This window comes from Ictalurus furcatus, chromosome 11, assembly GCF_023375685.1.
Source record: "Ictalurus furcatus strain D&B chromosome 11, Billie_1.0, whole genome shotgun sequence".
Classification (NCBI taxonomy): Eukaryota; Metazoa; Chordata; class Actinopteri; order Siluriformes; family Ictaluridae; genus Ictalurus; species Ictalurus furcatus.
This window is the reverse complement of record NC_071265.1, coordinates 18,226,008-18,298,096: the sequence shown is the minus strand read 5'-3', so window position 1 is coordinate 18,298,096 and position 72,089 is coordinate 18,226,008. Positions and strand designations below refer to the sequence as shown.

The 72,089-nt window shown below is 36.9% G+C and overlaps 1 protein-coding gene across 2 annotated transcripts; it reads right to left on the bottom strand.

The window, feature by feature from the left end:
* Nucleotides 1–26,753: 26,753 nt before the first annotated feature.
* Nucleotides 26,754–40,269, bottom strand: tfap2c (transcription factor AP-2 gamma (activating enhancer binding protein 2 gamma)). Of its 2 annotated transcripts, none has more exons than XM_053636632.1 (7): nucleotides 40,128–40,269; nucleotides 35,860–36,321; nucleotides 35,606–35,657; nucleotides 31,675–31,897; nucleotides 30,315–30,433; nucleotides 29,095–29,236; nucleotides 26,754–28,141 (listed from the first exon to the last, which is right to left on the bottom strand). In XM_053636632.1, the coding sequence occupies exons 1-7, from the start codon at nucleotides 40,155–40,157 to the stop codon at nucleotides 27,844–27,846; spliced, it is 1,326 nt and encodes a 441-aa protein (XP_053492607.1). In that variant the 5' UTR covers nucleotides 40,158–40,269; the 3' UTR covers nucleotides 26,754–27,843. The 2 variants fall into 2 exon arrangements, with proteins under 2 accessions (XP_053492607.1, XP_053492606.1); XM_053636631.1 differs by lacking the exon at nucleotides 40,128–40,269 and adding an exon at nucleotides 37,670–38,395.
* Between the last annotated feature and the right edge of the window lie 31,820 nt (nucleotides 40,270–72,089).

Genomic DNA, 72,089 nt, shown 5'->3' with positions numbered 1-72,089 from the left:
AATAAATATGGAATATTTATTTTCACTTATTGTCCCCTCTCAGGGTAGAGGGGGGATTTTTCACTTATTCTTAATGTCTTATCTGTTGTTGTGTCTTTAATTATTGTTGAGTTTTTTGCTGCCTTATTGGCCTGGTAACTCTTGAAAAAGAGATTTTATCTCAATGAGATTTTATCCTGGTCAAATAAAGGTTACTAACTAACTTACTGAATTCATTAACTAATTAACTAACCAAGTACGCAATTAATTAATTAAACAAAACATTACAGAGGCGCACAGTGGCTTAGTGGTTAGCACCCTTGCCGCTCATCTCCAGTGTTGGGGGTTTGAATCCCACCTCCAACGTATGCTCTCCGCATCCTTCAGGGGTTTCCTCCAGGTACTCCAGTTCCCTCCACCAGTTCAAAGACATGCACTGTAGGCTGATTGACATTGGCAAATTATCTGTAGTGTGTGAATGTGTGTGCGATTCTGCCCTGCGATGGGTTGGGACCCTGTGCAGGATAAGCAGTACAGAAAATGGATGGATGGATAAAACATTACATTTGCTTTTAATTCTTTTTTATGCTTACTAATTTACTTGTGTGTCTTGTTTAATAAATCTGTAACCAAATTTACTCCATTATGCAGACACACACACAGACACACACACATACACACACACACGTGCGCGCACACTATGACTACCCAGTGTCCTTTGATGTGAGACAAGCTGGCAGTAAATTCCAGGGCTTTATCCTAGTTCCCGTTTCGATTAGCGAGGTTAACAAGCTTCCCTAGCTTAAGCTAATGAGAAGCCGCCATACAGAGGGGTCACTGCAGCAAGCCCCCTCCATCTCACTCAGTCCTCTTTTCGGCTGCTTGGCACGACCGTCCCTCTCTCTGTCTGTCCTGCTGGGGACAGATGGGGGGTTTCTCATTAAGGCAGGATGTGCCAGGATGCAGTAAACTCTCTGTTTTCTCCTTTCTTTCTTTCCCCCACTCTTTTCTTCTTTTTTTCTCAGGGTAAAAAGTGTTTCAGGGCTGGAGGAGATCACTTGCAGATGTAGAGGAGACTGAGAGCAGACATGCCGCTGGGAGAGAGAGAGAGAGAGAGAGAGAGAGAGAGAGAGAGAGAGAGGGAGGGAGGGAGGGAGAGGCGGGGGGCAGGAACACAGTTCCTACATAAAGGGACTATATATTATCACTCCATGGAGATGTGTCTTCAAGTGTCTGATTCAAGCATTTGTTTGGAGACTACCATTGTGAATTTACCCATCTTGTGGTTGATATTGTGCTTAAAGTTGCCTTTAACATGTCTCTTTTTTGTAAAGTATGCTATGCCATGGTACTAATAGAAAAAGCTGAGGCAGCTTCCCATTTTATTTACAATACGCTGTGAAAATTGACGTTCAAATCCCACACATTAATAATCACTGACTATCTTTAAGGACACGGTAGCAGCACAGTACAAAGTATTTGTAGGCACACCCTCTCTCACACATACACCACACTCTTAAATACACAGTATTTCAATTGCAGCCATGCATATAAGCCTCAACATGTGTATGCTCAATTTTTGTTGTTGTTCATCTTTATGTGTTGAGACTTATACTGCTTTGTGCGTGTGCGTGTGTGTGAGTGTGTGTGTGTATACGTGTGTCATATCCTTCGCGCACATTACTGTTGTCCTAAGCTTGCTCAAGGCAAGGTTCAAACACAAACATTAATCATTAGGATGGGGATAATGATAATTTAATTAAAATCTTGCTCTCTACCACATATAGCACAGAGTTTGCCCTGCACTTACTGCTCCCATAGCCTTTTAATTGAGAAGTGTGTCTCCCAGGGCACTGGCTTGGGGGCTCTTAATAAATCCTCAGCTAATTGCTTAATCAATCCTTACAACCCTCTTCACTAAGAGAGACAGACAGATGGACGGGATGCAAAAGAGAGACAATAAGGCAAGCAAATTTCTTTACCATTTTTGTGCTTGAAGCTAATCTAAATGTTCTAAAAGCATGTTCAATTATTCCTGCTTAAGCAGAATGAATTAAAAAGAAAATCTTTTTTGCACCTTAGCTTTTAGCTGTCAGGATGTAGCATTAAAATATTATGAGCACATAATATTTCACATAACAAAGACAAATAACAAATAGATCTGAAGTGTGTGTGTGTGTGTGTGTGTGTGTGTGTGTGTGTGTGTGTGTGCGTGTGCAGAGTTAGACTGCGCTCTGGGGAAGGACGTGTTTGGGACAGTGCCAGTGTGTGTGTCAGTCTGATGCTCAGTAGAAGAGACAGCAATGTAATTTGCCCCTGCATCACCACAGGCGCTTACATAATCCACGTTTCACACTCTTTTTCTCATTCTCTCTCATAGTATAAAAGAGTTCATTAAATGCACTATTTATTGTGCATGTACTTAAAATGATGGAAAGGCATGCTATTCGAGAGAAGGGGACTAAATAAAAATTCTAGTCTATTCTAGTCTATTGTTTAGCTGCTTTTCCTTATTGTAAAGAAAACATTACACTGCCAATTTTACATTTACATTTATTCATTTAGCGGATGCTTTTATCCAAAGTGACTTACAAATGAGGAAATACAAGCAAAGATTTAGTGCAGAAATCTGAAAGTGCCAAGAACTGGCCAAAACAGGAACCAACGGAATCCAAGGTTCTAGTTCTAGATCATTTTCCACAAACATGAGAGGCGGAGAGACAGGTAAAAGCAACTGCCTTATTATTACAGTGTGCATTAACTGCCTTATACTGACTAACACAAATTTACTGATGAAGGGATTTTAAATAGACAAGGCACAAATTACACCCTGACAGAATAAAATGATTTTAATTTATACCAACTGTTGATGAAATTATGGCAAAATTAAAATCTCAAAAAAAAAAAAAAAATGGTGAAGTTTGGATCATTTTACTGACTCAGATCTTTGAATCTCATGTTACACATTACGTTCCGGGTGCACGTTGGCTTAGTGGTTCCCACATTTGCCTTACACCACCAAGGTTGGGGGTTTGGTTCCCGGAGTTTGCGTGTTCTCCCCATACTGCAGGGGTTTCCTCCAGGTACTCTGGTTTCCTCTCCCAAAGGCATGCATGGTAGGCTGATTGGCACGTCCAAAGTGTCCGTAGTGTATGAATGGGTCTGTGAATGTGTATGAGATTGTGTCCTGCGATGGATTGGTACCCTGTCCAGGGTGTACCCTGCCTTGTGCCCGATGCCCCCTGGGTTTCCTCTAGGCTCCAGGTTCCCCGTGACTCTGAAGGATAAGTGGTATAGAAAATGGATGGATGTATGCTCCCAAACACATCTAGTACTTACGCAAACATTGATCACATTTGGAATAAAAAATAAATTATAGGCTAATGCAGTTACGGCCAAATTATGAGAAACAGAAATAATTAATTTAATGATTAATGATTGCAGTTCACCTTTCGAGTCTTCGGGTTCAAGTTGTACGTTCATCACGTCACAGCCCCATAGGCTGAATGCAGTGAGGCTGTGATGTGATGAACGATTGACTCAAACCCAAAGACTCAAGAGGTGAACTGCAATCATTTCTGTTTTCTGTACAGAACCTATAGGAAAATGTTCACAAAATGAATGAATCACTCTCTGAGACAACTCATTGTTCCTGAGTAATATTAAAAATTTGTTCAAAATGAATGAATCGTTCATGAACAACATATCACTACTAGTCATATGTCCTTACCTTTGAATGGCCATTAGCCAGTGCACAGGGAAAAAATTAAATGGTAAAAATGTAAGCTACAAACAGCTTTTAATAAAGTAAAGTCAAAAGTCCCTTCAGTATTTCAGCAAGAACTCTTTAGAATTTTCTGTATATCTGCGTAAATGTGACCTAAAACATCATCAGATTTTCACACATGTCCTAAAAGTAGACCAAGAGAACCCAATTAAACAAAAATATTATACTTGGTCATATATTTACTGAGGAAAATGATCCAATATTACATATCTGTGAGTGGAAAAAGTATGTGAACCTCTAGGATTAGCAGTTAATTTGAAGGTGAATCATTCTTGTAATAGTCACCGGAGGAGTGAACGCTGGTGTGGCTAATTTTTCGGTTAATTTTTCGATTTTCTGGTTGATTCTGGTTGATTTTCTTATCTATCAGCTATTCTTAACCTAAGTGAACAATATTCAACTGTGAATAGTTGTAAGGGTCCTGGAAAACCACCACACTATTATTCCTGCACTCTTAGGCTTCCCAATTTATCTGGTTTTACCTGCTAGTTTACCAGCTAGCTGCTGTTTTTATCTGAGTGCCTCCAGTCTAAAACAATGTGGATCCACAGGCTGCTTACATGGATTAGGCTCACCTGGATTATGTTCTATTCTCCATGTCATCGAGTGGCATCATTACTCCACTACTCGGCAGCAGAACTTTTCAGGCTATGAGCCTGTTTCTTTCCACCACCCCTGACCTTGCATCTTCACCTGGACGCTTTCCACCAAGCACGTTGGAAATGCATACATTGTGGGTCTCGATGAAACTACAATTTCAGTTACTCAAATTCTGTGAGATCATTCTGGTCGTCATCTGCACATCCTTCAAAGAAACATTGCCGGTCTGTTGATCGCAGCGTGCTAGCTAACCTAGCCATCGTCATCCTAAGCTGGATACTAATTTCTTAAGTGAATCGTCTTTTTTTTATGTTCTTTGTCTCCTAATGTAATACTGTTAGGGGATTTTAATATACATGGGGATCATGTCTGGAGAGCTTCAGATTCCAGCAGTTCATTGATTGTTCTACTCATACCAGAGGACATACTCTTGACCTTGTCTGCTGTTCTGTAACTGTAATGTATCAGATTTATCAATATCAGATCACAAATTAGTATCTTTCAATGTTGATCTATTGAAAGTGAATGTTGTGACATCACATTCTGTAATATTAAGAATTTTGATTTGTCTGTGCTCTCAATCTCAATCTTGATAATCTATCAATTAATGAAAATGTAACTACTCTTGATGAACTGGTCTCCCATTACAGTATCAGTCTTCTAAATACCCTGGACATTTTAATCCCTTTAAAAAGCACATACTGTTTCTTTTTCTCATTCTGCACCTTGGTATAGCCCTGAATTACATCAGCTTAAAGCCCATGGTCGTCGTTTAGAACAGCTTCATATTAGAACTGGTGTTAATATCCACGAAAGTATGTATGATGACCATATGCTGTTATATAAGGAATCTCTTCTTAAAGCAAAATCTGACTTTTACACTAATCTAATACTAGAACTCTCTTCTCTACTCTCAATAACTTTCTTTGGTCCCTTGACACTCTTCCAGGTCACATGCAAGCTACAGCTTATTGGAACACTTTTCTGACTTTTTTTAAGGATAAAATCTTTAACATTCACTAGCAATTGAATGCCGTGAGTAATGTAGCTTGAAGTTCACTTTATCCAATATTGGATAAAGTGATATTGAAATATTCAATTCTATCCGTAATTCCAAATTATTTATTTCTCAGCTAGATCCCCTCCCCAAGTATTTGGTTAAAGCCTTTTTAATCTCCCTGCTCCCCATTATAACTAAAATTATTCACTCATCTAGAGCTTTTAAAACTGCTGTGATTAGTCCTATACTGAAGAAACCTGGTTCAGACCCACAAATACTTGAAAATTACTGAGTTAAAAATTTTTTTAGAAAGCATAGTTGCTTCTCAGGTCCACACTCATCTTCTAACTAATAACCTTTATGAACAGTTCCAGTCCGGTTTACGCTCTCATCACAGCACTGAAGCTGCTCTGGTCAAAATCACTAATGATCTGTTAATCTTAGCTGATGTAACACATCTGTCTATACTCATTCTGCTTGATTTAAGAGCAGCCTTTGACACTATCTCAAACAACATCCTCTTAGAGAGATTAGTATTCATCAGTATTAGCGGCACTTCTCTGACTTGGTTTAAATCTTATCTCTCTGGTCGCACTCCGTTGGTTAAATTGAAAAATTTTCATTCACAGTGCTCTCCAGTTGCTACTGGTGTTCCACAGGGATCTGTTTTGGGCCCTTTATTATTTATAAACTATCCTCTACCCCTCGGCTATATTTTTAGGAAATTTTGAATCCGCTTTCACTGCTATGCAGATGACACCCAGTTCTATCTGTCCACCAAGCCAAATTCTTCTCTCCCACCTTCTTCCCTTCATAACTGTTTACTTGAAATACAATAATGTTTTTCTTGTAACTTTCTCAATCTCAACTGCAACAAAACTGAGGTTGTTCTTGTAGGAACTAAATCTAATCTTGACAAATCAAAAAGTTTTGCTCTGACCATTGACAATTCCACTATCCTTCCCTGTTTGAAAGTTAAGAGTCTGAGTGTCATTCTGGGTAGCACTCTTTCTTTTGAAGCACATGTCTGCTCATTTCCACTTGCGCAACATCAATCGTCTTCGCCCCTCCCACTCAACTCACAGCACTGCCACTGCTGTATATGCTCTGGTCACGTCCTGCTTGGATTATTGTACTTCCCTACCATTTGGTCTACCACAAAATCTTCAGCATAAATTACAGCTGGTCCAAATCTCAGCTGCACAGATTATTTCACAAACCTCTAACTCTGTCCATATAACTCCTATACTCCAACAACTTCACTGGCTCCCTGTTATATTTCAAATTTATTACAAGATTCTGTTATTGAGAAGATTCTGTTATTCAAAGCTCTTCATAGCCTAGCACCTTCCTATCTTCTTCACATATATTCTCCTACCCACAATCTTAGATCCTGTTTCTCTCTCTCTCTCTCTCTCTCTCTCTCTCTCTCTCTCTCTCTCTCTCTCGATACCTTTGGTTTGTCTGACTTCTATGGGATCCAGATCCTTTAGCTGTGCTGCTCCACGACTCTGAAACTCTTTACCGCCAGATATCGTAATTGTGATCATCTTTCCACTTTCAAGTCCCTCCTCAAAACACAAATTTTTAAGGTAGCTTACTACAAATAAATTTTATTTATGAAGGTATTTATTCCTCTGATAATGAAAATTTTTATTTGTGATTTTAGATTTTTATTTTTATTTTGTGTTATTTTATAGTAAACTTGATTATGTCTGTAAAGTGTCCTTGAGAATCTTGAAAGGCTTCTATAAATAAAATGTATTATTATTATTATTATTGTTATTATTATTATTATTATTATTATTATTATTATTATTATAAAGTGAAATTAGAGTCAGGTGTTTTCAATCAATGGTTATGACAATCAGGTGTGATTGAGTGCTCTGTTTTATTTAAGAACAGGGATCTATCAAAGTCTGATCTTCACAACACATATTTGTGGAAGTGTACCATGGCACGAACAAAGGAGATTTCTGTTGATGCTCATGAGGTTGGAAAAGGTTACATTTTCTTTAATTCAGTTCTTTTTGCCTACTTTTAGGACTTGTGTGCAAATCTGATGTTTTAGGTCATATTTATGAAGATCTATAGAAATTTCTAAACGTTTAACGTCTAAACGTTAGCCAGAGTAAATTTCTTGAATATAGTCAAATTTGTCAAGTATTTATCTTGTTATTCCTATTAAATAAGAATGGGAATTATAATATATTGCAATAAACCAAATACAGTATAAGGTTATTTCAATTAATTAATTAATTAATTAACAAGCCTTAAAATAGGTTTAACAATCTAGGGTTATCTTATCAGAATGCTACATAAATTATACTATATTCAAGATATTTCCACTTACTACAGTGTAAATTATTCACTGCTTAACCTCTGTAACCATCTCTCTAACCATCATAAGGAGTTGGTTAGTTCTGTGTAGTGTCAGTAGAGAGAAACCTATCTTAGATCATTTTGATGTGGCATCCAGTTTTGTCATTCTCTCAGGCACTAGAAATGGATGTTTGTGCTACATGATTCAGGATAAACCTAGTGTTTGGTATAAACAGAAGACACAAGTTTTATTAACTAAAGGTGTCTGAAAGTTTATCATTTTGATGCCACTTATTGGTTTCTGAAGAAGAAGAAGGCTTTAGTATTTACTGAGTAAGTATTTTTCCTTTACATGTGGTCTCTTTATTAATGCCTCCATACCAGACATACCAACAGCATGAGTCCCATATTCAGTTCATTTAACTGCAGCTGCACAACTTTAGTTTGTTCTCGTGTGTGCTTTTTTTCACAACTTTAGTTTGTTCTGTTGCACTACTCATGCATTTTACTGGTGAAGTAGTCCAGGTGTGGGCTGAACAGGTTTCTGTCCACAATTATTTTCAGCACTTAGCACCAAGATAAGCTCACATGACCACAGTCATTCAGCCCTTCCACCACATCTCACACTTACAGTCACCCCCACATCAAACAGCCTCAATCCGGCTTATCCCACATTAAATTAACTTTAGTCATTAGTTGAATAGTTAAAGGTGTTTTGACTGGAGTTAGCTGATGTTTTAGCTTTTAAATATAAAAAAAAAACACCCTCGAGCAGTTTTTCCTTTAAATCCACACCCCCTAAAATCACACACACACGCACACACACACACACACACACATACATACATATATATATATATATATATATATATATATATATATATATATATATATATATATATATATATATATATATATATCCTGCCTTGACTAGATTCCTAGACGCATAAATACTGATTATAGAAGGGGAGAATCCCTCTGAATTGACAGGTAACCTGACTGACTGGCAGGTGGAGAACCAGTTAGATATTGGGTATGCACAGAAAGACTGGAGTATTTGCTCTGTGCAGATATTTTACTGATGTGAAATCAACTTCATTATTTTATAGCAAATTAGAAAAAAATACAATTATTACAAAAGTAACAAAAGACTTAAAAGTCATGTTAACACTTTATTTGAAGGGTACCTACATAGTACCTTTAAAACACATTCATAAACATTTTGTAAGTATTTTATAAAGCAATTCTGGAGAATTTACGAAAGGCGTATGTTAAAACATCCATCCATCCTTCCATTTTCTGTACCAATTATCCTAAACAGGGTTGTGGGGAGCCTGGAGTCTACCCCGGGGACTGAATGGGGTGCCAACCCATCGCACACACTCACACACCCATTCACACACTACAGACAATTTAGAGATGCCAATCAGCCTACAACGCATGTCTTTGGACTGGGGGAGGAGACCAGAGTACCCAGAGGAAGCCCCCGAAGCATGGGGAGAACATTCAGACTCCATATACACAGGGCAGAGGCGTGATTCAAACCCCACAACCCCAGAGGTTGTGCTAATCATGTAAGATGATATTGGATGTTTTATACAACTTTTCCTTTACATATAAGAGAAATCAACAGCCATCAATTATCTTAATGAGTTGACTGAGATATTGTGTTACTGTAAAAAAAATTTTTTTTATCAATCTTACTATAAGTTATTAGTTTGCTTTTACTAGCAAATTCGTGACACTTTGAAAAAGTTATGGAAGGTACAAATATTGCTTCATAAGAGTGTTATAAATGTAAATATGGTGCGTACTTTAGTTTGGGGGCATTAAAATTATTCAGTTTATATTACTATATCAAATTATAGTACTAAGACATAAGTACATATCTCAAAAGGTAAGATGGCAGTTGGAGACATTCCTGCCAATACTTTATTACCATATCTACTTCTTACAGGAGCATGCAATTGAATGCTTGTATTAAAATGATTACTGATACAATCCATTCCAAATACAGCTTCTTATTTACATTCATAAGACTCCTATGAAACACTATGTGTATTTTCTAAAACTTTCTCAGAGTGCTGTAAATAAAAACTAGCTAATAAATTGCAAGATATGGATTAAAAAAAACTATAGTAAGACAGTGCCCAGCCAGTCAACTCATAATGGTAATTGATGGTATTGATATTGACGTTGCATAAAACCTCTAACATCGTGTTACATGTTTTGACCTAACTCTTTCATAAATTCTCCAGAATTACTTTATAAAATATTTACACAATGTTTATATTAGTATCCTTATGCTTGTGAGAACCTTTAATTGAGATGATTATTAATCCAGCTAATTAACACTATGTCTACACTTAAACTAAGTACAACCATAAGCTCAGTAATCAAAAGGAAACATTTTGAGTCTTTATTATTATCCATCCATCCATCCATCTTCTACCGCTTACTGCTTCTTCAGGGTCAGGAGGTGTGAGGCGAACGTGCTAACCACTAAGCCACCGTGTGCCCTTTTTATTATTATTTATTTATTTATTTTAGATGGGGAAGAAAAAATTCTCATGGGAACCAGCCAAATGTCACCACTGTTGGTCTCTACAAAGATATAAAAACATCAACCAACCAACTATACCCCCTCAACCCCAACACACACACACACAACCGCATGTCATGTTTTCTGTGTTTTCCTCACCTCCAAACCCATGCCTATGTCTCATCCCTTGTCTCTACCCTACAGGTCTTTCACTGCTACATCCATCTCCTTCCCCCACTGGATATTCAACCACTCCCTATCGCACCACCAACAAGGCATTCTTGTCAACATCCATTTATCCATCTCTAGTCCTCTACTCCACCTTGTCTTCACTTGCCCTATCTCTATCCCTAGCTATCCTTTGTAACCTCGGTCATTTGCCCTCTCCGTGTCCCTCCCCATCCATATGCTCTCCCTCCTCTGTCAGATTTTTTTCAGAGAAAATAGCTAAAGGCCAGACTAAGGCTTTGGCTGCCTCTTTGCGTTACCAGCTAAGATAAATATTTCCCAGGATGACTCCAATTGCCTGCAGGATGTTTACACACACACATGCTGCTCGGTGTGCCCTCTCCCACCTCTTTCTCTCTATCTCTCTCTTTCTTTTTCAACCACTTCCTTTTCTTGCCGTTCACAGATAGTAATAGCTGGGAGGAGGCTAGAAAGGTTAGATTAGCTTAGCCTAACCTAGCATTGCATGGTATCAGCAGAATGTTTGTGCCAAGTCAGCCAAACAAACTCAACCTGCCATACCGGTGGATGAAGGGGATTAAGTCTGTTGTGAGTCAATATAGAAAGGTAATGGAAAAAGATGCTTGCCTTAAGGTGCTGGTATAAATGAACTACTCAAATCATCAATTATCCTTACTTATCATTTCATTTTTTTGGACACATAACTCAACATTAGCTTATTTAGCATTAAATGTCAAAGTATCACATTATGAAATGACATATTAAGATACCAGGAGGGTTCAAAATAAATATACTTAACTCTCAACATTCAATATCAGCAGAAATCCTGAATGTACTTGTTTCTTCACTAAAAGAACACATCAGAGATTACACCCCAATGTCGATAAACTACACCTGGTTTTAATTTAGAAAAATATAAGAGACACTTCAGACTGTACAAAAAGCATTATAAATAGTTTGTTAATATGCATTCACACTCCAGATAATTCTGCACATTTGTATATCCTCTCACTGTTGATCCGCTCATTTGTATAAAAAAGACACAAATCCTTAACAGACACTATAAGGGTTACATGGTATATCTTATTAAGCGCACTGTATGTATTTACCAGCCTTCATTTTGACATGTTGAAACACAACCCTTTTTTCTGTTAACTGTCTTCCAGGACACACATTTTCCCTGCCTGTTGGAAAGTCAGTGTAGCTGAGCAATAAAGCTGACAGTACTGTAGCACTGAAGAAAAAATAATCTTCTTCTGAGAAAAATGTATTTTTTATCCTATCTTATTTGATCTTATTGCAAACTTATTTCATATGGTTTATAACCTAGAAGCATAAGAGTTTCACCAAAAGTCAAGTCAAAGTGATATTTTGGAGAGAAATAATACAGCAGAGACTATTTGTGATTCTATTCTAATATGCCTCATTCACTTCCTGAAAGCACTGATTATTAGCTGAGGCGATACAGGTAACTTAAACCAGGGGAAGTACTAAACACTAAACTGAGGAGTACTGCTGTGAGCCTGCCATTAGAAATAAAGGGGTAGATTTCAGAGAGATTTCTACACGCCCCTACTTGCCTTTCAGCGCGCTCTCTCTCTATCTTTCTCTCTCTATTTCTATTCTCTTTCTGTGTAATTAGATAGAAGAAATAAACTTTCTGTTCTCAGTATAGTGTCTCTGTCACCTTAACTGAGGAACACTTTCCCAACACCTCGATTGCTCCACATGATGACATTTATGACAAAGACACACCTCATTCCTTAACACCTGTCACCATGTTGTGTGTGTGTGTGTGTGTGTGTGTGTGTGAGAGAGAGAGAGAGAGAGAGAGAGAGAGAGAGATTTCAGAAATCTAAATTTGGTTCATGCAATTATGGCCTCACAAGATGCCATGTCTTGCCTGTTCTTAAATGTTACAGTCAACCATCCAAAATGCCAAGTTTATGAAAGGTTATTAATTTAGCAGGAAGTCTCTGGATTTGTCTTGTAACAAGTGGTCATGTCTACATTTACCCACTCATAGTAGGCTTTTAATTCCAGCTGAAATTGAACACAGATCTATAAGGACACTGCAAATCTGCATGCAGTTTAATGTATTGTTTAGTGTACATGATGATAGGAACATGTTGAATATAACAACAGTTTCCAATCATGTAATTTATAACAGTAATGTTTTTTGTTTTTTGTTTTTTTTTACATTGAGCACAGACATGAAAAAGCATTGCATGCAAAAAAGAGAGATTTACCGGGAGGGACTCAAAACTTAAAAACCTGAAATTCTGGTCTGTGTTGAACATTACTGGCAGCTGATTGTGAAAATTGTTCTCTTAAGGACGCTAGAGTTAAAAGTATGTCAAACAACACTTAAGAAAAATTGTATTATAATGTATACAGTGTATTAATCCTCTTAAAGAAGAATTGTTAAAATACTTGGCACTTTGGAAACCCTGTGTTATAAAGTGACTTTTAATTGCTTGATCTTATATATCATTTAGCATGCCGACACAAATTAAGCGTTCATCATTGCTCTGTTGATGTTATCTGACTAGTTTATGTTCTAGACATTCTAGGCTTAAAGCAGTTTAAAGCAGGATGAGAAAACCGTACTGACAGCACTATGCTCTAACACACATCTGTTATATCCTACATCATGCCTCTGGGCTTTGATTTATTGCTAGAAAAACAACTTCAATTTGAACCAACCTGTCAGGTTATACCTTGAGTACAGTCATTAAGTACATTGGGTAACCTTGTGGTATACACCTCAACCCCTTCTGTATACACCCCAGTCCCAGTTGGAAACAGTAATATCAGTAATGTCTTATTCACATATAACTGCAGTACTTCTGCTTTGCGTTTGCAGATATTTAAGTCTTCAAAAAGATTTCTTGAAGTAATTTTGTAGCCATTTTCATCCCACTACCATCTGTTTACTCTACAGTATTTACGCTACAGTATTGCCAAAGCATCATAAAAAAGAGAACTTTTATTAACAAACACATTACACTTTAACACATAGTGCTCATAAAAAAGATTGGAGATTAAAGAAATTAATATTAATACTAGTAACAATAAAAATGGTAGTAAAAATCACAAAGATGGGTTGGTACTTGTTGGAAAGAGGGAGAATTGGGAATGTACATATTTCTGAAATATCTGAAATTTCTCAACATATATTTTGCATGTGTATGAATTTGTTACGCTTGGTTAGAAAGTGCAGGTCTGTCTTGACAGCATTCCTGTTGCACTGACTCTCTCTCTCTCTCTCTCTCTCTCTCTCTCTCTCTCTCTCTCTCTCTCTCTCTCTCAATTTACCCTTTTCTCTAAAACTTAAGCTCTCATTCCTTTCTGCAAAGTTTGTCATCAGCACAGTTGCTTATGAAAGCCAGGAGAAACAGGTGGGCATGGTTTTCTCTCTCTCTCTCTTTCTCTCTCTCTCTCTCTCACACACACACACACACACACATACACACACACACACACATAAAAGACAGCATGACAGTCTACCATCATGCGTGGGGAAAATGTTAAACCAATACTCATAACATTAGATGTAACATCTTTAACTACTGATTAAAAACAGCTTATAATGAGACACTCCCAAAACACATTTAGTCATATAAGCTGTCCTTCTTTTATGAGTGTAACTGTAGTGGCCTTAAACAGCCTGGTTTGGACATGGTCCATGTGTAAGTTGGATCTGTAAATCAACATTTCATGTTGTGGGGAAAAAGTGCTGATTTCTGGTCTCCCATCTAACCTGTCCTTAGAAATTTCCTTAAGCATTCTGAATCTTTCATGTTCACTGGTTCATGGGAATTCCTCAAATTCCTGCATATCTCAGCTTATTACACAAGACAGCAGTCCCTGACAGAGAAGGTTAATGCATTTTCAGTGTTCTATTTATTTTTGCTCTTTACAGTGATCACTACATCTACTGGCCTAGATCATTCAGTTCAAATAAATTAAATATTTAGTTTGGAACATAAGGGTCAGGGTCATCAGTAAATATTGTATAGAATTGAGATGATAGAGAGGAAAAGGATGATGCATGATTCTCACCTACAAATTAGTAGCTCAGACTGCCCCTTAAACATGATGGAAAAGCACTGCTATATATATATATATATATATATATATATATATATATATATATATATATATATATATATATATATATATATGCTTTAAATCACATATTGCAGCACATTGGCTTGATGGTTTGATTCTGGAAAAGATGAGAGGAAATAAGCTTGTACTGATGAGATTCTTTTATATTGAGAAACAAGTCATGGGTTAGACATCTAATTTTGGGTTCAACTTGTGATTATTTTAAGTAGAGCCAATATTCTTGCCAACCCATGAACCATGATTTGTAATTTATGCACAACATTTTTCTAAATCTGTAGCTGCCACTACAGCCTGTGAAACTGGAGCAACTTCGCACTGACAATTAAATCTAAAAAAAAAAAAAAAAAAAAAAAACCAGTAGACATATCAATGTATCAGTTCTCCTCTCATATTTCATGATTCCTTTTTGTCATATTGGTCATCAGATTGTTAGTTTCATTTCTGCGGAATCAAATTTCAAAATATTTTGCTAAAAGGAATTCAAGTAGAGCCACAAATCCCAGTCTAAATCTGTAACAGAATAAATAATTTTGCCTCAAGTCAGACACGTCATACAGTGTGACTGGCTGCAACCCGTTACACACACACACACACACACACACACACACACACACACACACACACACACACACACACACACACACAAAATCCAGGCCTGTTTGTATGCTCCATGTTTGTATTTAACAGATATTTAAATGCTTAATAAAATAATTAAGCATGGAGAATTCTCTCTCACTACTGCTGCTGGAAATATTACATTAGCAGCCAGTTTAAATTTACCATTTTGTTTCTACTATTTTTTAATTACATTTTTATATACTCTTATACTACCTACTTGACTGATATTTGTATCAGCATTGTTTAAAGCTGACTTAACGGAAGTATTTATTTATATACAGTGCCCTAAACTAATATTGGAACCCTTGGTAAATATGAGCAAAGAAGGCTGTGAAAAATTTGGGTCAGAACACATGTTTATCCAAAAAAATATATACTTGTTAAATATAGGTGTGCCACAATTATTGTCACCCTTTTAGTCAATACTTTGTGCTACCTTCCTTTGCCAAGATAACAGCTCTGAGTCTTCTCCTATAATGCCTGATGAGGTTGGAGAATACATGGCAAGAGATCTGAGACCATTGCTACATTCAGAATCTCTCCAGATCCTTCAAATTTCGAGATCCACGCTGGTGGACTCTCCTCTTCAGTTCACCCCAAAGGTTTTCTATGGGTTTGAAATCAAGGGACTGGGATGGCCATGGCAGGACCTTGATTTTGTGATCAGTTAAACAATTTTTCTGCTGATTTTGATGTATGTTTTGGATCATTGTCTAGCTGGAAGATCCAACCACGGCCCAATTTAAGCTTTCTGGCAGAGGCAGTCAGGTTTTGATGCCATGTATCCTAACAAAATGTCCAGTTCCTCTGGCAGAAAAGCAGCCCCAAAACATTAAAGAGCCACCACCACATTTAACCGTGGGCATTAGGTACTTTTCCATAAGACTACCTCTCTGTATGGCCAAAACTACCTCTGGTGTTTGTTGCCAAAAAGCTCTATTTTGGTTTCATCTGACCATAGAAGCAATCCCATTTGAAGTTCTAGTAGTGTCTGGCAAACTGAAGACTGAAGAGGCTTTTTTTTTAACCCTTTCAAAAAACTTGGTGGTGATGTAGGTGACTTCAGATTGTAGTTTTGGAGACTTTCTGACCCTAAGGCGAAACTAGTTTCTGCCATTTTCCAGCTGTGATCCTTGGAGATTTTTTGGCGACTCGAACCATCCTCTTCACAGTGCACTGAGATAATATAGACACACATCCTCTTCCAGGTTGATTCATAACATTTACAGTTGACTGGAACTTCTTAATTATTGCTCTGATGTTGGAAATGGACATTTTCAATGCTTTTGCTATTTTCTTATAGCCACTTAACATTTTGTGAAGCTCAACAACCTTTTGCCGCACATCACAGCTATATTCCTTGGTCTTTCCCATTGTTATGAATGGATTTTGGCCTGTCCTACTTCATATTTATACCCCTGTGAAACAGGAAATCATGGTTTAACTAGTTCCTGTTCTTAGTCACCCAGGTGTACTAAGAAAAAAAAATATATGAATGGGAATATATATTTTAAAAATATATTTTTATCATATGAATTCATAGGGGTGCTGATAATTGTTTCACACCTATATTTAACAAAGTATTTGTTTATGGATAAACCTGTGTTGTGTCTGCAATTGTTTTATATCCATGAGAGCAGAGTATTTTTGTTAATTATTTTAACAAAAGATCAAATGGTTAAACAATAAAGACAATTTTTCACAGCTTTCTTTGCTCATATTTACCAAGGGTGCTACTATTAGTGGAGGGCACTGTATTTATAATATGATTGCTTGGGTGCTTTAAAAAAAAAAACACTTTTACTCATAGGAATTTCATGATAAAAGGCTTGCTTTACACAAGGCTTTGGGAATTGCTAATGCACATGTAATTTCTTTATTTTATACTCCTCTGTTAGTTCATTTTTTTTTTTACTTTGTGCCCATGGCCAAAGGTTTGTGCAGCACATGAGAAATATTATCCTGAACTTCAGCTCCAAATTTAGATCCTGCCAAGTGCTGATTGTTCTGCAGATAAATAGCAGGTACAGATTATTAAATAGTGATAGGCTTGATGGAGCATTTTTTTTTTCCATTTAGGTGACTCTTTCTCGCTTGCTGTTGTATACAAAGGATTGCTCTTTGACAAGGTGACACTGACAAGTTTCGTTAGTGTGCAGCGTCTTTATGTTCAGATCTTTACACTGGAAGGTAGCCAGCATCTACTGTAAACACATGAATCCTCCTGCACAATAAGCCAAAAAAGACAGAGCATGGAACAGAGCAGCAGACCTGAACCTTCCTCCAGATCATGAAAAGAATGCTCAAGAGTAGAATTACAGTTTGTAAGAAAAAGCATTCAGCATGATACAGTGACATGTGTGATGTCCATGTTCGTAGATGGTGACAACTAACTGTGTCTATGATGAGTTTTGTTTGAGTACGACTAAGATGGTACGAATTCTGAACGGCTGCGAGTCAGAGATTTAGCATAGATAGTGACTATTTACTGTCTACCTCATGCATCACTTTCCCACAGCAGACTCATGAGCATGCAGCTGTAGCCCTGCTGCACTCAACTATTATTATTCAGCAAACAGCATTCAAGCCATATTCACTGTCAGATAATCAATGCCACAATGGTTTCTGGTTTGAATTGTTCACTTTTCTGTATGTCTCCTAAAACAAACATGCTTTAGGTAGACAAGGTTCTCCACTCGGCTCTTCTTCCCTCCATCTTGCGTGTTACGAACAAGTCTGGGCAGCTTGCATCTCCCCCTCTTTTTTTCTAGATAAACACGTGCAGGAAATGAGTGTGGTTGGGCTGTGATTCACCCTAGACTGGAAACACTTATTGTCTGAGAAACTCCATTCAAGTTTTCAGACATGACATGATTGCTACACTAGACAGCATCTTATGCTGATGTGTAGCTTATTTGTTTCTTTTAACGACTAAGCTCAGATGGTCTTCGTCTCAAGCAGCTGCTAGTTTTAGTGAGCTTTTAATGAATGTGTTAGGTTGTAGCATGCTAAAGGTATTCTGAGTTTGATCATACTCCTGTTTACCACCACTGACAAATTGTCTCTCTGTGATTTGTTGCTGAACTGAAAACGGGAGCTATTTTTGTGGGTTTGTTTGGTTAGTATAAGTAAAATACAGTGTGCTCAGGGTGTCTGAAGTATATTCTCAGCTTCTTGTAACTTGTGCTGTCACTTGAGTCTAACAGCCCTTGAGCCATGTATGATAGCTGTTTAGTGACAGCAGGCCAAGTAATGAGTTTTACCTTTAGCTGAACCATAAATGCTGGTCTCTGCCTACAGGCACCTCTGCTCGCTCTCTCTCTTGCTCTCTCTCGCGCTCCTTCTCTTTCTCAGTTTGTGTTCACCACCACCAAATTATGGCGAAAGTCTTAGAAGACAGGCCTACAAGTGATGATCTTGCAACATAACCAGATTTGCTGAGGCTATAACTGTGGTGTTATAAAATTTGAATTTGATTTATAATCACTCATTAAGACCATAGATGAGAGTTCAGCAACTGAGAAATTTTAAACAGGGCACATCAGCAGGTCTTCTACCCGCTTTCATAGTATTTGTCAATTATAAAAGAAATGCATCTGAAAGCATTTGTTGGATCTATTTGTACAATCATAATATGTTTTAGACAGAAAATCACTTAAGCATGCTCACCATTTGGTTGCCTATCACAGCTTGTAAATACCTGTAATCCTTTACCAAAGCAGCTCCACAGGCCTCCACTTGAGTGTGGAGCAAAACTCAAAATGAGAATTTACAGTCAACGCAAAAGATGGCTTTCTGCCTGCTTGACTGTTAATGCATGCAGGGACTCGCTGCATGGAGAGACATGTTTCTTATTGAAGGTGCTGTATGTTGCGACAGGGACAAGGCCGCCATGTGTGGAGTTGTGCAATGTCGAGCCCAATGTCAATCTGCACAATTCTGGTAGTAAACATGGCAAAGATAAAATGTGGAACAATATATTTTGGGACAAATGCTGGTTATAACATTATTTTTATTTTTCAAGTTAATGAGAAGCACAGTTTCCTCACATTTTGAAGTATGTGAAGTGCCTGACACTTAGAAGCAATGTGCCATGTAATTAGCAATGGTGTGATATCACATGAGCAATGATTATGAAGTCTTCTGACAAGTTGCATGTCAACATAAGATGTATGAATAATACAGTGTGTAGCACTGTCAAAATATATTGACCAATAAGTGCTATCATTCCTCATTATTGATTGAAAAATTCACATCAAATTTGTGGTTGCCTGTAAAAAGCCTGTCTAAATTCTGGAAAAATTAGGAAAATTTTATTTGGACCAAAGTTGAGTTTTTCTACTAATAATATACTTTTACGTATTATACTTTAATAAAACGTTCATGTAGTTTCCCTGCAAAAATCACATTTGTTAAAGCAAGTCATTGACTGTGTGATTTCAGTGGTCTTGTACTTGTCACACTGTATGTAATGATCTTAATAAAATCTTACCTGAACTCTATAATAGGGTGTGCAATAGAATGTGTTCTCCATGTCAGATTATATGATGAAGATCCTTATAGGATTGACTTGCATTTATAGATACTCACTATGTTCTGCTTACGTAATCAATCAGCAAGACCCAGGCTCATGCAGGAAACGGGGTTGTATAAACAGAAACATTCTTCAAAGTGAGCTTGAGGTAATAAGGATATTTTCTGTCCATTAGCACATTTGTTTATGTTTCATTATTGCCACTACCATATCAGTAGCTTTCCTGTGAGTTTTGCAGAATCCTGTGCTGTCCTCATGTGTGTTTTAGACCAGTGTTGTAGCAGTTTCACACTCTGAAAAAAATCTGATACTGCCAAATATATGTTGTCAACGCTCTTTGGTCACAGTCTCACTAAATAGGCTGTCGGTGAGTACGTCACATTATGTGTTTTAAGACAGCAGATCTTTACTAGAATTATTTTATTATGTGCAATTGTTTTCTGTGGTAGGGCTGAAAAATAGGGCCAAAAATCACACTGTGAAAAACTGGTTAAACCGCCTAAAGATGTCTAAACCTCACTAGCTAAGTGTGCTTTTCTCGTGATCTGATCAGGTTTTTAGAAGTTTATACATCATAGCAAAACAGACAAAAGCTTCACAAACAGTTGCGTGAGTGATCAGATACCAGCTGTCAAAATGTCTGTGTTGCACCTGCACTATCACGTCATCAAGACAGAGAATAGTGCTTAAAGTGCATCCGGAAAGTATTCACTGCGCTTCACTTTTTCCACATTTTGTTATGTTACAGCCTTATTCCAAAATGGTTTAAATTCATTATTTTCCTCAAAATTCTACAAACAATACCCCATAATGACAACGTGAAAGAAGTTTATTTGAAATCTTTGCAAATTTATTAAACAAAAAACAAAAAAAACCACATGTACATAAGTATTCACAGTCTTTGCTCAATACTTTCTTGAAGCATCTTTGGCACCAATTACAGCCTCAAGTCTTTTTGAGAATGATGCTACAAGCATGGCACACCTATTTTTGGGCAGTTTCTCCCATTCTTCTTTGCAGGATCTCTCAAGCTCCATCAGGTTGGATGGGGAGCATCAGTGCACAGCCATTTTCAGATCTCTCCAGAGATGTTCAATCAGGTTCAAGTCTGGGTTCTGGCTGGGCCACTCAAGGACATTCACACAAGGACATTCACAGTTGTCCTGTAGCTACTCCTTTGTTATCTTGGCTGTGTGCTTAGGGTCGTTGTCCTGGTGGAAGATGAACCTTCGCCCCAGTCTGAGGTCCAGAGCACTCTGGAGCAGGTTTTCATAAAGGATGTCTCTGTACATTGCTGCATTCATCTTTTTCTCGATCCTGACTAGTCTCCCGGTTCCTGTTGCTGAAAAACATCCCCACTGTAGGGATGGTATTGGCCAGGTGATGAGTGGTGACTGGTTTCCTCCAGACATGACGCTTGCAATTCAGGCCAAAGAGTTCAATCTTTGTTTTATCAGACCAGAGAATTTTGTTTCTCATGGTCTGAGAGTCCTTCAGGTTCCTTTTGGCAAACTCCAGGAGAGCTGTGGCTTCCGTCTGACCACTCTACCATACAGGTCTGATTGGTGGAGTGCTGCAGAGATGGTTGTTCTTCTGGAAGGTTCTCCTCTCTCCACAGAGTTGAGCCCATTGGGTTTTTGGTCACCTCCCTGACTAAATCCCTTCTCCCCCGATCGCTCAGTTTGGCCGGGCAGCCAGCTCTAGGAAGAGTCCTTCTGGTTCCAAACTTCTTTCATTTATGGATGATGGAGGCCACTGTGCTCATTGTGACCTTCAATGCTGCAGAAATGTTTCTGTACCCTTCCCCAGATCTGTGCCTTGATACAATTGTGTCTCAGAGGTCTACAGACAATTCCTTGGACTTCATGGCTTGGTCTGTGCTCTGACATGCATTGTTAACTGTGGGACCTTATATAGACAGGTGTGTGCCTTTCCAAAACATGTCCAATCAATTGACTCCAATCAAGTTATAGAAACATCTCAAGGATGATCAGTGGAAACAGGACGCACCTGAGCTCAATTTTGAGTGTCATGGCAAAGGCTGTGAATATTTATGTTCATGTGTTTTTTTGTTTTTTTATTTTTAATAAATTTGCAAAGATTTCAAACAAACTTTTTTCATGTTGTCATTATGAGGTATTGTTTGTAGAATTTTGAGGAAAATAATGAATTTAATCCATTTTTGAATAAGGCTGTAACATAACAAAATGTGGAAAAAGTGAAGCACTGTGAAAACTTTCCAGATGCACTGTACATACTCTGTATGGCTGACAGCAGGCAAAGTTATGATGTCAAGATTTTTAAATTACATAATAAAATTTCGTCAACAGAACAAAACTGAAGTTTAGATCTGGGGTAACCAGTTTTTTTTTTTTAAAAAAAAAAGCTATAATTTTACCAATTTCAGGACCATAAACCTATAGATTTGTTTACAAAAAAACTTTTTTTAAAATGGATGACTTGGAGTGAAATATTCCAAAAAGCATCCAATAAGTGTCCAGCATAGGTGGAAACTCCTTTTATATTTTCATATCATTGCTACAGTATAGAGGCACTACCATGTGTTTCTACGGAAAGTCAGGCTTTAATTAATTGTATTAGCTGAAATGGCTCTTCAATGGACACTTTGTCCCAGTTCTTGCATCATCACTTACTACAGTGGACAGAGATACATTGAACCCCTTCTTCTTCCTGCTTTGTTTATTTTGTCCGCCGCTTCTCTTTCAGGAATGACAGTCAACAATGCCAAAAACACAAAAAGTGATGAAAACATACAATGTAAGCTGTCTGAGAAAAATGCTCTGATTCATTTTGTTGACAGCATCATGCATCTCTTCCATAATCCACTGACTCAGATGGGAAAGGAAATCTGACAGATGGTATACAGACACATGAGGTATAGCACAATGCCTCTATCTGTATCTGTATCTGTATTGATTTAGTGCTTTAGTGCTTTCTGCATCTGTATTTGGATTTAAACCCAAAGTGGTGTGGCCTCAACTGGAATTTATTTATTTTTATTAATTATGAACTCTATTACTATGCTCAGAAAACACTGGAAAAAAAAAATCTCATAGATAAAAATGCCAGCACTGTCAACATGGTGTGTGAATTCTGGCTCTGACAGTTCCTCAACCTCAGATACATCATAACTGGTCTCAACTAGAAATGTGTAGAGGACTGTTTTTTTCCTAACGATTTCAGTTGGTTCTATTTCCCAAAATACAAACAAACTATTTGCCTCATTCAAACCACTGCCAACACTGACCAGGCAGTTACTAAGGATTAAATGTCAAAAAGGTAAACTGATTTAATAACGGACTTTTGCAAGGGCGAACCTACACTGCATTTTTTGAGTGCAGTGATTTAGTTGGACACACAGCTTGCCTGCAAACTCTTTACAGAGGGCAGATGCTTTTAATTAAGTCTGATGCATCCACCATTTTGAAATTTGTTTACTTGTGTAGTAGCAAAGTACAGGCAGAACTCCAGTGTGGGAAATCCTTATTATGTGGATCAGGGGCATCTTCCTTTATTGTTTGTAGAGCAATGGATTCATCTCCATGTTGACCTTATTGGACTGGTGGAACCATTCCCTCGGAAACAGACATCTGCTGTCTACCACAGAAGAGAGAAGCCTTGGTGTGGATTTTGTGGCTTCGTCAGACTAATTGGCAGGATTTTGCAAGTAAAGAAAGCAAGGGGGGGTGTTTGGGTGGCTAGCCTAAGAGAGAGAGAGAGCGAGAGAGAGAGAGAGAGAGAGAGAGAGAGAGAGGCCACCACATTCCCACAGAATGACACAAAAAGGGACAAAACAAGGAGTTGCTTCATGATATCATGCCTCATCTTTCCCAGCACCATCATCTCTTTCCTTCCCCTTCTGAGTCCCAGATACAAACCAACCAACATGGGCACAATCGCACTCAACTGTCTGTAATTTAGATTAATTCCTTCCACATTTTCTCTAAGGCTTACATGTTCACCCCACCCCCATGCTTGTTTTTATGCGCTCGTTATTCAGATTCCTTGTACCCACAAACCACCCCCTGCCAGGCCTCCCACTGTTTCACTGGCCAGAAAGAAACTCAACAACAACCCACCGCTACCCCCACGCCTCCAGCCAGGTATAGCAATGTTGTATAGTATATGCATGTCAGAGCATGGCACGGCTTCTGGCTTGACTTTCAACTGTGCAAATACTGTAAGCTTGTATGTGCTGATGGACATATGATAAAGCCTGTTTAATCTGAAGGAATTTCAGAGTGGTTACAGTGGTTTGGAGTTTCTGTTCCTATTAGTGTTACTGCAAATGACTCCTAATGTAAACCAGGCTGTGAAAGGCTCAACACTGCATGCCTCCATCCAGAGGTGTGGCAAAAACCCTTAAAAGGTAAAAAAGAAAGTACAGTATATTCTTTTTTTTTTTTTTTTGTATCTTCACAAGATTGATGAGATTGCTCTGTGGTAATTAGTTTGCTTTGTTGTAAAACCAAATGATCATCCCACACTTTCCATGCATGTCAGAGGAGTCCTGTAATAGCCAATCTGAAATTACCTACACAACTAATACCTTTCGTACCAATCAAGTGAAATAAACAAGTAGAATCAAATGCATGGCATTCAGCAGCCTACAACACTGTACTGATAAACAAGGGTAATATTAAGTGTAAATAAGACCGAAACAAACAAGACATGACAGCTATCTTTGTACATCAAAATAAGACTGTTGACTCATTAAGAGCCTAATTATGCACATTAAGAACATAATTAATGTACACTAGAAGAGAGATATTAATAGAATGCATATAATCATGCACAATTATAACATCATGCAACAGGTCAAGAGCTTTCAGTTAATTTTCAAATAAAACATCAGAATGGAGAACATGTGATCTCAGTTACTATGGCATGGTTGTTGGTGCCAGATAGGCTGATTTGAGTATTTTAGAAAATGCTGATCTCCTGGGATTTTCATGCACAACAATCTATTTTATTTGCATAGAGTTTACATAGAGTATTCCTGGAGTTTACATAGAATGGTGAAAAATAAATAAGTGCAGTGAGCAGCAGCTTTGCATTCAGAAACACTTTATTGATGAAACAAAGAACTGTAAAACTGGTTTGAGCTGACAAGAAGGTTATGCTAACTGTGTTGAGGAGAAAAGCATCTCAGAATGCACAACATGTTGAACCTTGAGGTGGATTGGCTACAACAGTAGAAGACCACATTGGGTTCCAGTTCTATCAACCAAGAATAGGAATCTAAAGCTACAGCGGGCACAAGCTCACCGAAACTAGACAGCTATTAGTAACTGCAGTGTAGTTCAGTACAGATAGTGGATATAGGGTGTAGTAAATGTATAGTTACTTTTCCAGAGAAACAGTACATTCCTACATCCCTAGATATAATATATCGATTCTCCTTAATAAGAGGCTCAGCCTTAACTCAATTCATAATTAATCAATGGAATTATCAGTCAAATGAAATGAAAATGAGCAACTCAGATTAGATCCAAATATGTTTTTGATCTTGTCAGCTAGGGTCTCCATGATATTGTAATTTCACTGGTTGGGTTGCAGCCATGACAAATAAACATTTCAAGCGATACTGCTTATTTCAGTCAGTAAAAAATAGCATCCATAAAAATAAATGTACATTTCTGCAAGACATATTAGGTATCTCATGCAAAACTGCATTTTGTTGGCTTTGTACTTGTATTTTGCTCAATGACAATAAAGATAAATGTGTCTGGGCTAATCTAATATAAACTTTTCAGAAGCTCAGGTTATTTTTCAGACTATCCTGCATAAAGAGCCTTTATACAATGCTGACTGCCCACACAAAATGCATAATAAATGAACAGTATAGTGAGCATATACAGTATAGTAAGCTATTAATCTCTTCATGATGAAAAGCTAAATGCAGCAGTAGATAGTGTAATAAACAGAGAGAAAACATGAGAGCATCATCAGGCCTAAATTTAGCAAACACAAGCAAGGAGTCTGAAGATCAGTTTGTGCATGCTTGTGTGTTTCAAAACACATCGATCAACACCTTCCAGGTAGAAGAGGAAATGAATGCCACAACCACTGACAGTCAGTCATCAAAGCTAGTCCTCTGAAAGTTAGCATGGCTCATCTTTCAGTCTTGCGCAGTTAAAAAAATATAAAGTATAGGCGGTTAGAAACAGCCATAAGCAAAAGCCACATGGCCGGTCCATCAGGTTCTGAGGGAGAAGCTCACACTTGCCAGTCACATGAATCACACACACACACACACACAACACAACACACACCTGTGGTGTGCAAAGAGGAAGATGTGAGAAGGCAAGATGAATAACCGTGATAATCATAGGTAAGCTGTAATAATAGTAGATTTGTAAAGATGTATGACAAAACCTTAAACATGTTTTATGAGCTGGTGCATTGCTGGAATAATCACCCAGAATGCCACCTTTCTGAGCAATTTCACAACCTGTCGTGTATTTCTACATCTTGTAAGTTGGTTCAGAAAAGCTAGAATGAGCGTATATTTTCTTATCGCTTTCTGGCAAGCATTGCGACACAGATAATTCTCCTGTTGTACCCGGAAAGAATAAGCATGGATTAGTATAATGAAAAGAAAAAAAAAAAAACAGGCAGGATCTTATCTCTCATACTCATCAGTTTTGCTGTCACACCCATTTACAGCACGGAAAGATGAGAGGTGAAAATACGGAACTGTGTTTACAGGCGATGAATAAACAAACTATGGGGAGATCCATACAAGGCATGTGTGTCTAGCATCTGTTTGTCTAATTCATTTTGTCACGAGAGGTTTTCTGTGAAAATGTATCATCTGCTATTTAGTATTTCTTATGGTTTAGATATGACCTGTAACACAGATAGCACTTTTTAGTATAAGTACTATTTTTCTCCTATTGCTCTTATTTACACTTGAACTGGCTTTTATCTCCATGCCTCACTGGCAGAAGTGTGTGTGCATGTGCATTAGCATTAGAGTGTACCAATGAGCCAACCACATAAATGAGAAGACTTAACAAGTGTAACTATGAACAGTGTTTTCTTTTTATTCTTCTTTATCTTATAGCTTTAAAAGGCTTTTACACATATATGAAAAGAAATGAAATCCCCAAGGCCTAACAACTGTGATAAAAACTAACCTATTTATAGAAAGAATACGACATCTTTTTGAAAACAAAACCATACACCAGAATTGTACCAGTATTTACAAATCCCATTAAATTACAACATAAATTAGAAAGTATTTACATTTAGAGTAAGATAAGTGGAAGCAAACTTTCTAGTCCATTTAATCTAAACGTATAAAAAAAGTGTATTTACAGAAAACATGTAATATCACACAAAACACACATGCATTTGTCTGTCTGACTCTGCTATTCAGAAAACTGTTGGATTTGGATACAAATAGTAAGCAGGTTACCAGTGTACTTAACCGGAGCAAATTTGTTCATCAGTGCGATCTTAATTGGTGAACATTTGGTGTAAAGCTAATAGGACAAATAAAATAAAAAACGCCCCTGAAAGAACATTTTGTATTTAGCCCAAATTGTCACTTGACAAATCTTTCAGTGCTTTTAGGGACATTTGTATCTATACTTAGTTATGAAGTTACTTAGTTATGAATAGAGGAATAATAACACTCATCCATGCTAACAATACTCTCACAGACAGAAGTACAATAACACTGCATCAAAATGAAGTCAAGCAAAAAGCTACTTATTCTTTCAATGTTGATCACATGTCCTCTGCATGTTGTGTAAAGGGTCAGCACCAATGATGATGACATCAAAAATGTGGGACTTCCTCTTCATGAAAAAAACAAAAGCTGAAATCCACATAAAAAACTCTTGAAATGGTATCTGGTTTAAAAAAAAAGAAGAAGAAAAAAAGCTCCCACCATATTGTTGGGTGAGCATATGTCTAGAGATTTTGTTGCAGAAATTACAATAATCGGTCCCAGCTACTCGAAAGAGCAAAAGAGAACCTCTGTGTTCTGGAAGACCAGAATATGAAGGAGGGGGCACTGAGCCATTAACAACTAGACCGACAAGAAGGTTACGAGGCACCAGTCGCTCTGTGGTCCTCAAAAAATGCTCCAGCACAACCCGGACGCTTCACTTCCTGTGCTTGTCCATCTTGTCCATAGCTTTGCTGTTTCCATCTGAGGAGCCTTGTGAAGAGTCTCCAGTTGCATTAAGGTACATTTTGTCCACCTGCTTCAGAGCCTCGTTGAGGTAGTTCTGCAGCGAGGTCATGGCAGCGCAAATGGCTGGTGAGCCAAAGCCATGTGTGATGAGGCTGAAATGGGTCAAACAGCCTTGGATGCCCGGGTCCAGGATGGGAACCGGCCGTGAGTTGCCCAGTGGACTGCGATCCTGTGTCAGGAGGTCTGTGAACTCCTTGCAGATTTGCCTTTGTGGAGAAAGGGCAACCTTTAACTTGTGTTAAGTACAAAACATGAAGTCTCTTATATTATTACCACAGTTCTAAAAGTGGGATAACACAGTACAACCGCAGTGTTACAATAAAATGACACATTTTTGTAAATATGAACCCAAAATGTGACTTTAGGCCTGTCATATGAACATCAAGTCCAGTGTTCGCAGTCACACCTGTGCACACACATACACATCTGCCAACTGCCCTCAGGAAGATCCCCAGGTGTATACAGTGTGTCTATTGTAATAAACATTAAAAAGATTTAATACAATATTTAAAAGATTAAATATTGTATTAAATTATATAAATATTATATTAATATTAACATACCATATATGAGGATGAAATATAACAGGCATTTTAAAATAAAATACATAACAGTATTGTTCTATTAGACAATTTAGTGGGACCCTTAAAAGCAAGGGTTCTCAAATATTTTGTAGCCATGGACGCTGCTAACTGGAGAAAAAAAAAATCTGTTTGTTGAAGTGGTAGATCTACCCAAACATTCCACTCAGAGGACACATTTTATTTAAAAAATGATAAGATTCAGGTGTACATTATACACAACCTGTTTGTAAGATATTAAGATTTGGATTATACCCATTCAATTCAAGTGTCCAGTCAAATAACTTTGATAATAGTGTGATGTAATTTCTACCACCGTAACAAAATTTCAAAAAATACATTTAAAAAACACAGATCCCCTGGCTATGTTTCACAAACCCCTCGATTCAACTTTGAGAATCATGGTCATAAAGGTTTTCCAAACTTTCCCACACAGGATTTGCCTTTCAGAAACAGTTCTAAATAGATTGCCTTTAAAAAGCTAAGAATCCATACCCTTTTGTAATTACCAAACAGTACATTGAAGAAGTTCATTTTGTACTGTGACAAATAGAACTGTGTTAATGACTGTAACTCACTTGGCAGCCAGAAGCATGTTCTTGCGAGAGTTGATCTCGTTGCGTTCAACATGGGGTCTTCCCAGATATTCAGCCACTGCCTTAGCGGGAAACTCTGTCTCACAGACATAACCAAAGTCTCGGGCCAGGTGTACAGCCTCACCTGCAGACATTAATCACAAGTGAGTCAGATGCATAGGACTCTTTGAACTAATATTACTTGCACATTAACCCAAGAGGTCCACTAATAAATCAAATTACACCACGAAGATAGTTAGAAACAGAGTTAGACACATCTCCTCTTGCGGGGGAAAGTGGTCACATTGCATGTGTTTAATGGGTTTAATGTAGCTGAAGGCAGCAAACAATCTCACACCCAACAGAGGCTCTTATTGACAGACTACACATAGTCATTATGTCTAACAATAATACACAGATAGTCTCCATCTTTATGGTCAGCTTCCCCTCTTGGCAATCAAACACATGATAACAAGCCCCAATTCAGCACAGAAGGTCTCTAAATAACAGCCTTCTGGTTATGTTCCTTTTCCTATTAATGTTGAGAATGACAACAATACAGAAAAGTTTTTTAAAAAATCCATATAGCTGAGGGCAATAATACACATGATCCATGTATCAACATCTCTCTGACTCATGGCTTGAATATTCTTTTACAAAAGGTAACTCTGGATATAAAGTATCATGAAATTAATGCCTTTGTTAGTGCATGCCCTTAAGTTTAATTTGTAGTGTGGAACTATGGAAAAAAATACCAGGTTAGCAATTTATGATAGAAGAGAATGCTTGAGGTTGCTATGCCAGTACTTGTCATTGTCTAGCATGATAAATAGCTCCGATGTAGAAGATCCTTTGGAATTTATAGGCCTGGGTTTTATGAGTCATTTCTCGCTCTGCAGGTTTTAGGCAGCTGCTTGCGAACCTTAAAATGTCAACGGGAACATCCTTTCAGGTGGTGTGAACTCTTTCATCATGTTTAAAGTATAATAAAAGCTAGGCTGGTAATAAGAATGTTGTTTAACATTTCAGAATTAAAATATAAGCTAAATTAAACTGACACTCTGACTATTCTAATAAACATAACGACTAAAACTTCTACTGTTTAGGGCAACGTGGGTCAAAATATTATCAGTCACTGATTAAAATGTGACTGTAGTTCTAACATGGGGCCACTTTTCTGACATTACAGTCACAGTGAGGCTACTAATGGGTTCTCCAAATACCTTCTACAAGCGCTGTCAGAAGAGTGACGTTAGCCGCCTTCCTCCGACCTGCTGGTAAGTTCAACCCAATCTTATCCAACTTCTCTCTGAGTGATCTCCCACCATTCTTAGATTTAGCCCTGTGTGATGAAAAAAGTATGTCAAATAACTGAATTAACCAGATGGTATTTGCAAACAAACAATTTTCAATTGACAATTGACCATTTTCAGTAGCTTCTTAAATATGTGACTGACTGTGTGAGTAAACAGCTAATGGAAGCATAGCTCCAGACCTTCTCCAGTGAGAATTCACACAACACACACACACACATTCCCCATTTAATTGAGCTGCTTCAGGTTTCTGCATGACTAGACTTGGAGGCTTGGCGTTGTCCTCTAGATTGGTGAGTAAGAGAGAGACTCATCATTGGGGAGGAATGAGCACCCTGCTTCCGTAAAACCCCCTCTGCCAATTTCTTTATGACCTACTTAATAATATCTGTGTGTGTGTGTGTGTTTGTACATGTATTTAACCCATTGTGAGGACCAAGAAGACCAAATGTCCATGAAATAATAGGATAGTGTAAAATGTCCCAATCACCCAGTCTTCACAATAAATATTATTATTTGACCTTTTGAGTACCCAGAAGCAAAATTGCTTAAAACTGCAGATTTTATTTTAAAAATAAATAAATAAATAAATAAAATACTTCCTCTTAGTTATTGAGGTTAAGGTTAGGTATACGCATAACACACATATACACATGAAGTGAAAAATGTGCTTTTGCTGTAAATACAGCTCTAGAGCTCAGGCAGGGAGTGATTTGTGACACCCCATCTCTGTAAATACAGTGTTCCTTTTGCTAGCACAAGGTCAACTGTTCAGCTGCAGTTAAAAAAAATGTCTTATGCCTTTCTCTTTTCACACAGACAGATATTTATACATTACCAGTGTCATATACATATGACATACTGCCCATGTACACCTATTTACATCTGGATTTAAATGACACTTAAAAAATTATAAATGTCTTGATTTATCAGTTCTTTCTTACTGTGTACTTCCATGCATGTTATTTTATAGTGTTTTCCTTATTGTTCTAACTAGTAGAAAACAGTAAAAAGGAAGAAAACCCTTCTCTGAGCAGGTGTGTCCAAATGATTGACAGGTAGAGTCTGATAATATTGGATATCGCTGCTCTTCATTTCACATACTGCAAGTTAAAACTTATAATTAAAATCAGCTACTGAACTATAGCACTAATACTAATACATCCAGTGACAAGCATCAGGCAGTAACATTATGTTACAAAAACAGCACTTCACTACTCTGCTTGTTGATTTATTTGATTTTATATTTTTGTGTAGAAGCATGTCTCACCTGCGTAGGACCCCACCGAGCAGAGAGGCATTGAGACACTCAGGCGGGGATAGGCGTCTCTGAACCTCGGCTACAGTCACCTTGTACTTAGAGGTGGAGCTGAGCAGAGAGAGGCGGCCAGGCACAGAACAGAACACTTCTGTGGGATTGGACACCATACCAAGTAGGGACTCCCTCTGGAAGGGAACACCTATCTGGTTGCCCTTAGGATGAGTCACTGGACCTGCACAGGAGAGACCGGGTGATATTTGAATTCATTTTAAATTTGCAACTGAATTATTACTTATGGGGTTAATCAAAGTACTACAAATGCAATATTTGTTACACTGTCATAATCACACTTTATTCATCTGTTTCGTTATTGTTCACCAGTTCAGTCCATGATCTGGTATCTCTCAGGGTTCTTTCCTCCACATATTAGATTTGCTGACATTTAAATTGAAACTCCAGCTGTGGAAACGAGCCTTTCGTGCTTTTATAAAGAAACTTTCAATACAATTGGAATCCTCATATAACCTCTTCCTTTTTAATGTCTGCTGGGAACCTGGGATCAGTACAATATTGCATGCATGGTAATTGATTATTATTATTTGTTTTTACAAGCACTTGATTGCTATAGAATCTAATCCATTGTCTGCAAACAGGAAGTAGTTAAGGGGGAAAAAATACCCCACTTTCCTCATCAGAAAATATCAGTGTAATTAAGAAGTAATGTTCTTATGTGAAGACAGTGTGGCCTCTTCAAAAATTTTGGGAAACTTTTAAAATGAGAAACAGACGTGCATCATCCTACACACCAACTACCACACCTAAGCAAGCAGCTACACAAGAGATGCAAGAAGTAAATACCACATTAGTCATAAATTATTGCTTACCATAAGCCATTAATTCCATAGAGTCTTGCTCTTTCTTTATCTCTTAACAAGTGTTAGTGCTATAGAAGTATTGAAGAAGAAGCTGTGTTAATGCTATAGATAAAATTTAGCACCCTAGGATTAGCCTCCATGTCACAGTCTGCAAAAAACAGATGCTTGCCAGAGAAACAGGCATTACTCATGCCACTGGCTTTATCAGAGAAAAAAAAACAGATAAAAGATAAGAATCACAGATGGCTGGTCATTTAGAGCAAAATGAATATTTGCATCATGGCATATTTTAATACACATAAACCATATGGTATCAATAATCAAATATGCAACATAAAACAATATACTTCTGTAAGTTACAAGTCTGCAAAATGAACATATGCTGACAATATGTTGTTGTTTTAAGGAATTATGACACAATACATTTTTCTGAGAGTATCATGCTACTGCCGACTGTTGTAACTGCATACGAAGGTTGTGCTTTGTTGTTAGGACCCAAATTTGAATCCCAACAAGCCAACTGCTGTCTGTGAGTAGTTCAGCACTATTGGACACTGTGAGCTCACACAAACAACCGGACAGTTTGCGGTCCCTTGAGGATGTGTGTGTTAGCTCTCACCCTCCTGGAGTGACTGGAATCAGACAGTGGATGGGAATTGGCCACATTTAACACTGACCAGGCAGAAAATCACCAGGCAAAAAAAAATTGTGAAATTGTGGTCTTATAGTATTAAATTAGCATTACAAAGTCTCACCCAATTCAGAACATTATGAAATTATCCTTTTTCCTAATTATTAGATTTTTTTCCATTTCATTGCATTTTTTGCTGTTTTTTTATGTGACACTGCTGTTTTGCAAGTCAGCATTTCTAATGAGAAACAGACATAATCCTTGCTGACGAACTGCTGTTAAACACTTTTGATGTGTCTGTAAGTTTACATACAAACAGGCTCATCTGCCTCATTTTTCACCAAACATTTTTTGTAACTACATTTCCATATATTGAACATAACTTTAAGGAATACTCAGCAAATCATAATGTGTACTGTGTATTACAAGGCCATAACCAGATACTGAATATTGGTGGAAGGATGTATGTTTCAAAGAAAACATAAATGTTAGCATTCCTTTTCATGGCTCTGAAATGTAGTAACTGGACTGCAGTAAGCATGTGGGCTCATTACATTTATAGGAAGCAACTAATTAACATAAATGTAGTTAGGACTGTCATGTCATCTTGGAATGTCTTTCACTACTAGTATTGCTAAGAAACCACATAACTTAGCAAGCTCACTGGCACAATGATTCGATAGTCAGATTTTTAACTACTGTCTCATCAAGCATCTCAAAATGAACTTCTATCATCACATGACAGTTTTACCACAAGTGCTGTGCATCGCATAATTAGAATACGTATTTTTATATTGCACAACACTGTAGCCTTGGCCAAAATATGCTTCATCTGAAAACTGAACTTAATCAGTCTATCTTCAGTTTTCAAATGTTTACCACTGCATAATAAGACTAAGGAAACCTTCAATTTCTGTCAAAGCAATCCACCCTTCTTTGATCTGATTGACTAATTTAAAACAAGTAAAGCCTGTCATTTACTTGAATATTGTCTGTGGTGGTTATGCACATGGTATGTCATGATATTATATTTTTGCTCATCGCTTTTAAACCTTCAATTCTGTGCCCAAGCTGAGATCATTGACTCAGATGGTAAAAAAAAGTCATTTGGATAATAAAACCAAAACTGTGACTTAAACCACAGAAGCCCACACTCTGCCAAAGTTATCCATACTGTAATCAAGTCTTTAAAAGTATTGGTGCAAATCTGCCCCCGTCAAAGAAGTTCCAGAGTTAAAAGAAACTCAAAATTACTGACTGACTATAACGTATGCCATATATGTCAAATCTGCTTGTGGTGAGAACTTCCCATGGATCAGACACATGAAAAAAATATATTGTATAAAATAGCAATGCCAAATATTTTCCCAAAGATTTCAGTGATACGTTCTTTTCCATCCCTAAAATACAATCTTGTGTAACAAGCCAAATTCATGTTGATTTTATTTGTTTTGTTTTTAATAAAAGCTGCCACCCACTCACTAATTATTCATACCAGAATTAATCACATATAAATGACTAGTTGAGCACTCATCATTTTCATGTCTCTCCATTTCAGGACACTTTGTGATACATTTATTTCACTAGGCAAAATTAATTTTAACTTCATGTAGATAAAACTTTAACTACATCTTTTACTAGCTCGTTATATCAGCTCACCTTTGTGAAGAATCATCACAAACTTTAGATGGGTTAAATTACAGCTGATAATTAAAAAATGTTATGCTAAATATTCACATTAAGTTTAAAACAAGACCTTCAAAAATGTCTTTGTAAGCTTACTTAAAAATATTTCCTGTCACAACAAATGACTGAGCAAACTGTATTTGTCTCAAAGGTGCCCCACCCCAAGAGCTGCTGTTTCACGTTCTCTCCTTTTGCGTGAGTTTACTGAGGCGCTAAACTCTGACAGCACTCAACGCCAATTCAAAAAGCAAAAAGAATTAAGCTTAGACAACAAAGATGGCCTAGGCCTCTCCTCTCTGAGCCAGCCGAGCATTCCGCAACTTGTCGGTCTGTGTGCCATTTTGAGAAGATTCCTCCTGCTGTCTTTCCATTCAGCCTGAACGAGAACTACAATGCAGCGAGGATCAAACCCAGATTAGTTAAATGGAGCACATGGCCAAGAGGATTAGTGGTGAAGTTTAAACCAGAGCTTCCTCAACTCTTCCTATTCACATTTTCATTGTGCAATGCATCGGGGCTGGGTGCAGTAATTTATGCTGTACGTGCATCCCTGCATCTCCCGTTATTAAGGCACTCTACTTATTTTTTTTTAATAAAAACAATATTATTAGTAGTAAAAACTCCACTGAAATTAAGCAACCAAGAGCCATAATTCGATATCATATCACCCTTGTTCTTGTTTTTGTGCAAGAGTGGAACAGACATTTGAAAAGACTGCCATTCAGCAAGGAAAGAAAACCAAACCAACCTTTTTTGATGACGGTCTGGTCAGCAGTTACAATACTGTGATCATCCACATGCTGAAACACAGACAAATTAATAAAAATGTAAAAATGATTACACGTTTTCTTACATGTATTAGAATATTATCTGTCTCATATAATAGGAATGTGTGTGTCTCTGGTTAAATAATTTCGTTCTAGCTAAGCAATAATTCATGGAAAAGAACGGTCTAATTGCTCTATTTAAAAGATTCTGAGCACTTGGATGAGGAACACTCACTTGGACATCATCGAGTCCTTGCCCCATTTCATGCAATCCCATGTTCTCGCCCATTGCTGACTCAAGTCCATGGACATGTGGAGGTAGCAACTCTGGCCGCCTAAAGCCATCTCTCTGAACACTGGATGGTCTACTTTCTAAGCCTAGAATCTGAGTGGCGAGTCCACTGCGAGCATGCGGTCCAATCCCGTCTTGGTTTTGACGGCCGGGCCACGGCTGTTGCTGATTAGATGTTGGGGACTGGTGGATAGAGTTGATGTTGAATGGGTCACTGAGGTGAGAGTAGGGGTCATTCGGCTGGGTGTAAGGTAGTGGTTGGTAGGGAGGGGGGAAGTATGGCGGTTGAAAGTCAGAGCCTGTTGAGTGTGATAGAGAAGGCGCCGGACTGTAGAGAGGCTGACTAACCACTGGATGATGCGGTAACCGTGAATTTCCATTACTGCTGCCATCGTGCCTCTCTTGCTGAAATGTTGAGAATGTCTCATTAATGTCAACTACAAAAAAATGGAAACAATTCCAACAAAGGGTACAATTATACAGATCAATAGCTTCTATGTCAAAATGCAAAAGGGGTTAATGCTTTAGGCAACTGAACAGAAGGCCATGAGTTCAAGCCCTGGTACTGCCACAATGCCAACGCTGGATCCCTGAGGATCCCTTTCTGCTCTGGGGTTCAGTGTCATGGCTGATCCTGTGTTCTGACTCCATCCAACATGCTGAGATATGCAACGAAATTAATTTCACTGTACTAAAGTCACAATAAAGGCTATACCATTCTTCTAAAGTTCACAAACTGAACATTATTCAAGATAAACAGAAATTAGCTATGGATAATATAATAATAATAATAATAATAATAATAATAATAATAATAATAAAGAATGAAACGCCATTTAATCCTTGATTAATTAAATCCATGTTAATGACTAATTAAGGATAGAAACGTTGTCAATATCTGACAAAAAAAAACAAAAAACTGTTCCATTTATTTATTTATTTTTGTAACATCTGTGTCATAGAGACATGGGTGTGCCATGATGTGTTGTTGTTGGGTTTTTTTTGTTTGTTTGTTTGTTTGTTTTTTGTTTTTTTAAAGATCACATTTTAGCACAAAATAATTTTTCACACACACGCACACAGAATAAATCAAGGAGGCCGGCACGGTACATAATGCAGGACTTGTGTTGTGTCGTTATTGTTAAAGGTGCTTTGTGCTGATGAAAGTCATCACTGTTACTGTCACCGCTAAAGCGCGCGCGACACCTAACCAGCTATCACCAATGCGTTGTGTCAATAGCCAAGTGAATCAGGAGGGCTGTTCTTCGTTTAGAAGAAGGAAACCTGGTAATTAAACATCGGCGGTGTTAAATATAAATGAGTTTAATTAGGTTATTCATTTGCTGGTGATGTGGAACAGCAGGGAAATTAAAACAGCATGGAGTAAAGTACTTAAAGTCCATCAGGTAGCGGAACTGATTCAAATGGTAACTGTTACGTTTTACAAAGCAAAATATAACACGCTATTTGTTTTTTGTTTTTTAGGCCGATTATTTCATTAACTTTTAGCATTACACGGACCTGGGAGTTTTGCGTTAACATGATCTTAATCATAAGAACTGTTAAGTGTTAAGGTTTAAACAGGTATGTGGATGAGCAGCTTTTTAAGCATGTACTTTTTTTTTTTTAAACAATTTGTAGTTATGCTAGAACTTTAAACATTAATGCGAAACAGGAAATCAGCGCTTACGCAAGACGCTACGGGAAAAACGCACGGTTTTCTCCCGATGTCTTCATTTCCTACTTTACTTACCTCACAATCCTCCTCGTACTTCACGTTATCTGCCAACTTCCACAACATATTTCTTTGACAGAATTTCAACCTTAGAGGCCTTACACACGAAGACTTGAAAAGATAAATGCTCGTCGCCTACAGTTTAGTCCAGGGGGCACACTAAACACGGTGAAGAAAGGCATCAACTCTGGCCCACGGAGCTGCCGCGTCTCAGCAGAGAGAGGAGTTAGAGGAGCTGAAACGCCGCATGAACAAACTATTCACACCGACTCTTCCGACTGCCAAAGTAATCACGGACCGAGTAAAAAGAGATTAAAAAAAAAAAAAAGATCAGATACAAATTACAAACAAAGTGTGAAACTTCTAAAACTAAGAAAGTGGACTCCCTCTGACGGACGAAAGCCTGTCCTGTACTCGACTCGTTTATCCAGTTGGAAGCGTCGCCACTATATTTGCATAGACACCGCGGGTGGGCGGCGACTTCACCGGGTGTAATCACTAATGGACTGTCCAATTGGTTGCTGCACAAACAACGGACCAATCAGCGCGCTGTCCGCCTATTCACCAGCCAGAGATTCCATTTTACGTTCGATAAAACTTAAAAGAAAATGTAAAAATCGGCATACCTGATACGATTATTGCTCAGAAGCTATATATTACTTTAAATTATTGAAGAATAAATTATTGATTGTTACATTATTTATAGCCTGTAATGGCATCATCATCACATTATTATTATTGTTGTTGTTGTTGTTATTATTATTATTATTATTATTATTATTATTATTATTATTATTGTTGTTGTTGTTGTTGTTGTTGTTGTTGTTGGTAGTGGTGGTGGTGGTGGTGGTGGTGTTGTTGTTTAAATGTAGTAAATAATATGTTTGGACTGTGCGTGATGTTTTCCAACAATTCTTCGGAACTTTCTTAAACTCTGTCTGAGTATCCAGAGCTTAAACTCCGATCTGCATTCACTTAACCATTTAGCACCAGAGATCCCCTCTCTAATCTTTACTGGTTTTGGCCGAGCTGCTTTTCCGCGGCCTCTGCGACTTTTGCTTGTTTTCGCATACAAGCTGCAGAATATCAAATAACCCCTTTCTTCAAATTGACCGCTATTATTATTATTATTATTATTATTATTATTATTATTATTATTATTATTATTATTAATCTAGGGTTACCAGTTAAGCAGTGTCGTCTGTTTCTAAATTACTTCATTAGGCCTAATTTATAATTACACATTCTTTAAAAGAAACGTTTTTCATAGATTATTTTTTTTCCAATTTGAAAAAATGCAAATAATAATAATAATAATAATAATAATAATAATAATAATAATACATTAATTACATTTTCCAGCAGTAAAGTTACAACGAAGTAAAAATTAATTATAAAGGAAGACATGTTGCTAAAGCAATGTAAATGGGCTACGTTATAGTCATATTTAACTTGTTTTAATTAAATACAGTTTTGGTTAAAATAGCTGTGCGATTTAAGAATGCTAAATATTTTTAAACAGCAACTAACCTATGGCTTGGCATTTCGGTTTGAATATATTCATGTTATTTAGATCATTACTGGATCTAGCTGTGAAACTTGTCATTAAACTTGTAAAACCTATACAGCGGATTTCGGCTATCAACAATTTTATCAATACTTGTTTAATTCTTTCTTATTAATGGCTATAATTGTTAGCATAAATATTTATGTTTTTAGCCAACTCATATTGCAGGTGATAAGCTATATATTAATCTTAATTTGTAATATCCAATATATTAATTTGGTATTACCAGCACAACAGAGAAGGCCTTGGGCCTTACTGGTTTTATGAAGGCAACTCTGACTGTAAAATTTGTCTCCATACTTAAACTTTTTCTTTTTCTCTCACGCAGTTTAATCTAAACCAAATAGTTTGGCTAATGGAGAAGCGTGCGAGGATAATTTAATCTAAACAAGTCAAAATTCTGTCCGAGACACCAGGATATTTCATTATATGTCACACACTGAAAATGGGCTGGAATAAAATATTTAATTCATATACTTTATAATCCCATTAACTACATGATAGGACTAGGTTCTCTCTTAGCCATTAATTAACAATTAATTAAACCCATAGCCAGACTTGTCCTCGTAAATATAGGCTACTTGATGTGCAAAAGTGTGAAGATACTAATATTTTGTTTGTGTATTATTATTATTATTATTACTATTATTATTATTATTATTATTATTATTATTATTATTATTAAATAAAACCCATTTATTATATTGCTTAACATAGTTTCGTTTAATTGTGCAAACAGTCAGTGCTGATTAGAACAGGTAGCAGGCTAATCCCAACAAAGGATGCTCCGGATAACAAATAAAACTTCAAAATTGGGTCGACAAGACACAGAAATCGGATCAGTAGTTGTGTGCATTTTGTAGCTAATATGAAAAACACATACATTATTCACAAAGAAAAATAACTTACCCGCCAGTCCAGCCTCTCTAATAACGACATCTGTAAAGATATCTGTACAGTCCTTTCCGAGTAAGAGCTAATGCCTGAGATCACAAGTGCGTGTTATCGCTGACTACACCTGGCTGCTGACTTCTCTCTGTGCGCATGCGCGAAACCTGCACCACCTGAGCGAAGGCCGTAAAGACGATGGACCGAGCTAATAGGTCCAAATGACGAATGCGGTGCTTCATTCAAATCAGACGAGGCACGTGGTCGTAACGCCACGACCGTGAAATTGTGGGACATGTTACTTAATCTAGTTTGTTTGATTTCAGCGGTTTTTACTAACATCATTACAAGGTACGTGCTCAGGGCAGCGAGGCCAGTGAATCCAAAGGTTGTTTCCCCTTTAAATAAACATGCGTTGCAAGTCTTGTATAGTTTGCTGATAAACGTTGCCTCATGAAGTACTTCAGTTAGCACTTTATCTTTAAAATAACTGTGTTGTCTGTGTGCTTTTCTTACTATATTATCTCCCCAACAGAGTTTTTTTTTTTATTTTAGACTAATAGTATTCTTAGTCCATGACCTAGTGAAAACCAGTATCAGGATGTATTTATTGATAGAGATTTCAAAGCACTTTTGTAAGTCGCTCTGGATAAGGTCGTCTGCCAAATGCCATAAATGTAAATGCAAATGTAAATGTGAACGTTTTCATCCAGAAAGCATATTCTGAATGTAAATAGATAGATAGATAGATAGATAGATAGATAGATAGAGTAAGCGAAAGTCGAAAATTATTCTATAGTTTAAAAAGTAACAAAACACAAAACGTACAGTCTTAATTCCCAATTATTTGTTATTTGTAATTATGTAGACTGGGTTACAAACATCCCGACGCAAGTTTATTTAATAAATGATAAAACGAGGAAAATCAGGCAAAACTTATTCCCAGCATGACCAAGAAAGAAAAGACTAAAACTGGCTGATTTCAAGTCAAGGACAATTTATATCATCATCATTAAATCAATGATCATTTAAATGTCCAAGAATCGAAGCTTTAGATGCTTTTTGCTTGCGAACTTTATTTGCCATCCGAACTGTTCCCAAGCTACTAACCTACTACATTTATTACTGAAGCTTTTCTGTAGCATTGGCATTAGGGAAAATCTAATGAAAAATAAAAAGCAAAAGTTAATGCATGGTCAATAAGTCCAACGTGATTACGCTTCGGCGCCAAAATACACACACAGGAACGGTTGTAGCAACGTGTAGTTTGTGCATTTATGCAATAGTAAATAAATCCTCAAATGCAAATTGACAAAAAAAAAATTAGCCCATGATCATTCAGTGTTTTGCGAATTAAATCTGTCCGAACACGTGCTAAGTGATTACTAACAGATTACATAGTAAGTAGCCTATATTTGGATGGGATTGGATAGTTCGGATTGGATCGCAATTGAATCGCCTCTGCTATTGTAGAACTCAGTACTCCTGACGTTGAGACTTTAACCAAGAATCAGTACTTTGCTCCCCTCTCCTGGACACTTATTGAAACTACAGCCAGGGGAAAAAGTTTGCTTCTTTACAAATCGCGAGTATTTAAGAGTCGAGGTAAATACTTTACATAATAAGAAGCACACTGGCATCTTCAGGTTAATTTTTTAAAGGTTATCAAAGACAATATGACAAAGGACATATACAGAGGAGTGACAAATTAAAGTAAAAACCGGTGGCTCTGTTATGCAGTGAGTGAATTTTGTTGGCATGCTTTGGGTCCACTTAAGGAAAGGGTCAGTGCAAATCAGTGAACCTATTCTGACTCATCAGCTTTATCAGTGCCAAGGCACAGTGATCAGAAATATATCAGATATCAGAAATATTCAATAGAGTTGAGAACTGATGACTGTGAGACTGACAAACATAATATGGCCAAAGGTATGTGCACACCTGACCATCACACCCATATGTGGGCCCATAAGTTCGAAGCATATAATTGTCTAGAACATCACTGTATGCTGTAGCGTTAAGATTGCCCTTCACTTGAACTAAGGTGCCCAAACCTGTTCCAGCATGATGATGCCATTGTGCACAAAGCAAGGTCCATAAAGGTTGGTATGAAATTGGTACACTAACTGCATTTCCTAAAACCCTTGTGGCTGAATGAGCACAAATCCCCACAGACATGTGACAACATTTAGTTGAAAGCCTTCCCAGAAGCGTGAAGGTTATAACAGCAATAGGGGACTAAATCTGGAATGGGATGTTCAAAACAGTCATATGGTGTGATTGGTCAGTTGTCCACATACATTTGGCCATATAGTGTAGCATATAACTCATCAAACCATTTGTTGAACCCTCATGCTCTATGGATGGGGACACCTTTCGCATCAGAATAGAAATGTTTCATCATATAAAGGATCAAAATGATCGGTCAAAATAACATTATGAAAATTTGCAGCGACCCTTCCTTCCAAGGGAACAAATGGACCCAAACCATTTCAGCAAAAAGGTTCCCACTGCATAACAGAGCCAGCCGACTAAATATCAACTAGTTATAATAAAACATTTTAATATATCACAAGACTACTGTAGCAAAAATAAGTGAAACAGCAAAAACATGAAAATATGCTATCAGACAAAAGAGGTTTCAAAATATGTTTTGCCTGGCAAAACTCATGTCTGAGAAAATACAAAGTAGCTGTTTGGAAATAATAATGTATTATAGCTACAAAACACAATTACTGAATAAGGCAAAATGTTTTACAAGGAACAATTTAAATGCCATATTACACAAAATGTCGGCAAAATGATCCTCCATTGCCACTAGAGGGCGCTTTTTGCCCACTTATAAGTAATTATTAAAGTTAATTATGAAAGTAATAATGACTCTGTGTTTTTTGGCGACTGGAAAAATACAGCAGTGCACCATTGATGACTTGGGCCCATCACAGTCCACAGTGAACAGGGTCTTAAATACCACTATTGTGGCAGTAACCACACCAAACAATATAAGCCAGTTCATTGACTTCCCAACTGGCCTTCAAACCATACAGCAAAAGAAAGCTGCTTTTATGAGGATTGCAGGCTTCCCTGGAGTTAATAGAAAAGGACTTCACAGCATAAGTGTTCAAGCTGTGTTTGATGCCAATTACAAGATCCTGGATCTTGTGCCAAAATGGCCAGGATCAACACATGATGCTCGAGTTCTTTCCCAGCGTGGCCTCACTGGATTATTCAAACAAAATTATGTTAGTCCTGGATGGGATATTCTTTAAAACATTGCCTTCTCACCCCTTACAGAAGACCACAAGGGGAACAGCAGGTCAACTATAACAGGTACTGTACTGGACTGAACTGTAGACAAAGTACCAATTTTGTTCACTGAGTGCATTCCTGACTCATTTATCGTTGTTTTTTGTTTGTATGTTTGTTTGTTTTGCATCATGAAGAGCGCACAATGTAACAAGAGCTGTAGTGGAGAGGGGAATTGGACAGCTGAAAAAGGAGATTCCATGTCCTTCATGGAGAGATTCGACAATCCCCTGAGCATGCTAGTCACGTTATTATGGCCTGTGATCATGATGATGATGACAGTGATCATGATTATTATGATGAGAATGATGACTGTTATGTTTGCATCAATATGCTAATGATTATTAGCTGGAAATTGTATTCTCGGTTTTATAAACACACACAAAGTCAGGATGGCTGCCACAACACTGTTTCTTCATCTATTCTCAAAATGTCTCAGATTGGAGTGCCCTCTCGTGGCGATCAGGAAAGAGTGAATTAACTCAAAAACATCACATTTCCTCTGCTCTTAATCAGAATCCCACATCTCCAAATTTATAGTAATACAGAGAATTCAACTTGGAGTATAGCAATAATGTGATAATTTATTACTGTAACTGAACACAATTAGTATCATTCAAAATGTATACATGAATACCATTTAAAATGAATGCATGCCAAACTCCATTATGTTGACTATAACACATTTAACATGTCTTTAAAAAAAAAAAAAAAAAAAAAAAAAAAAAAAAGAACTATAAATGTGCGCACTCAAAAATATATTATAAATTCAGCCTTTTAGGTGGTTTGCAGACCTGAGCAGGAAATCTCCTAACACTTTAACCCTTACATTCTCTTTGGGGTCCCTGAGACCTCTTTAACAGCTAAAAAACATACTTAACAATTTTTTAATCAGCTTGATACTTCACGACTTTTCCTAATTCTATGGGATCTACAAATAAACAATAATTTTGTACTGATACTGTGTTCCAGACACCCCCTACAAAAATTGATACATAACTTCTGTTTGGGGTCTCAAAGACCCCAGCTAAAAAAATATTACTGAATGTAATAAAATTTCTTTTGCATTTAGTTTCTGTCTGGTGTTAAGGGTAACGCTGACTATCCCCCACCCCCCCACCCCCCACCCCCCCCTCTCTCTCTCACACACACACACACACCCTATATGTTGTTTGGTTTCGTGTGGGAAAGTGGGAGATGCCCCCCCACAATATGCCCACCTATGGGAAGTCTAGTTGTGATTTGCAGAACAGGGGGTGGAGCAAGTATATAAAAAGGGGAGGACGGAGCCTTATGAATCATTTCTCTCTCTTGTACTCTCTCTGTTGTGAAAATGACAAGCAAAAAATAACTTTTCTGCTACTGGGTTTCCGTAAATGTACCTTTGTAGCAGTGAAAGTGATCAGGAAAGTGATCAATCTGAGATTAATGACAATGTGGAGAACCCTGATTATGAGGGATCCTCCTCTGAGAGTGATTTTTATTAGGTTGACCCTTCTGAAGCATCTCAAACCCATCAACAGCCTATTGCTTAGTTATGTAGATCAGACACCTTCTCATCTAAAAATGGAAAATTGTTATGGTCTGTGTCTCTACCTGAGAAACTGAACAGACTTAGTTGGGAAAATACAATCAAAATACTTCCAGGCCACACCAGATATGCTGCCAGCTGTTTTACAGAACTCAAATAAGCTTTTGAGTTATACATCTCACCTCCAATAAAAAATGTCATTCTTGACATGACAAATATAGAGGTGAGGCCGGTGTATGGAGAAACATGGAAAGATATAAATCAGACACTCCTGCAAGCCTATATTGGGCATGAGCATACAGGTCCAAAGGTGAAGCAACAACAAGTCTTTGGAATGCTCACACTGGTAGGACAATATTTCCAGCTGGATGGTGGTTTTTTTCAACATCATTGATGTAAGCACTTACAATGCCTTTATCATTTGGTGTGATATCAGCAGTGATTGACCATTGTTCAAAGTCAGGCTGAACCCCCATGATACTCCAACGGCAGCAACACCAGCAGCAACTCTAAAACAGGGAAGGTGCCAGATCTGCAGAAAAATATGATTCAAAAACCCACGTAATGTGTCTGAAATACCAAATATTATATATATATATATATATATATATATATATATATATATATATATATATATATATATATATATATATATATATATTTGTAAAGCAGACACACAAACCCTTTGCACATCTGCAAAGTAAAGACTTACTTGAGTGTTAACTCAAACCCTCTCCTGGGCTAGAAACCAGCAGTCAGTTAGGCTGGGAATCTTGATTTATTGTTCATTTATACATAGTTTGTCTCAGTATCTTTCTGGTTTAAGGGGCCTTGTGTGTGTGTGTGTGTGTGTGTGTGTGTGTGTGTGTACTTACAGGCAGTATTCTCTTGGACAGTCTGACTGTCCTTTACTGTAATCAAGTTGATATTACCTATAGGCATCCTATCGACTTCTCTAGCATAGAGATTAGGACTTATTTACACCTTGATAATGTTTTATTATGCAGCACTTTGCAGGGGAAATGTTTATCTATGTTTATCAGGTCCCTGTGATCTAACATTGAAACATCTAATTAATCATATTTTGTACCTGCTTTTATTTTCTTTAATTCCACTAAAAAAATATTTCTAAGGGTAAGGGTTAAGTCAGTCTGTGTACTACTTCCATTATGTCTTTAGTAGATGTTAATTGCAGTGTGCTTAGATGGTTTGTATTGAGCTCAGAGCACGTTTGAGCTGGTCTTTAGCTTAATAAACTCTCTTTTGCTTTGCCTTTTTATGATGAATAACGTTTCATCTGCAACATGTCATACAAGGCCATTTCTTATTTTAAAAAAACTGAGTTCGGTGCCAGACTACTGTGCCAGATGCTGAGCAAGCATTTGCCTGGATTCGTTCTCATAAGGAAATGTATCTTAAAGAAATCACCTTTAAGAGGCAGACAGTTTTGGGGGGCTTCCGCTGCATACTTCAGTCTGGTTAAAATGTGTTTTTGACAGTTTGAACATGACATTTTTAAAAGGTGACACATTTGCAAGTATTTCAAAACTTCTGAATCCTCCATTGAGCACCATTGTGGCCATTATCCGCAAGTGGTAGCAACATCACTCCACCATCAACCGGCCACACACAGGAGCTCCTCGCAAGATTTCTGACCAGGGAGCCAGGAGAATACTCAGAAGAGTACCCCAAGAGCCAAGGACCACTCGGAAAGAGCTCCAGAAACACTTGGAGGCAGCGGCACAGAGAAAATAATAGGCAATACACTCCACTGCTCCCTCTCACCCCGCAAGACTCCATTACTAAAGAAAGGCATGAGAGAGAGATAGTTTGTATATATTGTAACCGTAGTTTTGACAGGTATAGGTCAAAGGTCAAAAAGATACACATTCTAACTCTCTATATCTAGATCAAAGGTCATGATCATAAAAATATGAATAGTTATGTTAAATCTGGATCACATCCATTCGTGACCATATATGGTGCTGCCATGTGTGTTTTTCCGCCCCACACGTTGCGCACACCTGGTACATCTTTTCACATAGAATATGAAACTCTCTGTGGTAGGACATAAAAATATATATAGTTTTGTTAAATCTGGTTCACATCCAAATCGTGACCATACCTGGTACGACCATTTGTTCCCCCCACCCCACCCCACCCCACACAGATACAAGTTGCATACTCATGTTTTTCTAACACTCTGTGGTAGGTCATCGACCATGTGTTCCCCCACCCCCCCCCCACACAGACACAAGTTGCATACTCATGTTTTTCCTCTTCACATAGAATATGAAGCTCTCTGTGGTAGGTCATAAGAATATATATGGTTATGTTAAATCTGGATCACATCCATTCGTGACACAAATGTTACCATACCTGGTACGGCCATATGTATTCCAGACACCCCACACAAGTTGCACACACGTTCTTTCTTTTCACATAGAATATGAAACTCTCTGAGGTAGGTCATAAAAATATATATAGTTATGTTAAATCGGGTTCCCATCTATTCCTGACACAAACGTTACTAGTTATGTTAAATCGGGTTCCCATCCATTCCTGACACAAATGTTACTATACATGGTACGGCCATGTGTATTACACATCCAAACAAAAATATGACGCACACAAACGCACTTTATTTTCACATTATTTAAAAGGAATTTAAGTGTTATGTACTAAATTACCATAATTATGAACACAAGTTGTTAAGTTGACAATCATTTTTAAAATTACGTTTCTCCATTTAGATTGTCTGCAGTAGAATGCAGTCTTTTAAACCAGGAAAAATGACTGCCTTTAAGTTTTATAACAATAGTAAGTAAAATCCAGTGTGATTTACATTACAAATCTCATACGTAACATCTCTGCAGGATTTATAGACGTTAAAGCACTGAATGAAATGAGCAATATAGACAAAAAATAAACACTCTGTGTCTACTACTTTTATCTCTCTCATAGAACTATCCACAGTCCAAAGGCTGTGGAGCTAGAAGGCTACGTGTGCGAATGACAAAAGATTTTAAAAAATAAAATAAAAAATGTATCAATACATGAAATTGGATTACACAATGTAGTTGAGGTTTACATGAATAAGCAGAAATGTAATCATGCTTATCTTTCCTATAGCACAAATGAAAAGCCCTCTCTAGATGAACAGATTTGTCAAATGAAACTTTTTCCTTCTTATCCACTGCTACGGTAAACTAAAGTGTAGATATTCAAATTACACTGCTAAATATGACTAGCATTAGCTACGTGTACTAGTGCAAAATAGTCCATCAAATGTATTAGCAGGTGTAGCCTATACACGAGTCCACTATTGGTCATATCACAATTGAGAACATGCCCCAAATTCATTGCTTTTGTAGAATTTAATTGTAAGTGAAATGATATTCAAATTGTAATGTCCTTAGTATTTGTTCAGTCTACAGGTCCTCTAACACTCTGTTAAATGAATACATGTAAATGTACTACGACGTAAATTTTGTTTTAAATCAATTAACGCAGAAATTACACACAATATTAAGTTGATGTAATTATCAACATTATTATGTCAACACAACTCATCAAAATAATGTGTACAACTTTAAATATTTATTTATTTCAATAAATTAGAATTTCTATCTTGCAACCACACATTAAATTTAGATTGTGGGGGTTTGTTTTGTATAGCTACGCTGTTAGAAAATACATGATTGTTGAATGTGAAAATAAATGAGCAGAATGTAAGCTTGTGAAATAAATTAAACTTTATTGATTGCACTTTTGAGAAAATGGCATGACCTTGAATAAAAATGTACTGAAATAAATACTCTAAAACATTGATATACCCGAAGAAATGTAAAAAAAAAAGAAGAAAAAAAAGAAAAGAAAAAAAAAGTTTTTACATACCTTCTAAATAGGTCCCTTTAGGAGGTAAACGTTTTAAAGACGGTGTTTTATAAGAAACGCGCGTATTACATGCCTTCTAAACCTAACCCTTTAGGATGTAAAATGTTTAAAGTGCTGCTTAAAAGAATCGAGAGTTTTGTTTTACATTTATGAGCTCTGGTGACAGTGTCTGAAGTGTGTGTGTATGTGGGTGTGTGGGTGTGCGTGCGTGTGTGTGGGTGTGTTAGAGAGAGAGAGAGAGAGAGAGAGTCATGTGTTTCCTGGGGGTTTGCTGACCAGAATGCTTACAGTGTGTTTATGTTAATGAATTAAGGGACGAGTCGTGTGTTTCAGGGTTTAACTATCCCTACCAATGTGTACATTTGTGGTTTAAGTGAATCTTTGTTTCTGAAATTACTTCTGTGGTAATTATCAGTTTGTGTAACTAATCTATCAGAAAATACTAGACCTGGTGACTGAATGTGGTAGATGTATTAGAATTTTGGACATGTTATGCATGTGTAGCTCCCTATGTGTATGATCTATGTGTAATCCTTCTGTCAAGAAATGAGCAGACTGAGGTTTGTGAAATAATTGAACTATTTATTGGCTACGTTGTTGAGAAAAACATTGTGATGTGTAAAACATTTCTACAGTCCTTCAAGGCTGTATGATGTCGTTGTTCTCTTTTACTGAAAGAAAGGTCAAAACCATCGGTGTTATTCGTTGTGGAGACTGAAGTGACAATATGTCTGAAGAAAATGAAAATATGTATTACATATCCTACCTTCTAACCAGGTTAATTTAAGGGTGAAAAAAACCTTTTTTAAAGACGGTGTTTTAAAAGAGTCGTGCATTTTGTTTAAACTATAAACAAGATTTCAGAAAATGGTACGCCAACGAGGATACTTACACAGAACTATCGCTAAATACATAAGCTTTTGTCTATACTTTGACATCCCATGTCCCAGCAGTACATTTATGACCTCTGATGACCATGTGGGTGTGCGGGGGTGGGTGTGTGAGAGAGAGAGAGACACAGGTGTTCTTTTGGGGGTTTTGCTGACCAGAATTCTTACAAATGTGTTTGTTAACGAATTAAAGGGAATCGTGTGTCTCAGTGTTAAAATAATGGTTAAGACGTCGTAGTTAAAAAACAGAAGAAACTCTGCAACTATCTGTTACAATGTCTGCTCCGAGAAATCCTAATATCCTTAGAAGATTGCTGTGTATTCACCAACAAGAGGACCTGTTGAAATGAGAGAGGACCTGACTTTTGCTCCAAATTTTTTTTTTTTTAAAACCAAGATGTTAGTTTGACAATTTATTAATGAAGGTATTGTAAATACGTTGTTGTTTAACCCTGAGCAGGGCGTCAACAACTCCAAAGATCGTGTCTTAAGTCCAAGGGTTTAGTTAGGAGGTAGAAAAACATTTAAAGATGGTGTTTTAAAAGAGTCGTGCATTTTGTTTAAACTATAAACAAGATTTCAGAAAATGGTTCGCCAACGAGGATACTTACACAGAACTATCGCTAAATACATAAGCTTTTGTCTATGCTTTGACATCCCATGTCCCAGCAGTACAATTATGACCTCTGATTACCATGTGGGTGTGCGAGGGTGGGTGTGTGAGAGAGAGAGAGAGAGACACACAGCTGTTCTTTTGGGGTTTTGCTGACCAGAATTCTTACAAATGTGTTTGTTAACGAATTAAAGGGAGTCGTGTGTCAAAGTGTTAAAATAATGGTTAAGACGTTGTAGTTAAAACACAGAAGAAACTCTGCAACTATCTGTTACAGTGTCTGCTCCGAGAAATCCTAATACCCTTAGAAGATTGCTGTGTATTCAATAACAAGAGGACCTGTTGAAATGAGAGAGGACCTGACTTTTGCTCAAAAAAAACCAAACAAAAAAAACCAAGAGGTTAGATTGACAAATTATTAATGAAGGTAATGTAAAGACGTTGTTGTTTAACCCTGAGCAGGGTGTCAACAACTCCAAAGGTAGTGTCTTAAGTCCGAGGGTTTAGTTAGGAGGTAGAAAAAACATTTAAAGATGGTGTTTTAAAAGAAACAAGTGTTTCATCCTTAATGGTAAAAAAGAAAAGTGTTTGTACTCCAATATGAAATAAAACGGTGGAGACACACCGAGTACATTTCTGTTCCACAGTCTATAAGGATCCCCAAACTTCATGTAGTGTGGAAAAATATATACACCCTCCGTGACTATGTTACTTAAGGTTTAAACATTTTTATTTTGTGATGGCAGCAAGACAAAACGGTTGTGCATTTGGTATCTGGTGATTTTAGAATTAGGACCCAAATGTCAAATATGTTGTGTGTATGGCTTCATCAGGCAAAGATCACGATGGTATGGAAAGAGTATACAAGAGTAATTGGGGTGATCTAATGCTTAGGACTTGTACAGTACTTCAACTCGGGAACGTCCCACCATGGCGTTCAGAGAGACGTTATCTATGGTACACGTATATATAATATAGATCAGATCACCAGTCTGTCTTTACCCAGTCCTGATCTGGGGGTTCGGGGGAGGGGGGGATTACAGTTCAGGCATATTTCCAACAGAACAGAATATTAGACATTTAGTGTAAACTAGTGAAAAAAAATAATAAAATCTCTGAAATATTTCAGTGAAAATAGTGGTCCATATTTAATGCATTATATTAGAAATGACAGTACAGTCTTTGTTGATCAGTTACCAACTCATACTTTATAATAATTTGTTTAGGAGCATCTGAATCTGGCAAATAACTTCTATTGCATTTAGGCATACAATAAAAGTTAATAAAAAAATTAGGAAGAAATGACTTGTGCACTACTGCTGCGGATATTAAGTCAAACCATTTTGTTCAAACTTCAGCATGACCCATAGAGAAGCAGAAACTTATGGCACCTTATGGATACCATGTGAAGGATTAAGTTGACTCGTCCCTTACAGTTACAAAGACATGTCCTTGTGCAGGATTACCTTCGCACCAGCATCGATCCCCTCTTATCCCATTTCAACGTATAAGAAAAGGCAAAAAGTAATATAAGATGTATAAGAATATATTTATAAAATATAACACATTATGAGGAAGAAATATAAAATATTATTTAACAAGGTCTGCCGTTCAGCCCTCTTAACTGTAAGAGCATCATCAGTATTGTACAGCAGTTGGGGAACAGTAGTTAGCTTTCAGATGTCAGATATAAAACAACTTTTTGAGTCACAGTGCCAAACTACTGGTATTATATTCGGATCCTTCTTTTTCAGCATGAAGGACTGGCATTTATTTAATAGACAGATGGTACAGCCATATACTTGGTCAGAGAATTTAGGAATTTCTTTGAGAAAGGTTCATTGTTTTTGTTCTTTTATCATAGCTTCAGTTTGTATACTTACTTTGGTTAGTGACTTAAACTGTTTTATTAGGTATTGACAGATTTCATTAACAGGGAACGATGATAGGTGAAGATTAAGCTGGTATGCGTGTACAAAATAAAACGGTCTATATGTATATTTGTCTGCTATGTATCTGTTTAAACACTGCTGTAATGGCGATATAAAGAGAGAGAGATACCCATTTACTAATTCATAGAACCCCTTTCCACCTTTTCAAGTTCGTTATACATTTTTCTTTTCAAGCATCGTGTTCAGACATTGCAAATCATCAGTCTGAAGGCTAAGGGTTACTTAGATTTTTGCTTCTTCAGCATCAAAAAAAAGTCTAAACATTAATCTTATTATTAAACTCAGAAACACTATAACTGTCTGGTTGTGATCATAATAAAAGGCAACGTGAAAGGTGACTTAATTCCCAATGAGATTTCTCTATGTTCTCTATGACCTTTCTACAGTATATGCCATTAAGTCCTAGTTTCCAGCCATCATTACAGCACGGGAGAGGAAATCTCGTTTATCAGATGTGTGATGTACGTCTAGACAATCTGATAACAAACTACACACACAACATTTATGTTGAGAAAATTCAGCTTGATCTTTGTTCCCAAATAACATTGGATCAGATCCATAGTTTACAGCATCTGTCACACACGTATTTAATCTGTATTACGAGTACTGAACAAGTTAGAGGAGGAGAAAATGTAGATTTACTGTTCATTGGAACTTTATTGTTTATTTAGATCTGTCTTGATTCATTTTCATATTCAAATTTTAAAAAAAATACATAACGTAACATAACATAACGTATGAATGTAGGAACATGGATTTTCACCATGCGACTCTTTTCAGAAAATGGTCTTTCTCTGTTTCTTATGCACACAGAACCTACTTTTCTTTTCATAAAATCATACACCAATTTACTATTCCTGTATAGGGTTTGAGTAAATATAGATAAACTCATTAATGTACTGTAGCTCTCAGAGTTACTACACTACCCCACTTGGTAATTCAGACCATAACCTCATCTTGTTAACAGTTCTTTCCTGCAGTTCAGTCTGTCCACAAGGAATAGGTACACTCAGTAACGATAGGGTTAGGCAATACATGTGCATCACTTTGTTTCAAAGGTGGTGGAGATAAAGACACGTTGTGGAAAGTAGTAATACAGATATCAGAAGGAATGACCTGTTTGAGCTGAGTGAATGAAAATCAGTAAACTAAAACACTTTATTAGTGGTTAATTAACACACCCTATTGCATCCTATAAGAGATTAATCACATTCATAGACAACAAACGCAATTCTACAACATGGATCTACACAAAATTACATGAACACACAACTATCTGTGATAGCCATAGTCAGGAGCTGGTAAGGAACACTTACTAGCACAGTAATCTTAATAAGTATTTAAATAGATATGTTAAATAGATATGATATTTAATAGATATTAGACTTTTTATGATGTAATAATAAAATGTATTTTTTTTAAAAATTTGAATATGAAAATGAACACATGGTCGATGACCTACCACAGAGTGTTAGAAAAACATGAGTATGCAACTTGTATCTGTGTGGGGTGGGGTGGGGTGGGGGGAACAAATGGTCGTACCAGGTATGGTCACGATTTGGATGTGAACCAGATTTAACAAAACTATATATATTTTTATGTCCTACCACAGAGAGTTTCATATTCTATGTGAAAAGATGTACCAGGTGTGCGCAACGTGTGGGGCGGAAAAACACACATGGCAGCACCATATATGGTCACGAATGGAGGTGATCCAGATTTAACATAACTATTCATATTTTTATGATCATGACCTTTGATCTAGATATAGAGAGTTAGAATGTGTATCTTTTTGACCTTTGACCTATACCTGTCAAAACTACGGTTACAATATATACAAACTATCTCTCTCTGGCATGTCGAAGCTTGTTTAAAGTTTGCTACAACTCATTTGGACAAGCCTGTGAAATACTGGGAGAGTGTAGTCTGGTTAGACGAGTGCAAAAGTGAACTTTTTGGCTGTGATACTACACATCATTTTTGGAGAAGAAATGGCACTGCACATCACCCTTAAAACACTATACCAACAGTGAAGTTTGGAGGTGGAAGCATCATAGTGTGGGGATGTTTTTCATCGCATGGTACTGGCAGACTTCATATAATTGAAGGAACGATAAATGGAGCCCCTTACCGGAAGATTCTTGAGAAGAATCTGCTGCCATCCACCAGGATGATGAAGATGAGATGTGGGTGGACCTTCCAGCAGGACAACGATCTAAAACATACAGCAAAGGAAACTCTCAGTTGGTTTCAAAGGAAAAAAATCAAGGCGTTAGAATGGCCCAGTCAATCACCTGACTTTAATCCAATTGAACAAGATTTAAAGACAATATGTTTAGAAGAATCGGCAACAGTCACGCCTGAATACTGTAGTTGATTAATTTCTTCATACAGTAAGTGTCTTGAAGCTGTCAGTACAAACAAAGGCTTCTCCACTAAGTAATAAATAAATTTTAGTTAGCGTGTTCAATACTTTTTTCTTGTGTCGTTCCACTTTATTACAGACAACTTTATTTATGGACTTTAATGTTGTGAATTCTTTATATTTCCAGATTTCTTGAGTTAATACTGATGTCTGGTGAAAATTTTATGTGAATAATCTCATTGGAAATATATTTACTGAAAAAAATGTTGATGCGTACAATACTTATTTCCCCTACTGTAAATTGACAGGGAAATTTGTCCATATACAAACAAACATTCCAGACTGGAAGGCAGGTTTCTTAACCGGGTTATTTTCAGCTACGTAATACACTTGTTCTGAGATGATGGCTTATATATATATTTTTTTATCCTTTCTACATAATTTTCCACATTATTTGCACTAGTAAGAAATGAAAATATTTACTATTGCTCCTTTAATATGGCCTTGCATGAATAAATACTGCATAGCTGTTTGCCTGTCAGTAAACTATGGTTAAAATATACCTGTACATTACATTGTACAAAGTTTTACCATGATAAAGAAATAATCCAAAACCAAATGATCCACAATAAACAATCAATTGTGGCATGTGGCAACAAGTGGCATGACAATGAAAAAAAACAAACTAACTATGAACATGAAATTTTTCTGTATTATTCAAATACTTTCTTTGCTGTAAATATTATACTCTTTGAATCGGATATAGTATTGAATTTCATGTGAATAGCCTCATTGGAAATATATTTACTAAAAAAATGTTGTCATGTCCAATACTTATTTCCCCTACTGTATATATAATGTATATGGACTACGTGAGTCAAAATCTGTGTCCAAAACTGTGAGTCAAATTTAAATTAAATTAATGTAAATAAAACAGCAGAATGAGTTTAGTACATGAATAAATCAAACGATTCAAAGTTCAAATTTCCTGCCACTGACATTTTCTGCACATATGTGAAAGCACATATGTGAGTGTATTTGAGATTACTCAACACCACATAGTGTGAGGAAAATGTGTGGTCATATTGGCAGAGTAGGGAATGGTTTAAGATTAACTGCCCAAAGAAGTTTTAAAAAATTACAAAACAACAGTTCATGTTGCAGGATTTTCAACAAATTGTTTTATTCAATGTATGGTGGAACAAAGCACACAGAAGATTTATGACCAAAACCTGGGTGTCACGTTACAAAGGTGGAGACGGAAGCAAGCGCAGATTCTCAAACCTTTAATAAACAAACAAACAACAAAACAAAGACACTAAGACAACTAGGCAGAATACTGTGGCTAAGGCTAAACATAAACTATGAAACAAAATGTGGTACAGGGACAAAGGTCAAGAGTGCCACGTGCACTCTGCAACAAAGACCACTTTTGCTGCTCGTAATGGACTTATAAATATATAGCAAATATATTATATGTGTCCGTCGACATAGTTTTGAAGCTATGATCTAAGAAACACCGATACACATATATATCTGTCAATATAAATCTTAGTTTTGAAGTTGTGATCTAAGAAACACCAATACCTCAGCCGTTGAGAAGGACGAAATTCACGAAACTTCTCCAAAGAAATCGCTCAATATAATACACGCATCTCTTATTTAATTCCTTCTTTAAAGAAGTTGCTCAATGTAATTCACACATTTCTTATTTCACTGACTCACTTCCACACAGAAAGCAATAAAGAGAAATAAAAAAATTATATTATAAATATAAATATAAATAAAAGAAAAATTCTAATTTACTTTTTGGCTGTTTTCTGATGATTCCTAACTGTTTGTGGCTGCAGCGATCTCCCGTACTGCGCAATAATGCAAATCATCTGTGTGTCAACGCAGACTTCGGGGTGAAGCAGTTCACAAGCGTCCTCTGATTTGCTTGTTGCCCAGTGTCATATCACAGCAAATAAGTGACTACATTTTCCATCCTGCACTGTGGCCTACAAACATGGCTGCCATGGACTACACTTATCACACACGCACACACGTTCACCTTCTCCAGAATTCTAATCACACACACCTGTCGCCAATCTCACACTCACTCTCTCCACGCTATATAACAGACTTTTTGAACACCATGACTTTGCGAAATATTGAGTGTTATCATCATACCAAGCGTTTGTACCCTGTTGCTTGCTTTGATTCATATACTTTGATCTTGTTTCTAGTTTCTCGTTCTCGATTCTTGCCTTGCCTCATTTATGCCTGTTTGCAGATCGCCTGACCCATTGCCTGCTTTTGACCATGCTCTTGTCTCATGATTTGGATTTGTCTGCTTTCCTCTCTCAAATAAAAGTCTTTAACTGCATTTGCGTTCATCCTAACCTTCATTACGCGGATTACGTAACACCCAGAAGAACCTGAAGACACGTGCAGCACACCCAGGGACGCCAAATTGTCGTGGAAATTAGACACACTCGCAGACTCATCCTCTCAGGTGAAGAAGTTTATTACAGAAGAATGAATACAGGATAGAAGATGAGAGCACTCTGGGGCGCTTGTGCTGAACATGTACCATATATATATATATATATAAAGCGCAGGGCACAGTACACTTCTATGTACTGATAAGAAGCAGTTTGAGGCAGTTCAAACAGGCTTTGTTTCAGGGTCTTAGCAAATGTGCAGACGAACTCTTAACAGAAAAACATGTTTGTGTCTCTGTAAGCAGATAAACATTCTGTACTAATCTAAATTACATGACCTTCTTAGGCGTTATCCACTGATAAACATGAACAGAACAAGAACAGAACTATTACAAAGTAAAAATTTATAATTTGCCTAACAGTACGCATGCCAAAATTTAAATATACATACTTAAAAATAAGTTTGCAAAATAAATATACTAGCAATATATATCCAGTATGTTTTTATTTCAAAACATTTTATCATGAAACTCTGCATACAACACAATCTGGCAATGAACCAGCAACCCTTGGAACATGCAGTAACAACACTACCCATTATGCCAACTCACCACTACAGAAGGAGCAAGCTAAAGTTTTACTAGCTTACCATATGGGTTAATTAACTAAGCAACGTTTACCTAATTTACTGATATATAGAAGTCTTTAAGCAAAGAAATGTGAAAGTAAATATCAGTAAAAATATGTACAAATACTAAACAATAAGTATGCTAAATAGGTATGCTTTAAAAAAAAAAGGTTGTAGACAAACTAAGTATAGACACAAAGTTTATATGCATACGTAAAATATAAGTATGCATACTAAAATTGTAGAGGTGGGAGAAAACTAGAGAACCTTTAAGAAATATACACAAGCCCAGGAGGAACCGTGAAACACTACAGAAGTGACCACAGTTTAGCATTGAATCTGCAACCCTTGGAACATGAAGTATTAACACTACCCATTATGCCAATTTACCACTGCAGTCATTCATCAAGCCTTGGGTTTTTACTATTCCTTTTATGTCAGTTTGGGCATCTGTGTGTAGGGGGCTTGGTATGCATTGGAAATTTATACATAGTTAGTTTGCCTGCTGGCAAGTAGTCTATTTGTATTTACTCTTTTCTAAATTTTATACATTTGTAATTTTGGGGGGTCAAACTGACCCCAAACATAACTTATATTATTTTCCAGAATAATATAAGTTTCCTAATATGTAAATGATGTTTTTAGAAAAGAAAAGAAATATATAGATATTCAAATACAGCCCAGTGACACATATATGTTTCCTGTTTGCCTGAATAATAACTCTTTATGGTAATTTACATAATTCTTCACCTTTTTGAAAATTGCAAGCCCAGTTTGTTGTTGGAAATGCGGGTGAATAATACAATTATTTTCAGCGTACAGTGTTGTGAAATCTCTGGTATAGAATGATATAAAATATTTCAATGAAAAAAATGGTTAATTTTGAACTCAATGCTATTTTTTTTACACATGCAACATCTCTGGGACCCCAAACGACAAGGCAGTAAAGGCAATGTCATCAAAACACAATGGTTAAGAGGGTGTAACAGGTGGTTCAGAGAGCTTTGTTTCACACTGGTCTGACGTAAACTGTACATGACAAGCAGGTCTTGGATTTCTCTTCAATTTGAGAGTCAATACTGGGCCACCAGATGTAGCTGCATGAAAAAGCTGTCATTTCAAAGCTGAGCATGCAGATCTTCTAATACACTTTGTCTCAGTTTGGGTGGGACAATGAATCGATTTCCCCAAATTAAACAGTCTTGTGTAAGAGATAGTCCCTTTTTTTGGTTAATGTATGGTGTCAATATATTGTTAGACCCTTTTGTAGTCGGGAACCATCCTGTGGCTCTTCATCACATGTGAAAGAATAGGGTCTAATCTAGTTTCTTTTTGAATGTCTACACTGCACACTGGTAAAGCTTCCACATGATTGATGAGGTAAGCATCTACTGAGTCCTTCTTATCCTTGTGCAAGACAGACAGTGGCAAACAAGATAACTGTCAGCATTTCCATGGTCAGTGGCATTTCTGTACTGGTTTGTGTAATTGTAAGCTGTAAGTAAAAGAGCCAACCTCTGAAGTGGCTTTACTGGATTTGAGGATGGTAGTAAGTGGATTGTGGTCCATTAACAAAGAACAATTACGTCCATGAAGGTAGGTATGACATTTCCTGACTCTGAAAATGATTCCTAGTGCTTCACAGTCTAACTGTGTGTAGTTTTGCTCACCCTTACTCAGGGTTTTAGATGCAAATGCTACAGGTCTCTCTTCCTATGCTCTTATGTCATAGGGTGAAGTATTGCCAAACAAACTGGAAGTCAATCCATCCTGTACTGCTTATCCTAAACAGGATATCAGGGAGCCGGGAGCCAGGGAACTCAGGTCACGAGACGGGGGACACCCAGGATGAGGGGGCCAGCTCATCGCAGGGCACAATCGCACACACACTCACACACTACAGACAATCTGGAAATGCCAATCACCCTACAATGCATGTCTTTGGACTGGGGGAGGAAACCAGAGTACCCGGAGAAAACTCTCAAAGCATGGAGAGAACATGCAAACCCCATGCACACAGGGCGGAGGAAGGAATCAAACCCCCACCTCTGGAGATGTGAGGCAAACATGCTAACCACTAAGCCACCATGGAACTGGGAGTCTTTAATCATAATGAGTGAGAACACTTGGTGTCAACAAATTGGCCTCCTGGAAAGCTTTCTCACATTCCTGCGACCAGAACAAATCTTGCATAATAATTTACCAGTCCTAGAAAAGATAGACGCTGGCTAACATTAACTGGAGCTGGCACGTCTGCGATAGCGCACGGTTTGTCTGGGGACTTGTGGAGCCCTGCTGCATCAATTATATGTCCCAGATACTTCAGCAAACTCTTGAAGAACTCACTTTTCTCCCTTTTTACACAAAGGCCAAACTTCTCTAGCCGACTCAGCACCACCTCCAAGTTTGTGAGGTGATGAACATCATCTCTTCCTGTGACCAGGATATCATCCAGGAAACAATAGACATATAGTAGCCCCTTGCTCAATCACTGTTTGGAATATGGATGGTGTTATTTCAAAGGGTAGTTTAATTTAGGAAAACCTGCCCTTGTGAGTAGTGATTGTGATTGTAGTGATTGTGTGAATGTTCTCATTGACTGGCACCTGCAGCATGTAAGAGCTCTAACTTACTAAATCCTCAATCCTGGTAACAGATAATGTTCCACACAGTAATTTTGGTTGTTGTCCTGGTTTCAGACTCAAAGTAGCCTCAAACCTGTTAAATCTTCATCACTGAACATTTTGGCATACTTTTTTGGAGAGATATCAGATTCTCTTCGCTAGTCTGGTGCACTGCTCTCACCATTTTGATTTCATGCCAGTTTGTTGTATTCTGTGGAGGCATTCTCATGCAAATGATGGGGCTGCATTACCTTTCACTACATACAGGGGTGTTCATACATTTTGTTTGTTCAGATTCACATGCACATTGATGACACCCTCTGGAGAAATCACTTTCCCTGTGTAGATCTTAAAGACAGCACCTGTGTGGCTCAGTCAAATTTGGCTCAGTTTAGCTATGTACAGTTCATTTGAAATGAGGGACACCGCTACTCCTGTATCCACTTCCATGTCTGTTGGCACCCCTTCAATTTTAGGTTTTATTTCATTACTGATGACATTAAACTGGTTGAGATTTGCGCTGCACTCCCCCATGCAGTATCATCAAGTACCACAGTCACCTTGTGCAGTGTCAGTATCGGAGGTTGAGTCATCATCACTCCTTTCTGTACTAGTATCCATCTTGTGAATTTGTCTTTTCTTCATTTGATCCTTCCTTTTCATGAATTTCCCTTTAACTGTTGCTTTAGGCACTCTGTCACCCATTTTTTTTACTTTTACACACAAATGTAATGTGGCCTCTTCTGTGGCAATTGTGACACTGTTGTTCCTTATATTAGCACCCACTTTCAATGTGATTGGCTTTTCCACACTGAAACATTTCTCACTAGATGACACTGATGTGAGGGACAGTGCATTCACTTTCTGCGAGTTACTCAAATCCTATGATTCCCTAGACACAGCTTCTATCAACATAGCTATGTCCACAGCCTTCTGGTCTGTGAGAGCCATTTCTGTCAATAACTTTCTTCATATTGATTCGCTGTTCAAACTGCACACAAATCTGTCCCACAGTGCGTCATTTAGATTATCGCCAAACTCACAGTGTTCTGCTCATTTTTTAAACACAGCCATGTATTGAGTGACACTTTCACCCTCTGCTTGATTCCGTTTGTGAAAACTGAATCTCTCCACAATTACAATGGGCCTGGGGTTAAAATGTGCTTCTAATGTGTCCACAATCTCATCACAAGTCATGGCCCCGGGCTTAACTGGTGCAGTAAGACTGCATAGGAGTCTGTACATTGATGCTCCTATGACTTTGAGAAACACTGATACTTGTTTATCATCACTGATGTCATTAGCCTCAATAGAATGCTCAAACTGTTCGACATACATGGACCATTGCTATCTCGCTTCATCGAATGCCTCGACATGCCTGATGATTGTAGCCATTGTGTAATCTTGATCTGAAGCTTTATAACAGCAGTGGGAACTTTGAAATCATCACCAATTTGTGTTATGGTTGCATAAATATGCTAACCATTAATAGCTGTATATTGTATTCTTGCTTTCAGGAACACACACAATGCCAGGATGGCTGCCACAACGTTGTTTCTTCGTTTATTTTCAGCAACTGAAAAATATCTCAGACCGGAGCGTACTCTAGTGGCAAACAGGTAAGACTGAATTAACTCAAAGATATCACAAGGACAATACTACCAACCACAATGGAGAGAGCAGGGAGAGCAGAGAGTGACTGCACTGTGTCAAACCCTATGTCTTGTGAGGCAGAAGGTTCACCTGGAGGACATGGGGAGATGCCCTGAGATGATCCAGGAGAAGATGCATCAGATAGACCGGCTCCAGCATCATCCACAGTACATTCACATGGAGAACATATTAAACAGTGCAAGCATAGATATTCAAATACAATGTGTTGTGTTTATTTCACATCCATAGATCAAAGTAACCAATGTCAAGTTATAAAAAAAAGGCAAACACATTATTGTACATTTTATACAATTAATAACCAGTTTCAACACATGAAACATTTGATGCTATTTAAGTAATTAAGCCGATGAATCACATCGTTCTAACTTGCACTCACAGCTGTATATAAAGAAAAAACCAAAGTTGCTTATCTTTAAAAAAAAAAAAAAAAAAAAAAAAAAAAAAAAAAAAAAAAAAAGATTTAAAAAGAAAACCAAACTGGTCCAAAGATTAGTGTTCTTCTAGTGCAGTCAGTTCTTAAATGGAAGGAGCTGATAAGAGGAAGATTCAGCCCAACTTTAACAAGTAAGGACAAAAAACAAAAAAAAAAATGCATGGCAAACATTGCAACTGGCAAAAATTGCATCCAAACTGAAGGAGTTACAAAGATGATATGAAGAAAATAATATGTGTAACAATATGTTTGCCTTTTTTATAACATGACATTGGTTACATTAATCTATGGACATGAAACAAACACATCGCATCAAATAAACTTCTTTGCACTGTTTAATATTTTCTGCATATAAATTTAGTGTGGATGATGCTGGAGCCGGCCCATCTCCTCCAGGATCATCTCAGCACATCTCCCCGTGTAATACTGTCAGGGATTTTCCCTTGTGTTGAGCGAGCAGCGCTCTCAACAGCCCATCTTCCGGGTTGGTGATTTTGACTTTGTTTACGTTCTACACGTGTGTTTTGTTTTGGTTTCTGTACTGTCTCCGCCCATGGTATATTACTGGCTCTTTCCTAATGTCCCAGCTTTTTTGTGTTATCCCCTTGATTTTGTGTAGTAGCATATTTAAACCCCTCGTGTGCCTTTGTTCGACAAGAAGTTGTGTGAGTGTCTGTACCATGCCAAGCCTTTTCCCAGCTAACACAGTTACGCTGTGAAGACATAAACGGACCGGACCGTATTCGTCGCAACGACATACCAAATAATGTTCCAGCGACGTAACTTTGTGATTCCCGTATTCGTCATGGTAACATTACAGTTGTACGTTGTTGGGACATGGCGAGTTTGTTCCAACGACCAAACGTTGTAAAGAATAAACCAGACCGGACCATATTAGTCACAGCAACGTACCAAATAACGTTCCAGCCATGTAACCTTGTGATTCCTGTATTCGTCGTGGCGAATTTATAGCGTCTAGTACGTTGCTGGAACATGGCGAGTATGTCAAAACGACCATGGACAGGAATCTGATCATTTAATCCTTTCAATCACAACTCGAGAATATATGCTCTGGCTGTTTACCTGTCACCCGTGACAAATTTTCAGCCTCAACTCCAGCTTTATTTCTAACATCTCACTCCTTTGGCCAGGAGTAGATATGCGATTCTTGGGCCATTTCTTTATGGACAACAAGCGAATTTGTTTACTTTGAAACCCATATAGAACTGACTTTCATTCCCTGGCTTCAAACGCAAATGTTTTTAATGGAAATTGTATTGGTTTTTATGGAAGCAATTAAAAAAGTGCAATTATAATGGTATTTTTGTGCAATTTCTATTACATAAGTACATTCTCAAAATGTACTCATAAGACACACCTGTGCCAAGTAACATCAAGCAAGAATCAGAAACACATTTATAGCATTTATTCATCAGCATGTTGTCATTTTTCCCTAAACATACTAAGCTAATACATAACCATTAAGCTAAATACTTATTTTGTAGTCTTACCATCAAATTCATATGCATAACAAAAATTAACTTCATAAATATTATAATTTCATAAATTATTAATTAACCATATAAATGAATAAATTAATGTAACCAAAGGGGAAAAAAGCCTTATTATTCAAAAAAAATATATACAAGCGTCTCATCTTCGTCATGTTGTTAATGCTGTGGAGCCTGTCTCTGGTCCTGTTGCTGAAAATGAAAAGTATATTTTAGTTTTACAGCAATTAACTACACATTAGGGTAGATACTACACTTACAATTTTTTAGAGCTCCTAATTATTTACAAAAACCTAAGAGCAAAATCTAAATTTTAGGAGCATAGTTGAAGTTTAGGTTTTGTTTTTGTTATAAATAAATCCAAGTTCCGGTCTTTGATTCTGATTGGTTGAGCCGCGTTCGAAGCCATTGGAAATGACTCTACAAGCATACACCTGTGACCAATCTTTAAGCATGCTTTCCACTGCGTATGTACTGCTTGGCAACCACTTTGTTGATTGTTTCTGTAGGACTACATTACTTGGCAGATATTTCTGTTAATTAGGTCGTTAGATCTGGAATTCTGCTTGTTATAAATCAGACACAGAGATAAAGTAGTGTACCAAGATTACATTTACTTGAATTAACATAAATGTACCTTATATACATTACTATAATACTATTCAATAAATATATTCATTTATTAGTTAATAATAAATGTAAACTTCATAAATATCTTACCTAGAGAGGAGTAGAGTGTCTGTGAAAGAACTGCAGCAGACAACAACAAATCAACATGTGAATTACTTGCTATTCTTAAAGCTGTACTTACAATTGATACGAATTGGTAAAATATTACTATATTTGTGACATTTTACATTTAATTAAATTACAAAGAAAATATCACATTTGCCTCAATTATGAAGCTTTTGTTCAAGTTTTTCTCCAAATAATTTTTTATAAATATAAAATCACACTTACACCTTACAACTGTGAAAATTCTATAGATATATTACCATGTTTGTGATGTATAGTGGTTCTTACTTGTAGATGGGGCTCCAGTACCTGTTCCCTTGGTGCTTGTCTGTAAGAGAACAGAGGAAGACAATGAGTAAAGGGAGACGTTGAGTTACCCGACCATGTCGTGTATGTCGTGTGTTCTTCATATTGTCTAAAGAAATATTACAAATGTTTGTTATATAATTGTTGATCAGATTGGAAATCCATTTAGTAAATCATGTTAACTTGATTGACTGCTTCATTTCCCCTTTAATCAAGAGCGTTGGCTTAAAGTCAACATGCAACGGAAGTTGTGACCGACTCTTACTTCCCATATTGCGACGTATAGCGTGGTGCAGGGATGAAATAATTTTGTACTGGAATCCAGAAGTTAGCATCACACTGGTTCCATAGACAAAAACCCAATAGGATTTTCCCTTAAGCTTTTGGATAATCACAAAAACATAAGCTCTGTGATCAACAAAAGTTTACAATACTAACACGTTTTGTCCATCAAGATAATTGTCACAAATTAACACAACTTTTATGAAGTTTGAAGCCTAAATACAATGGCCAGAAATAAAATGCTAACTATGCTATAAACAAACTACACCATGGTCGCTTAACTTCAACATCATCATCACCAAGCTTCCGACAATTTTTCCAAACTTCATTTACTCTGTGGATGAATCTTCATCCACATTATTTGAAGGAATTGTGCCCATGTTGCATTATTTTTGAGAAAATTCCATTTGTTTATATGTGCATCTCTTCTGGATAGTATTTCTTTGGGGCATGAAGAAGTTTTTTTATCTACTTTTTATGAAAGTTAAAAAAAAAAATACACGTTTGTTAATTGTGACTCTAAAGCTTATTATTATGATGTATGTGTAAATGATTGTATACTGTACATGCATACCCCTGTCCGGTTTACTTACAAAAAATACATTTTAAAAATATTACAGCCCTTCCTTCTCTGAAGCTTAAAAACCTAGCCATGGCTGTATCAATCTCCAGTCCCATGTCCTTTTTCATAGATTACAGAAAAAGCATGGCTAGGGGCAAGAACCACTATAAGTCTGGGCATGTAGAGCAGTGTAGCCTAGATGCTGGTCTACTTACCGGTGGTGTCAGGGTTAGCATGAGGGATAAGGTCTATAGAGTGTCGGTAAGTGAACATAGGGAAAGAGGAAGGAGTTATAATGGTGTTATAAGCTGAATGTATTTAAAAGTAATTTACCAAAAAACAATATCAGCCCAATAGCATCAGCAAATAGTTGTTTATTTTCCCCTATATAAACCATATTCAACAAGATCTCAACCGTTCAATCACATATCAACATATATTGTCATATCGCACACCCCTTAATCTCACTATAAAGCATTAATATATTATACACATAAATTTGACTTTTGTGTAAAGATGCATTTCAATGCAAAACAAAAAACAATTGTCCAAGTAGAATAAAAACTGGACAAAAACTAAAACTATTTAGTTACTCTAGAATTTATTGTACTATTGTACTAATACTGAAAATACAACAATGGGGCGGGGGGGAATCATGTGTGGGCATGAAACGTGAAAATATTTTGAGCTGGGCGCACGGTGGCTTAGCACATTCGCCTCACACCTCCAGGGTCGGGGGTTCGATTCCCACCATGGCCCTGTGTGTGCGGAGTTTGCATGTTCTCCCCTTGCTGCGGGGGTTTCCTCCGGGTACTCCAGTTTCCTCCCCCAGTCCAAAGACATGCATGGTAGGTTGATTGGCATGTCTAAAGTGTCCATAGTGTATGAATGGGTGTGTGAGTGTGTATGTGATTGTGCCCTACCATGGATTGGCACCCAGTACAGGGTGTACCCCACCTCGTGCCCCATGCTCCCTGGGATAGGCTCCAGGTTCCCTGTGACCCTGAAAAGGATAAGTGGTATAGAAGATGGATGGATGGAATATTTTGAGCTTGTGTTCACCACAGACCTTATTTCAGGCTTTAAACCAATATCCCATTCAAAAAACCCATTGACTTCAGGATGATGGTACTGGAAGGGTTAAAATGTTAACTTGTTTCTGGGTTTTGGCATACAAAAAAGACATGATCCCTGCACCACTCTATTTAAAAAATTGCGGTGCGAGAGGAGGCCAAGATTACGTCATGCAGAACGGATGTGTAATTTTTTAGTTCTGGAGGTTGTGGTAGTAATGGGATTAATCAGTTTACTTTAATTCTTCATATATACATTGCAGTCTTCTATGTGAAAATTGTGCGTTGTTTTGCGTCAACTTTTGCTAAATGGGAAGAAAGAGACGTGATTTTTTTTAAAGCTACGCATGTTAAAGTTGGTGCCGAAGTTGAACTAGTCTCTGACGCTTGCCTGAGCAACAGGTTCGCTGTACTTGCTGACCCTCCTGTGTCGGATGATATGACGCACGATCTCAATCTTTGTTTAGCGACAACCTTTCCAGCGACTCCTACAAAAAGTCTTCCTTCTAAAAAAATCTAAAAAGAAGTCTGAAACAAGCAGAGATATGTCTGACATTGTGAGTGCCATTCAAGCACTGCCTTATACATTCCAAAAGCACATCTCCATCGAGAACTCGACTCATGCTACAACGAAAGCCATTGACACCCTGTCTGTGGTAGTGCAGAAGATTGTTTCTGATGTTAATGGGCACTCAGAGAAGATGTGCAGAATTGCAAGAGACTTTTCTTTTTTTTTTTTTTTGGAATTGCAAGAGACACCAATTTTTGGAAAACTCAGTTGGGAAACTCAATCTTTATGAGCCATGCATCTAATTGTTCTGCAGGTACTTTAATTCTGATGTATAAATATAGGGGTGAAATTTTTTTATTTTTTTTTATCTAACAAGGGTAGATGGGTCATTTTAGTATGTATGTAACACTGAAAATTTGGTATTCGTTATATGTAATGTTTACAGGCACTCATGGAAGGCAAATGTATTCATGTTCAAAGTATTGGAGATAAGCTTATTAGTATACAAATATTTGATTATAGCTGGAGATTTTAATGAAACTCCTGATGATGTACAAGATAGATTTTCTACAAGAACTACTTCTAATTCACATTATAACATTATTTTATAGTTGTGTGAAAATCATTCAGTTGTAGATGCTTGGCATTTCTTTAACAGTGGTTGTAGAGGCTTTATTTGGTTTATTTAACAAATCTGGATCGCTTAAGGCTATTTTGAAAGATGTCATTGCTGTAAATCATCAGTTTGCCACATTTACTGATCATATGTTAGTTTGTTTGGACCTTGAACAATATAGAAGGTTAAATAGTACAAGAGGTTACTGGAAATTAAACAGTTGACTTTTGGAAGATGCCCCTTTCAATGATAGTGTAACTCAGCTAGCTAAAATTATGTTTAGTAATATTGAAGGTGGTATTAGCTCTAGTTGGTAGTTTTTTTAAAGTTAAAGTTAGAGACCTTTAGTTAACAGAAGTAAACAAATTAAAAGAGAAAATAACAACAAAAAATTAGAACTCCTTCATAGATTAGGTTTGTTAATGCAGAAGGATAATCCCAGTAAATAAGATGAGGTAGAATTGAATGTCTGTCAATTGCAAATTGAAAATATGTATATGGGGATTTTTAAAAGTGCTTTTATACACTATAGCAAAATGGAAGGGTGAAGAAAAAAAAATTTGCTCTAGAGAAAAGAAATCATAAAAAGACATATTTCTCTTTGCCCTACATATTAATGGTGATTTATGTACAGTTCCAGGAATGATCTCAACCTTTGCATATACCTTCTACAAAAAATTGTGTACGTCTCAGTTTTCTCAAGGAAAATGTGTTGTTTTCTTTTGAATATTTGTGATAAGCTTTCAGGTATTAATGAAGATTTTAAGCAACTATGTAAATCTGATATCTCCATTACTGAAATGAAAGATGCACTAAAATCTATGGGGAAAGAAAATCTCCAGGTACTGATGGCATGTCTGTTGAATTTTATTTACATTTTGGGACCTCTTAAAGCAACCTGTACATAGTCTGTTTAAAGATTGTATAATAAAAAATAATTAAATAAAAAATGAGAGATGACACACAATGAAGCAGGGGCTTATTTCTCTGATCCCCAAAACGGATCAAGACCCACTTTTAATTGAGAACTGGAGACCAGTATCTCTGCTTAATGTTGATTATAAATTACTTGCTTTAATATTTGCAACTCATTTAAAATCTGTTCTTAACAGTATAATTGGTGAAACATAAAAGGGATTTATGAAAAATAGACACATTAGTCACAATATAAGATTAGTATCTCATTGACTACACAGAGAATATTGATTCAATACGTTATTATCGTTCAATACGTTATTATAATGTTTTTGGATTTTTATAAAGCATTTGATTCCTTAGAACACCAATTTTGCTTAAATCTATTATTGATTTTGGTTTCGTCAGTACCTTTATCAACATGGTGAGAATGCTTTATAATGATATAAATTCTTCAGTTTTAGTTGGCATGCATATTACTAAACGATTTAATTGTGACAAGAGTGCATCAAGCTTGCCCCATTTCCTAGTTTCTTTTTCTTTTAGCCGTTGAATTATCATCAATTCATATTTGACAAAATCCCATTTTAAATGATATTTCTATATTTGGTAAAGAATTTAAAATCTCAACTAGCTGATGATACTACTTTATTTCTTAAAGACCAAAGTCAAATTCCTCATTCTGAGGGTGGACTGGAAGTTTTGGATTTTAAACAATTAGTTAGTTCATTTAGAATTAGTTGGTTAAAAAAAAAAATTTATGGACAAATGGTATGATAGAGGTATTGTTTTTGTTTTGGTATTTAAATATGATGGCACTATACTGGAGTATGAAGAATTTATGACATTGTATAATCTTCCTTTGCCAGCTAGGACTTTCAATTCTGTCTTTGTCTTCATGTTATGTGCACTTGCTTAAAACACACCTATGCTTTAATGAGATTACAACTATGCCCATAGTATACACATCCCCAAGATGTAAATTTTTCTAGAACAATTATTTTGATAGTATTCACTGGAAGAAAGCATGGTTACTCCCTGAAAAATTATGCATTTCTATTAAAATAAGAGAGGTACATTTTAAGATTCTACAAGATGTCTATCCAACCAACTACAATTTTTTTTGTTTGTTTTTTTTTAATCTCTATAACTTGTGTATTTTACAAAGTTTAGGAAGAAACTTTGCTTCATTTATTCTACCATTGCAATCAGGTTAAATCTCTTTGGGATGACTCAAGTTGTTGTTTATCTTTTATAAAATATGATTTAAATATGATTTTTGTTGAAAGATATATTTATTTTTCTGGCAGATACCATATTATTGATCTTGTTGTTAATTCCGTTGCATTGTAAATATTTTATTCACAAAAAAAAAAAAAAAATTCAAGATTTTGCCTAGATTTGACGTCTTTCTTGCTTAGATTTCTCTTATTGTAAAATCTCTTAAACTCATTGAAAACAATAAGAATAACAAGTTTCTGAAGAATTCTGATCATATTTTCTTACTGATTGAGGTGCTGTTTAATCTCTTCCTTTCATGTTATTGTATTTCAATGCAGTGCAGTTTTCTTTTCTTGCAATAAAATAAATTAAATTTTAAAAACTGCGTGGCTGGACTTGCTTTTATCCATTGGACGTTGATTGGATCGTAGAAAGTGGCTGTGCTTACAAACACACGACAGGGTGCTGGAGGAGAGGGATTGAACCGGTTCAATTCCAAACAAAGCGAGGAAACACCTCGAATTTGGAAAAGCACCTGAAAGACGGGCCTTATATTATGTTTGTTTGAGGTAGCTGGCATTGTGGCCATGAAACCAGCTAAGGTGTGTGAGAGCCAGTTATTTGTTAATGACGCTAACGCATTGCAGTGTTATAAACTACCTCCTAATGGGCCACCATGCATCGCCATTCAGCCCGTGTCCTGTCCGCAAAATGTAGCCTAATGTCACAAATAATTATTCAAATGTTCATGCTTTTAATAAATCTTTTTGGCCTGCCACCATATCAATGAATTTAAACTAATGCTTGCATTCAGAGTATAAGAGGTGTGTGTGTGTGTGTGTGCACACATTTAGGAGTGCACCTCCACTGTAACCTCCACTCATTGTCAGACAGTGTTTGATAATTACTATATTCCCCTCTCTCTCTCTCTCTGTCTCTTTTTTGCCAGTATCAGCCAGAGGAGGATGTCCTCCAGGAGAGTTTTTAATTTAATTTTTTTTTTATTATTTGTATACCACACCGTGGTATCAACTTTGGCATCGAGTATCATGTACTTTTGGTGGTATCGGTACGACTACTAGATTTTTGGTATCGTGACATCCCTATATCATATATTAACTGCATTTAGTTATTTGTAATGTATTTTAAACTGTATTTAACTCTTTTTACCCACTTAACTATTTATTAAATATTTTCTTTTTAATGAACTGTGAAACTTTTTTTTTTTTTTTACTGTAATGTAAAGATTTTTAATTATCCTAAATAGGCTGTTGCAGAATAAGATAATAGATTTTTACCTAAAAAGGATGTTGTAAAACTTTGGAACCTTAGTTATGTAAGCTCAGTGCTTTGTAAGCTTAGTTTCAGATCCTGTAGAGATAATTTCACCCTTCCCCCCACAATTACTCTGTATATGATGTGCACAAAGTAACGGTGTGCTTTCTGCAGATGTATTTACTGCACTGTACACGTGGTGCTCGTTTTATTGTGTTTCTGAGGGGGGCACCTGTATCCACCTGTAAAACCTGTATCCACTGAATGCATTTCTTGGAAATATGAGTAAGCCCCCTTTCACCCTTACATGGCAGTGAGAACAAGACATCATATACATCAAAGAAATGTTTTTATTTTGGGTTTGTGCAACTACCTGTGAACATGAAAGATTAAGAGTCCAAATGACCCATAACATAATCTTTGTATACAAAATATGTTCAGACTTTCCACAACACATCAGTGTGTCCACAATTTGCATATAAATTCATGAGCCTAAAAATTGGGTCAAGTCAAATAATTTCAAAGAGAAAAAGAGATTAACCAGTATTTCAGATATCTTGAATGTGGAAATTGGTCAAATTGAATCATAACATAATAGGAGGTTTAAAATAAACTGTCCAATCATATCTAAATATTG

What these genes read in the sequence shown, in the direction of transcription:
- tfap2c (XM_053636631.1), bottom strand. Translation starts at nt 37,717, where the DNA reads ATGTTGTGGAAGTTGGCAGATAACGTGAAGTACGAGGAGGATTGTGAG. An exon ending in AGTACGAGGAGGATTGTGAG is followed by an intron (nt 36,322 to 37,669) that starts GTAAGTAAAGTA and finishes TCAACATTTCAG; the next exon opens with CAAGAGAGGCACGATGGCAG. An exon ending in CCAGACCGTCATCAAAAAAG is followed by an intron (nt 31,898 to 35,605) that starts GTTGGTTTGGTT and finishes TCTCCTGTGCAG; the next exon opens with GTCCAGTGACTCATCCTAAG.